This window comes from Vidua chalybeata, chromosome 1, assembly GCF_026979565.1.
Source record: "Vidua chalybeata isolate OUT-0048 chromosome 1, bVidCha1 merged haplotype, whole genome shotgun sequence".
Lineage (NCBI taxonomy): Eukaryota > Metazoa > Chordata > Aves > Passeriformes > Viduidae > Vidua > Vidua chalybeata.
Window position 1 is genome coordinate 105327667 of NC_071530.1, and position 72089 is coordinate 105399755.

Below are 72089 nucleotides of genomic sequence, written 5' to 3' on the forward strand. Positions count from 1 at the left end.
CGGCTCAAAAAGTGTGCCTCTAACCTCAAAAGAATAAGCAGATTTAATACAAAATGCTGAAATCTTATTCCTCTACTTTGTTAATATTGAATGCTCTTTTCCTGCCTCCTGAGACTTCTCTTTGTGTGCAGGTCTTGTTTCAGTTGCTCAGTTGAGGAAATCAGCTATGACCCAAAGAGAAATAATGTCAAATCTGGTCCTTCTCAGAAGATTTGGGGATGCTGCAGTGATTTGCCTGAAAGTCTCTTGTGTATTGTGGCTCTATTCCCCTGGAAGAGACAACTCTGAGAGTCAGAGGCCACTAAAGCTGTGCATCCCAGGGTCCCCTTGGAAGGGAAACACAGGGAAGGGTGGTTTACAAGTTTCACAGTAGCGTGATGCCACCTAAAACCATTCCATCTTTCCTGGGGATTCCCTGTGGGATTAGAGAATATGAAGCATTTGTCCTCCCTGCCTCTCTGCCTGGTTCTTCCTTCCTCTTCTTGAAATGTCTTAAACAAGGAGAGAGCCTTCTTGTTTGTCCTTCTTACAAAAATGGTTGAAGCCCATGAGTGGGATCTTTCTGTACATGATCCTGCAAGTTGAACTGCAGTCTCTATTAATAAACACTGTTAATCTGAGCAGTGTGCTGCTAATGCAGAAATGTTATGGCAAGACAGCTCTTCCAAGTCCTGGCGGTGATTCTCACTTTGCCCTCCTTTATCATCGAAAATAATATGAGCATGCTCTCAAACACTACTGAAAATAAAAGAAAAAAACCCATAATGAATAGCGGTAATTCCAGTCCATTCATGATGAATGAACACAAAGAGGTGTTTTTTGATGCCAAGACACGACTGTGGTTGTGAGGCAATTCTTTTGTGAAGAAATATTTATTATCACATTACCTCATCCCAGCTGTTACTTAAAGTTTGGGGGTTTCACAGATATATAAGTCAAATCATTTAATATCAGGGTGTCTGTGTTTTGCAGGCTAGAACATTGAGTGTTTGTTTGTGTTTTCCATAATACTTGTGTTTTTCTCAATGTGTCCTTTCTGAGAAGGCAGTCTTGTATACACCATGATTGAATCTTGTTCCAACTTAAGTTCGTTGCAATGTAAACAGCTTTTAAGAGGAAGTGTGTTCTCTGTGAAAGCAGAAAGAATGAACTTACCATTTAAAAATTCTGCTTATACAATTGAAGTGCTTTCCCAGCTATGTATTCAATGAACTCAGGACTCTTGGGATCTAAGTTGGGAGGAACTTTAATGGTGAAAGTAGGTGAAGTCAGAACGTTCACATCTACCACAGTTTCGTCTTTACTGGAGGGATCCCCAGGTACCACCTAGAAGAGATCAGATACCACAAACTGCTGTATGCTTTCAGTTTTGTTTATACCTGCTGTGCCCACTCTCTTTAATAGGGGAACATTAAGTAGGGGAATATTTTAGACTTGTCTACTTTCTTTAAATTGCTTTTTTCTGAAAAGACAGTGGGTGTCTGAATTTATGTAGGTGGTGGAAAGACTTGACATGGCACTGCCAAGACCATATTAAGGAACTGCATGCTAATGTCTATATCATGAGCTACATCTATAAAGAGCTTCTGTTCTCCTAATGAAAACTTCTGAGCTGTCCCACTAAGTTCAATACAACATTTGTGTCATTGAATTTATTCATTCCTGTGTGTTTTTCTAAATCAGACTTAGTTCTGTAGCTTTATTTTCCTAGAACAGATATCTCAGACTCAGTTGGGAAAGTGTGCCTGTCTCCTGTTCCTATTTTGTGCTTTCTCTTTTTTTTTTTTTTGGTGGATTGTACCATCATTTTGTATAAAGTTCTGGTAGTAATAGTAGTAATTCACTATATATGAGTGGATTTCTGAGTTAGAAGAGAGAATACGATCTGTCCCTTGCCCAGGAAAATGTATTGAATTTACCTTGGATGTATCTTGGTGTGTGAGACACAATTAATCATTACGTATTTACTGAAATATTGACCAATGCTGTCAAGCATGTGCAGGTTCCATTGCAAAAATCTGTATAACATTTGCCTTCTTTGAACTTTATAAGTACTTTATATAAGTACAGACACAGAGAGCTAGACATTCATCAATCCAATGGAGGTGTGTTAGTGACTGGTGCAGTGCAGTTTATCTGTGAAGGTAATCTGAGGCCAGTCAAAGCTGCTAGTGTCAATTTACTCTTATCAGACAATGATTCAGGTTAGCCATCCATCAGACTAAAAGGATTTAGAGGAAAATAGTTTCTAATCTCAGGAGTTTCAGCTCATTGAGGGATTACCAAGCACACACAAATTCAAGATGATAGGAAAGTCATGTTGTAAAGCCAAACATTACACACGTATCAACATCTACAGGAGCGTAAACATGAGCAAAATGCAGTTTAAAGGCAGCAATAGCTCCCGTCAGAAGACAACCCTTACCTTAACTATGTTGAAAATGTTTTCTGGTCCAATGGTCATGTTGGATAACTCAGACACCCACCCAAACCTTTCTTTCATTTTGTTCAGCAAGTAGGAAGTGTCCTCCGTGTGATGCCGAACCACCTGGAGAATCTGCTCATACTGCTCCCCTGAGAGATTAACCAGCTTAAAGGCTTCATCAAACTTTATGTGCAGCTCAGGAACGTTTGGGCAATCTGTTAGAAAAGACAGTGTTATGTCTTGTACTTTGTCTTTTCTGTCTGAAGAAATGAAAACTGTAAAAAAGCCTAGCGAGGGCGCATGGTTTGGATGGGTCTTTAAATAATGCTGAAATAAAAAGAATAATTTTTGCTTACTGATTATGGTAGATTTAGTTTAGACTCAATGACTAAATGAATGCATTATCCCATTTGTTATATTAAAGTCATTATGTATTATATATCATATAATATGTTTATATAATATTTCATGGCAATAGGTTTTCTGTTAATGCTAAATAAGATCTGGTAAATTTTACATATAGCAACTTCATAGTCTTCTTATACATTATGGGTTCTTTTATTGGCTCATATTCCATTATGAATCTATCCCAGGTATATAGACTGCAAGGCAGGGGCTGAGGGAGCAAAGTTCCTTCCACTGTAAGAGGAATTTTAAGTCCACGTGAGGGACCTTAACATATCTAAGTGTGTGGGACCTGAGGAGTCCAGAGGGAATTGGCTGATGTTGCTACACTCCATGATATTTGAAAAGTAATGGAAGAGAGGTGAAGTCTCTGGTGACTGGGAAAATGGAAATATTTCACTGTTTTTTTTAAAAAGGATTGTAAGATGGACCCTGAGGACTACCACTCTGCCAGCCTCACCTCTGTGCCTGGAAAGATTGTGGAACAGATCCTCAAGAAGCTCTGCTTAGGCACATGGAAGATAGGGAGGTGATTCGGGACAGCCAGCAGAGCTTCACCAAGGGCAAGTCCTGCCTGACCAGTCAGTGGCCTCCTATAATGGAATGATTCCATCAGTGGAGAAAGAAAGGATTAGAGAAGTAATTTATTTATACTTCTGTAAGGCCATTAACGTGGTCCCCCACAACATCCTTCTCCTAAACTGGAGAGATAAGGATTTGATGGGTGGAATGTTTGGTGGATGAGGAATTGTGTGGATGGTCATATCCAGAGGGTAGTGGTCAATGGCTTCATGCCCAGATAGACATCATGGACAAGTGGTGTCCCTTAGGAGTCCATACTGGGACCAGTACTGTTTAATGTCTTCATCAATGACATGGACAGCGGGATCAAGTGCACTCTTGGCAGGTTCACAGAAGACACCAAGCTGACTGGTGTGCTTGACACACTCAGGGGTTGGGATGCCATGCAGAGGGACCTGGACAAGCTCATGAAGTGGGCCCAGGTGAACCTCACGAGGTTCAGCAAGACCAAGTGCAAGGTGGTGCACCTGGGTTGTGGCAATTCCTGCTGTCAACACAGGCTGGAAGATGAACAGATTGAGAGCAGCCCTGCCAAGAAGACTTGAGGTGTGGGTGGATGAAAAGCTGGACATGAACTGGCCATGTGTGCTCACAGCCCAGAAAGCCAAACACATCCTGGGCTGCATCAAAAGAATCATGGCCAGCAGGTTGAGGGAGGTGATTTTGCCCCCCTACTCTTCTCTCATAAGACCCCTGAAGTACTTAATCTGAGTCTGGATTCCTGTATTGGTTTGCCACAGCCTGGTTTTAGGTAGCAGGGGGCCACAAAGACAGTGAGAAGCTGCTGGAAGCTTCTCACCATGTCTGGCAGATCCAATGGTTGATGGCACTGAAGATGGCCAAAACTGGGCCAATGGCAGAGGTTGGTAATGCCTCTGTGATGACATATTTAAGAAGAAAATAAAAACAAGTAACGGAATTTTGCTTCTAGTCACAGAAGAGGAGGAGCTGAGAACATGTGAGGGAAACAACATGGAGACACCAAGGTCAGTGGAGAAGGAGGGGAGGAGGTGCTCCAGGCACTGCAGCCAAGATTCCTCTGCAGGCTGTGGTGAGACCATGGTGAAGCAGCTGTGCCCCTGCAGCCCATGGGGATCCATGGGGGATGCAGAGATCCTCCCACAGCACATGTGGATCCACGGGGGATGCAGAGATCCACCCACAGCCCATGGGGATCCACGGGGGATGCAGAGATCCACTCACAGCCTGTGGGGGAGGTGCCCATGCTGGAGTGGGTGGATGCCTGGAGGAGGCTGTGATCCATGGAAGACCTGGTGGAGAGAGAAGGCCTCTGCTTCCAGACTGGAGCAGCCTGTCCTTGGAGGACTGCACTCCGTGGGAAGAGAGCCACGCCCAGAAGTTTTGGAAGAACTGTCTGCCTGTAGGAGAGACTCACGTTGCAGCAAGTGCAGTATGGTTGCTGCTTGTGAGTGGACCACACCAGAGAATTTCATGGAGAACTGTCTGCCGAGGGAGGGACCCCTCGGCCTCACAGGGGAAGGACTCCTCTTCCAGAGCAATGGAAGAAAATCTCAGTGATGAACTGAACCAAAAAAACCCCATGCCCTGCACTGTTGGTAGGAAGGAAGGAGGGGCTGGGGGGAGAAGGTGTTTTAAGGGCTTATTTTACTTCTCATTATCCTCCTCTGTTTCTGTTAGTAATAAATTTCACTTTGCAACTAAAGTTGAACCCTTGAAATATGTATCCTGGTCCTTATCTCACTTATGAAGCCTTCATTAATTTTTTTTTTTTTTTTTCCCTCCTTTGCCCAGCTGTGGCAGTGGAGGGTGAGCAAGTGACTCTTGTGGGTGCCTGGCGTTGGGCCAGTGTCAAACCACAACTCCTCAGCACAGAATGGCATGGACCTGTTGGAGCAAGTCCAGAGGAGAGCCACAAAAACTGTTAGAGGGTGGGAGCACCTCTCCTATTTATTAGGACAGGCTGAGAGAGCTGGGGTTATTCAGTCTGGAGAAGAGAAGACTCTGGGGACACTTATTGTGGCCTTTGAATATAATTTGTGACCATCAGCAACTGAAGGGTGCTTGTAATAAAAGATGGGGACAAGAGATAATGATTTTAAACTGAAATATGACATGTAAGTTTTTACAATAAGGGTGGTGAAACACTGAGACAAACTGCAGAGAGAGCAGGTAGATGTCCCATCCCTGGAAACAGTTAAGGTCAGGTTGTGTGGGGCTCTGAGCAACATGATCTAGATGATGTCCCTGCTGATTTCTGGGGGGTTGGTCTAGATGACTTGTAAAGGTCCCTTTAACCCCAAATTATTATATGATTCTGTGATAGAGGTTATTACAAGAAAGCTTGTATTCCTCTTGAGTGGTAAAACCTAATATTTATCTTACAATAGCTAGGCAGTAGTATGAGGCTAGCACCATCTGCCACAAATTCAGAATTGAAGATTGCTGTTTTTTTTTTTTTCTTTATTAAAATATGGATTTTAAACAAGAAAAATTTCTATACAATAACTGTTCTGTAAAAATTCAATTTATTTTCTGGATTATCAAGGGGCACCTTCAAGCTGATGGTACAGTAATAAACTGGTATCTTTAATACCCATGTGGGTGTAGATAAAAAGATAAGTGGTCAGATATTCTTTTTAAAGTGTTTCATTGATCATTAATGTTTGCCCCACTGGAGATATTCTGAAGACATTTAGGTTTAAGCATTAAGTTTAATGCGTAAATGCTCTTAGATTTTAAGATCTAAATAATTCTGGAAAGACAGATATGTTATGCTGCAGTGGGAGTCCTGACAGCAGTTCTAAGTGATAAGTCTGAAGGTTTTTCAGGTGCTCATAGATGGTTTCGACAGAGCTCTGCCATCTCCTTATATACTGACATGAAGTCCCCTTTTTGTCCTTCATGTCAGTTCCATTTGCAGACAGGGTTCAACAAAAAGTAATTACAGGCTCTTCAGCACCTGCTTTCATTGCGAGGAGCTGAATGATACCTGAGATTATACCTGCTTGTCAGCAGGAGAAGCGACTGTCAGGAGTTTGAGCTTCTCCTCAATTTCTGCTCAGCCCTGCTGCACCCAGGCAGGATCGACTGCTGCCTGACATCTTGCTTCTCTGCAGAATCGCAGCTCTAACAAAATACCTGTACATTTTGTTACAGGCTGTGGGACGTCTCTTTGGAGCACCAGCGGTATGTTAAGAACTGAGCTATACTGACACTCTGTGGAGACAGTGGGGAAAGCTAATTGAAATCATCTGGAATGAGGAATGGTTATTGTAGCCGTGGTTACAGTAAAAACTCAATAACTAAATGTTAATTCCAGTAGAAAATTAAAACCTCAAAATCTATAAGCCAGTAATCAATGCATTACAGAAAGAAAAAGGAAAAAAAGGAAAATCGTTATTTACCATGCAAAAGATTGTCTTGACATTTCTGGCATCTCTCATGAAACTGTGGGCATCCAGAGGAGTTCTCCCGGAGCTCCCTGCACTGAAGTCTCTGGTGCCCTGACACAATTTTTGAAAACATGCCACTTCTGTCAGGATCTAGAATGAAGTCATAGTATTTTTAGACTGCTGTTAAACTTAGAGTCTTTATAAGTATGCATTCATTACTGAGACTGAGTGCTAGAATATAATTTCTTGTCCTTAATCCAAAGTATTTTGCATAAATCCCCTTCCCTACCCCTCCACTTCCCCTCCTCCCCACAAAAATAAAAGGAATAAATTATTAAAAAGTAGAAGGCAGGAGAATATTCAAATTGTGTTTTCTTTCAAGGAATTCATGCTGTAGTATATTCCTTTATAAAGACTTAGGAGTGTATTCCCCAGACATACCCAAACAATTGCTAATATTATTACACATTATTTCTACAGCATGTGAGTTCTGGTAAGATCTTTTTGACCCTTAGAAGTCAAGATGTTTCATAATCACATACAGTTACATGAGAACATAGTACCCAAGTCTGTTTCTGAAGTAACATGGCTTATGATATAGAGAAAAATTAAAAAACACCATTCAAGTCACTTAACTTCGTATTTCCTGATGATCACGTAACGTTTATGTCATGTCACCTGCCACTCAGAGTTATGGCATGTGCTCACTGTGATTTCCCTGTAGACAAGGACCAGCATGTATTTGTCCTGTTTGCAATAGTCAAATATGGGGCTTATTTGTATTCTAAAAGTCGGCCATGGTCCTTTTCCTTCACTTAGTGCCATCACCAACAATATGCCCAGAATTTCTGGTCACTGGAAAACCTGACAGCTGGTCTTTGATTGGCTGGTATTTGATTGTCAAATTACATTGCTGCTGTAGCCTGCAACAGGACTTGCAGCTGTCAAGCTGAACTTAGCATCATTTGGCAAGGGCAGGGGTATGCCTTGACATCTCACAGAATTACCCTAATTTTTTAGAATTGGTGACCATGTCAATAAGAGATGATACAAATCATATCCTGACAAATGCTGAGATTAAATCTGTCAGTCAGCCTTATAAAAACCTGCATCCACCCTGAATATAAGTGCTCCTGAGAAGCTCCTCAAATGCTTTCAGAATTGCCATGAAAATCAGGCTGTGTAGTACCCCTAAGTCCCCCTGGAACATTTCTCTGAGATTTCTAGTTGACTTATATTTGTTCATTTAACTGATAACCTTGACCCATAGCCTCCAGAGTTTCCTTATGTATCTCAGACTCACATACTGAGTAATTCACTGTAGTTTAGCCATCCCAAGGGGGTTGATGTCATTGACAGTGCAATCAATTTTCATCTTCTAACACTTGCCTTTGGTTTGTTCTGGCACATCTCTTCTATAATCTCTGTATTCATCAAACACATCAGTGATCACCTCACTGACCCCTTCGAACACCGTCCTACTGAAATCAAAAACTATCTGTAAGAAGCCGGGCACGCCCCAGCCTCTCTGCGAGCCGTCGCTTCTGGTGGTGACCTCGGGTAACGCTGGCATACTGGGGGACTCACTCAACTCCAGGTCAGACATGAAATAAGTCTGAAAAGACTGGTCAAATTCTTTTTGCATGTGCTTGAAAAAAATGAAACTTCTGTCAAATATTGAGCCCACATCTGATAATAGCTGGCTAAATAAATTTTCCATCTTTACTAGCTGGGTATCCTCTTTCTCAGGCTTTTCATTGGACTGGATGTCTCTTCCTTGATCCTCATGAAAAGTAAATATGAGTGGAGGTATTTTCCTCAAAAAATCTTCGACCTGTGTATAGAAGGAGACAGACAACTTATCAGTTTCTCTTCTCTCAGGTAAGTGTCTCTAATTTTTCTCTTTCAAATACTCAAAGAAACAATGCCCTCTTAATTACTGCCAACACAGCGTATTCTCTGAAATAATTTAAGACACTAGACCCCAAAGAGGAGAAGTGCATTCATTCTAAATCATTCTTTCCAGATCAGATGTAAAGTAAAAAGTCTGCCAGTTGCCCTTTAATCTGTGGGGGCTCAAAGTTATTGTCAACATTTGGGTTTCTTCCAACAGACAGCTTGGACTTTTAAAGATGTGAGATGCATTTTTGTCTGCTTATGTGCAGTGTAGCGAGCAGAAGGTGATTTTCTCACTTGATTTGTAAAAAACCTGCTCTCTCTCATCCCTGGGCAAATCCTCATGTCCTTGTGTGAATGGAAATCAGCAAAATCAATAAAGCAGTGGCTCTGAGTGCATGGTTTATCATGTAAGAGGCCAAGTGTCAGTTATGCTATCACAGAGTTCCACTTCCTGGGTCTTGGCCACTGGTCCCCTGCTCCCCACTCTAAGGCACTACTTTGGCCTGAGCCAATAGAGTGGCTTTTTGAGCCACACTCCATGGAATTAGAAAATGGGTAAGGGTTAAGAAGCATCTTGCTAAAACACACATATATAGATATAGATAGATATAGACAGATATATAGATATATAAAGACAGTTATATATATTAATTTTTTTTTTTTTTTAGAAAACCAAATCATCAGCTTGATCTGACCACTAGTGCAGCTTAGAGGGAAGGTGAAGTGTGAAACAGCACTGCAGGAGCAGCCTAAGCCAGTATTGCTCCTGCTGTCTGTGTGTCCTCAGCCATAGCTACCATCTTTCTTTTCTTTTCTTTTCTTTTCTTTTCTTTTCTTTTCTTTTCTTTTCTTTCTTTTCTTTCTTTTCTTTTCTTTTCTTTTCTTTTCTTTTCTTTTCTTTTCTTTTCTTTTCTTTTCTTTTCTTTCTTTTCTTTTCTCTTCTCTTCTCTTCTCTTCTCTTCTTCTCTTCTCTTCTCTTTTCTTCTTTTCTTTTCTTTTCTTTTCTTTTCTTTTCTTTTCTTTTCTTTTCTTTTCTTTTCTTTTCTTTTCTTTTCTTTTCTTTTCTTTTCTTTTCTTTTCTTTTCTTTTCTTTTCTTTCTTTTCTTTTCTTTTCTTTTCTTTTCTTTCTTTTCTTTTCTTTTCTTTTCCCCTTTCCCCTTTCCCCTTTCCCCTTTCCCCTTTCCCCTTTCCCCTTTCCCCTTTCCCCTTTCCCCTTTCCTTTCTTTTCTTTTTTTCTTTTCTTCTCTCTTTCTTTTTTAATGACTTAGGTCACAACACAATTCTTACTTTGAAGGCTTCAAATAAACCAGATAACTCATGGGGGAAGTTACCAAGAGAGTCAAAGACAGTGACAATGCAGTGTATAACTTTTACTGCAGTAATTGCAGCATCCACAGACTCTTGAAAATCCGAAATATTTATATGAGCTACCCATGAGCAATATCTAAAAAGCTAAATGTATCACAAATTGTCTTAAATTTAATATCTTCCACATTTTAACCTGAATTATTTTAAGCATTTGCAAAAATATTAAACACCTGTGCTCTAAGCCCTGCCTGAAACACCACGTTTAATGTTTTTGTATTTTTCAGTACATGGAGGGATACAAGCTAGGGAATCTGGCTAATATTTTAGTAGCAGCAATTACAGTTTTGCTTCAGAAGTTTGTTGAGCTTAAAGCATATGCTCAAACAAAAAAAAAGTGATTACAATTGTTTAATTTTGTAGTAATAATGGGCCAGTCAGGAAACCATATTTTCTTTCTAGTAGAATTAGGGGAATCTCCTTTGCTGATAGGTTCCTTTATTATAAGAAGTTAAGAATTTTAAAGTTTTGTTTGTTACTTAAAGAGTTTATTTAAGATAAATATAGGAAAGAACGGTGCAATAAGTAGGTGATTTTTTTTCTCCCATGTAATTTTGCTAACTACATCTACACTTTTAACTTTGCTGATTTTCAGACAGACCATAAAGAATCTACGTGGTATTTTTCACAAACAGTTCTTGATCATGTTAATGAAAGTCCCACTGTAAGAGAAAACATTTTATATCTGGAATGAATCTGTTGGAGTTAGGGGAGTCATCAGTTTCCATGGAATCTTGCCAAGGTGCCACTGAATGCATTTTGGCTCAGCATTCCATGACCATAATCACATGTAATCTTTACCATATAACTTCATATTTCCAGACCTCCAAATGAAATTAATTTTAGTAAGCTGATATAACTGGCAGACCTAGGTATTGAGAAAATAAGATGTGCTGTCTCTTTGGGTAAACTCAAGAGTATTCTCCAGATGCAAGTTTCTTCCTACCTTTCTCTTAAAGGTTGACACACCATGTTTGCACGTTGTATAGTATCTCATGCAGGTACTTTCTAAACAAGATTCACATTCATCCCATAGATTTTTCAAGGATACTTGACATTGTCTTTCCTCTTCTTCCAGTCTTGCCTTTACTTCATCCATAAGTCGCAAGGCTTGCTAAGTAAGGAAAAAGATTCAGTGAGGGCAATTTTCAGATTAGTATTCTAAGTACTTACTCCAGTGTTCATCACTCATTTTGGTTATGTATGGCTCCTTTTTTTGTTAATCCCTAACCACTAGGGTAGGTTGCCTTCTCAGCTTCAGTCACATATGGAGGGAACTGAAAATTGAAAACCTTTTCCCTATAGGATTTTTCTGATGTTGTTATCTCAGGGGGCACAGCCTACAGGAACAAATGGATCTCTACAGTCTACCAGGATTTTTGATGTTAAGAAAAAGACTCACACATCATTCTGTGTAAGAATTCAGCCTCCCCCATGGTCATGTGTTCAACTCGTGTTATTTTTGCTCCATATCATCTGAAGACTCTTCATCTGTCCCAGAAATAGTCCTTTTCTGTTGCTTTTCTCTACCTTTAAGGGTTTGATATTTCATGAGGGCAAATCCTTGCCATAAAGTCTGTCTAATGCAGAAATATATAAAAGTATAGCATCTCTGCTGCTTGCCAGTGTACTAATCAAAAGGCTGTAGTAAGGGGATTTTTTCTTGCACTTGTGGAAGTATGAGGAACCCCTTCCATACTGAAGGGCAACAAGATGCATTTCACAATGCTGCTTCTATTTACTTCATCAGTTAGGGCACAAAGCTGAGCAGATCAGAAGCAGCATTTTTGGAATAGACTTGACAATGGAAAGAGAAAAATTCTTCCTATTGAAGTAGATTACACATCCTCGATTTCTCTCTCCAATTGCAACATATTTCAATAGTTTTGGTTTCCAAACAATGTTCTAAGTTATCTCTAAGTATGACAGAAACCTTTTAATAAATGGAGTTTATTCCTTTTTGTCAGCATTCCAATAGGGAAGAGACTCACATAAAAGAAAACTTCCGTCAGAATGTGCTTGATGGAGACTGTGACAACAGTTTTCATAGTCTATGTTTAGTTATTTTCTGATCTTTCTAATACATTTATTCAGTGTTTTATGTGGATGTAAATCCTGTGTAAATGAAATCACCCAGTAAGATCTAACAAGAGTGTTGATTGTGGGAGTGCAGTGGTGTTCCTTAAGATGTTAGAAAGCTATCAGTACCTACTTTTTTAGTTTAAATAACTACCAGATGTTGGGCCAGGAGGGAATTTTCCTTCAACTTTGTTGAAACAAATTTAGGATATTGGTGGTTTTTTAAATATAGAGTAAACCTCTGTTTCTTCAGATCATCTGAGCACATGGCTCTGAACCTAGGCATTGCACTAAGACATTGGAAACTTCCCTGATTCACTGTACTTTCTTTAGAGCACATTATCATTTGTGGCTTTGATAATCTCCTGCATGTCTGAAGTTTGCAAAGCAAGGTGGAAAACATCTTGTGGCCCCAGGAGTATAGAAACATGGAGGGCAGAGCTGCTGGACCTTCTGCACAAAACACTGTTCTGCAGTGGCCTGCCATTGCCTTGGTGTGAATTCAGTGAAGCAGGGGTTTTTAGAAACAAGTAGTATGTGCAATTTTCCTCTGCTACTGAGACAAAGGGGCAGAAGCAGATTTTCTCTCAGTCCCATGACTGCATGAAAAGATGTACACTGCTTATTTTGTACATACAGTTTGGTTTACATTATTCCCAGAATAAACATAAAATCCCCACAGATGCATTTATGTTACCTGTTTTTCTTCACTGCTCTTCTTCAAGGTTTTCATCAGATCTATGTGCTTATCTTCATTTCTTTCCATCATAATTTTCATCTGCTTAATACCAATCAAAGCTTTCTTTACCTCTTCATCTACATACTTCTCTCCAACTTCAGATAATTCTAAAAAAAAAGCCAAATTATACAGTGACTTAATCAGATTTTAACACTATTGCAAATTGTCATGCACTGATGATGGAGAATGAAATAGTTCTATGTTTGCCTACAGTGGCAGAGCCAAATCTGAGATAGTGAATGCTGAATGACGCTGAGTCAAGACAATTTCCATCAGATAAGAAATCTGATCCAGAGCTTTTGCAAGGATCAGCTGTACTTGACTCAAAAGATATAGTCAACTGTCCCACTGCTGAATATTGAATCCCAGAACAATTGAGACTGGTACCTTTGGGGATCATTGAGTCTGCCCCCTGCCCCCCTCAAAGCAGGGTCAATTACATCAGGTTGCACAGGACATCATCCTGGGTTTTGAATATCTCCAAGGATCACTCATCAGTTTTCTAATGACATAACCTTTATATTTATCTTTGATCTGGTTGAAGCCTGTGACAGCTTCCCTCTACATTTTGAAAATGTAGAATACAAGTGCCTTCAACCTGTTTTCATAAAAATACAATTTCTAGACTTCCTATGAAGTAATGACCATAGAGCTTTGGTGAAAACCTGGGCTGGCCCATGCATTGCACCTTGAAGCTCTGCATGATTGCCTATCCTTTATCTATGTTCTTTGTGGAAACACCCTGACTATCACTGGAACAATAAAAAATGAGTAAAACCATAACATCTTGAGACTGCCAAAAACACATTGATCACTTCTTCCTTTATATCTTTCTTTCTCACACCTAACTTCTTGTTTGTTTATTACGGAAATCTTGTCAACAGAGACTGAAGCACAGGATTGTTTAATGGCTGATCCTCTTTCTCACCACAAAATAAAGCCATGCTTAGGGGTGTGTGTGTGTGTGTGTGCAGAATAGCTCCTATTTTCTAAATTAAATAATTTTTTCCAGTTATTTGTAAAAGCCACCTTTTTCAGTGAAGTATGTAAGTGTAGAGGAAATATTTTCAAAGATTATTTGAACAAACAAAATAGTTCAAAACCTGTTGAATTGAATTTTGGGTTTGGTTTCTACTCTGAGGATCTACAAGGAACCAAATAACCTATAAAAATCCTGTAAATACTTTTTTCTTTTGGCATGTGATGCTTATCTGTTAATCCCTTTACTTTCTCATCCTGCTTGTTCTTATCTTCCTATTGTGTGTGTGTGTGTGTGTAGGCATGCAATCAACTTTATGATGGTTTCTAAGCTCCACACATGGAAGTGGAACTTGTTGATGCCAGTGAGTGTGGAAGTCAAGATGCCCTCCCCAGCTGGAGACCTGGGCCCAGGGGCTTCCAGCACACCCTGCAGGAAAAGCATACGTACGCTTGAGGTTGTCGCGGAGATTCATCTCCTCCTGCTTCGTCGGCGCGCACTGGTGGCCACTCAGACACAGCACGTGTATTATAAATATCCAGGAGGACCTCATGTTCTTTCTGTTAAAGAAAAACAGCTCGGTGCAGTTACATGTAAACATTGTCAGGAAGCTCAGATGTCTAGGTATCCTAAGTAAATATAAACACTGACTATAATACCGAGTGTCTTACATGATCCTGTTAATTTTGTCTCTGACGATGGTTAGTATATGTATAGTATGCACCTAGGTGAAAATACATGAGTAAGAAGCTTGACCTCATTTGTAATTATCTATTTATATTAATTAGATGAATTCCACTGAGTTTGAATAGTGGTTAACAGAATCAGGAAATGTATATATAAAATCAAAAGCTTATGCTGCTCAGTCTGTCCCTTTTTTACGTTGTGAAACACACTAATTGCTGATCTCATATCATATCCTTAGTTCATATTATAAATACATCTATGCTAAACACTACTGACAGTTTTAAAGAGTGAAGTTTCTGGAATGTTGTTCCCTTTCTTGTGTCCAAGCATGCAATTCCTTTCAGTGTCCTTCAGAACAAGACTTAATATAAGAGATGCAACAATAGGTGTGTCACAAAATCAGCAATTAGATCAATTTTGTAAACAAACAGATCACCAAATGAAAGAAATCCCTACAAAATAAGGGGGGGATGCCATTTCCATTATTTCCCTCCTAAGAGCAGAGGCAAAAGGTTTATTTTTCAGAAACCATGCAACTGCACTTTATGGTTCTCATCTGATTAAGTGAACACAGTATTCAGATGCCTTGTAGTTAGCCAATATAGCCTTCTTTGAGATGCAATTACCAGCCACAAAAGCATAGGTAAATTAAAAGCCTGGATTTGTTTACAGCCTGGATTTACTTCTATAGTTACTTGCACATTGTACCTTTACGTTTACAACGAAAGACCAATTAACTGCAAAGAAATACAAACACACAGCCAAATAAAAGTAAAAAAAAAAAAAAACAAGTATATTTACCATTAATATTTTGCGCCTCTTCTGCAAAATTGCTTCCTATATCAGGAGTGGGCTGAGCTGTGTTCTGAACCTATCTCTGGGAGTGTCAGGGATTTTGCCATGTTCTACTTATCTGATGAGAAGGTACTTAATCCTATTAACGGGACATTTAGTCGCTAGGCTGGAGGATTCTGCGTGTATGCGACTTCACGTTCATCTCTGTGGGCAAAACCACCAGGGGGAGTGTTGGGCAGAATTGCCTGATTTAATGTAATTTGGAACTGCTACTTTTCTGTAGCCTTTTGTCCTGTTAGGTCTTCCATCGTCTTACTTCTTACGTTAGGAGACACCTGCAGCTTATGCTATTAGTGAAATTGATACCATTAGTTTGGCTAAAAATAGCTTTCAACGTTTAATCTCTTCAGCATGGTTTTAGCTTGCTATAAAACCCACTTCATTATGTAAGGGCCTTCTTTGTACACCTTCTGAAGGTACAGGAGTTGAAAAAAATAGGAACCCACATGCAGGCTGGCATATGAGCAGATTCTGGAACTAGATAAGCAATTTTTGGCATTTTGTACATCATTGTACTTGCCAATGTTTTGGGGGTTTGCCCACTTAATACTATTTCCTTCAGTTTCTCCATGTCTCTGAAATATGTCTGAGATCTGACTTGTACAAGGTTTTGGATACTTTGAAATGAGATATTTAAATACTAACAGGTGCTTAATATAACATATGGACAGGTACTGTTAGCAAATCATATCCCACCTTGTGTTATTCAGCAGTATATTCAGACTACAGACTCCCTTGTAGTCTAAGAGGAGATGGGGAGAGTGGATGATTGTAGCCCACAGTCTGTAACAGCAACTTTAAGACATTCTATTCTATTCTGTTTACCTAATCATTAATAAAGGCCAATTGATGATTGATGGCTAAGATCTAGCGTGATTAATGCTGCTTAGGCAAGAGATTTCAGGGATTTAGTTTTAAATTATCAGCAAGAATGGAGAATCTATTGGCTCTAATGTGAACTGCAAGTCCCCAGTTTGCATTAAAAATTAGGGTAACTTCACTTTTTTTCTGAAAATTATGGATGGAATGGAATGTGTATTTTGTTGTAATCTATATGAATTGCTGTCTCATTGAGTTTCTGCTTACTCCTTGACCAAGACTTATCACTACCCAAAACATTTCAAGTTGTCTTCTGTGGAAAAACCAAGCAGGCACCCTTGAAGACCTTGCAATGCCCTGGTGACTGTTTGTTAAGGATCCCTGGGTCTTGGACGGAAGCAGAAGGGGCAGTGTCTCTCTCCCCCTGTGAACCTCACACTCAGCTCAGGAGAGAGTGAAACTGGAAAATACATTTGCACAAAGGAAGACAACCTATTACAGGCACTTGTGAAACATGTGCTATTAGCCTACATGTATAATGAATCCTAACAAAGACTTTTATCTTTCACTGCAAGGGTTTCTCCACTCATTTTTGACATTTCTCTTTGCTAATATTAATTTACCAGCAGCATTCATTTTCTGGTCTTTCTGAACCTTACTCTGTATAGAGAAAGCTTTATTCAATCTAGAGTAAAAGGGGTGATTTCAACACATCACTTGTAGTTCACAGGAGTTTGTGAGAAAGCAGGTGGCCCCAGCCCTGTGGGGAGGGAGAGCTGCACTCCTGCCCAAGGGGAAGAGGCTGGAGAATGCCTCTGGCACAGATCCCACCACTTACTCCCAGAATTGCCTGCTTTCTGAAGGTCTCCTTGGGAGTCTCTGGTCAAGCACACACTTGCACCTTGCAAAGCCAGTCCTTAAGCTGATGCTGAGACAGAGTCCTGGTGCGTGTTGAGCTCCTGTTCTCAATTCAGTTGATTTTGAACATTGCAAAGTGCCTTGCATCATCTTAGGTGTTACTCCTCATACTTTATTATAACCATTATGTAACCACATGGAAATAGGCCCTACTGTATGTATCTATTTCTTTTTTACAAAACCACAAAATCCTAGCCCTTTGCTTTCATGTTATTTCATATATATCCAATGGCTGAAAGAGGAGGTGTAAGGAACCCAAGGACAAAACTGATAGAGCTAGTATGTCTGTTAAATTTAATCTTGGGCTTAAACTTAACCTTAGAAGTGCACTTAAGAAACCAACACCCTGTTCCTGAAAGGCAGTTCTTAATCGTGCTTACTCTGAAAAGCTTTTCCTCTCTCATTTCTGTTTTGAATTTAATTAAACAAAAATCTCATCAATAATACCTCCAGGTTTTATGTGAAATATCCACTCTCTTTTCTTTTAACATTCCGAATCTGATTTGCAGTGACCTGTTGTGGAGATCTCCATTTTTCATTTCAGCTGCCATGTTCAACAGTTTCCTCTTAATATTTTATTTTCCTTTGAATTTGAGTGCTTTGATCAGCCATAGTATAGCACGTCATGTCATGACATTATGCTGACATTTTCAATTTTTCCCACTCTTATACAAGCAGATGATTCAATGCTGCTGAAATTAATAAGGTACTCTTCTAATATTGAATCATACTAGAGAGTCTGAAGCTGTTGGGAGCTAATTGTAGAAAGTGTCTTTTTTCCTACCCCAACTTCCTACCCCTATTATTCCACTACTGCTCTATTTTAATTGAATTAATATTTATTTATTGAAAAAAAAAAAAAGGAAAATAGCTTGAAAAGGAGTTTCAGTTATAATAGATTCTTTTTGCAAGATACTGATAAATTGAAAAGTAAATAATTGTAACAAGATATATAGGCATTGAGCTTGAACCAAGCTGAACTTGAGCAATGAGAGTTGTAGCTGCTTTGTGAATTTTTCTTAGGTCCTGCTGGATGACCTCCACAAATATGTAATATTTTTTCACCATGTACTGTGACTTCTCCCTTTTTGTTGATCCATTCCACCTGGCAGGATTAAGCATCAAGAAATATGTTGAAATGGAATTTCCTGTGTTGTACATCAGCTATAGGATTTTGTTCCAGATAGATATTTACACAATTATTTTCTGTTTGTAAGAGTTGTTTCCTACTATGCTACACATTTCCTAAGCATTTCTTTCTGAGCTAGGCCAGGCATACAGTGATCAGGCTGAAAATACCTGTACATATTTATAGACTCTATGAGTCATGGGAAGTGCAATATACTGACATTAAATCTCTTGGTATTTGTATGAAATAGTCCCTAGTTCTATGAAATCTTAATTAGCTTTATTTGTAAGCTCTATTATTAGTTCTACTGCTTTCAATTGAAATTAAATCCTTGTGGGGGTTCGTGGTGTAATTACATGGCTAATCTAAAGCATGCACAAAGCTTTGCTAAAAGTTAATATGAGTTTTAAGGGTATAGAATTGAACTCCTGTGCTGTAAAAGTTTGTTTTGTTTTGTTTTGTTTTGTTTTGTTTTGTTATGTTTTGATCTTTCCCAATGCTTCAGGAGCCCCTGAGTGGCTTCTGCTTTCTCCTGTATTTCAAAGGCTCTCAAAGTTCTCCTGAAGTTCTGTATTCAGTCTTTGAGCTCTACCTGGTTACCTGAAGTTAGGAACCAAGGCTCCTTCTTTAGCCAGAGGGAGAGGCATGCTCCTGAGGTGCTCTCAGTCATGCTGGAAGGCCTCAGACAGAGGAGCTGAGGCTGCAGTAAGCTGAATAGCTACAGTCAGTCTAGGCTACACATCTCGCGAAAATACCAGCTTAGGCGCCCAGCGTAGCACAGCTGTGTTAGCATGACAGGATCCCAAAGTTCACAAGCCCCGAAGCTCAGAGTCAGGCTGACACAATTACCCTGTCTGGAGGAGGGTCAGGCAATGCCAGGTCAGGACGCTGCGCTGTGCTCAGCACAAACATGAAATCAGCAGAAGACAGAAATCAGCCTGCGAAACTTAGAGCATCACACTGAGAGTTAATGTGGCTTTAGCTGGAATTATTAAGCTACAGCTTTTGGGGTCAGCCAGACCAGCTTCACAAGGCTTAGCATGCTTTAAAATGCATGAGCCTTTTCTGATTTCCTTTTGCTTGTCTATCCATGGATGATAAGGATGACAATTCGGTGTGGGGAAAAAATCTTCCATTTCACTGCTGAAAATTTTTTGTTTCCCAAGCCCTTCAGGGCTTTGACACAAAGTTCTGAATACCAGTCCCAGCTGTAACATGACAACTGTTGTTTCACAGGGCCATGCAAAGTTTTTTCCCACCTTATCCAGAGGCATTGTGGGAGGAACCTATGGTGATAACGAAGACTATGTTTGGGAAGGCAAAACTGTAACAAAAATTTAATTCACTTTACCAAGTAAAAGTTTAAACCTTAGGGTTGAATGAAAGACAATAAAAAGCTGAAAGCTAAAAACTATGCAGTTGTCTTCAGAATCTATGCTTAGGATATCAGCTAAATATTAAAGCTGGAGAAGCACTATTACTGACATTACACCAGGAGATATCAAAGTCAGTGCAAGGATAACAAAATGAGCTAGAAACAATTTATTAGAAAGCTATAAAGCAAACCTGCATGGTACAGTTACACAAACAGATTTCAGGAAGTATTTAATATTAAAATGCTGAAGTTTTGAACCAGATGTTTTGCAAGGGTTTAGCTTCAAGCGTCCCTAGGAACGTAAAGCACAAAAAAGTTTTATTGCATGCAGACATGTAATATATCAGCTTTCAGCCTGCAACTGAAAGGAACAGGGTGCCTTCTGTGTATTCATCTGGTTTGCTTAAGCATATCTTTGTCATTCAGCTTGTATCCCCTAGTTAAAAGAGTGACTGATTATTGAAAACAACTCCAGAGTTTATTGAAATTGGGAGGACTGAGTTACCAATTTGTGAGGTGCAGAACAGCTCCTGAAGATGGTAGCTGGAAATGGATTGAAGGCAGTCAGGATAGGACCTTGATAATATTCAATGAGGAAACTGGAAATTGCTTAGCTTGGCCTCTTGTTTCTGCTGCATTTAAAGTGGACCATGCTCCAGTGCCTATGGGACAGCAAACCCATAGAAGGATGTCTGAATATAAAGCTTCCCCATGTAGTTGATAATCAGACACACACAGTTCCCTTGCTTGCAGTAGCACAAAAGTGGATTCCAGCAAACCTGGAATGCTGCCTGAAGCTGACATTTCCTCCATTTCAAATATTAAGGACAATTTCTAAGAAGACCCTTATTGCAATTACGATTAATGACCTCATGCTTCTAAGAGTTCTTGCTTAATTGCCATTGCACATGTTTTTACAGCTGTTCTTTTATATAACTGGTACCCTGCCCTGTGCATTTGCCTCAATATTCAAAGATTTTTAAAGCACTGTGAAAAAAACCCAGTAGTTACAGAGACTTGACAAATGGGAGGAGAATAAAAAAAAAAAAAAAAAAGAAAAAAAAGAAAAAGAAAAATTGAGTTCAGACAAATGAGAATTAGGAATGAAAGAAAAAAGGCAGAAAGGAAAAGGAAGGTGAAATAGGAAAGACCACAAAGTACAAAATGTCAGGGGAGACACGGAAAGAACAGTGTTTCCTATTAGAAGTATATAAATTCATATCCTCTACCAACAGCCAAATTGTTATTGCATGCAAAACTAATGTAGGAATCCCATGAAGATGTGCATGTGGCAGAACAGGATAACTCTTGAAATCTTTTATTGTTCCTCATATTTCCTTCGGCTCTGGTAGGAAGCCATTCTGGGAAAGATGGGGGGATTTGCCCACACTTCAATACATTTTCAGGTACTGTGAAATGCTAAACACCAAGAAAATAATTGTGGAATTCACCAGTCCAGATTTGTGTGTGCACAGTGAGTGTGTGCACCTCAGCTAGCAGGAAGCAACCTGATCTACAGGAAGATATCCCCTACCTGTGACAGGGAGGTTCAATTAGATGATTATTTTGGGTCCCTTCCAACCCAAACCATTCTGTGATTCTATTATTCTGTGACATGTATGATACAGGCCAAAATGGGAGACTTGGATATCCTGCTGAATATGGATTTGTGCAACATCTATCATGCATGGAAGCTGGCAGGGTCAGATCATTCATACTTGCAGCACAACAAATATAGAAATTATTTCAAGTTGTAAAAAATCCAGTCTGCCATTTTCTAGTACAACTTCCAGTCAGATGAGATGGCAGCTACTGTGTTTAAATCATCATCCTTTTGAAAACATAAAGTGTTAAACTCATAAAAGATGAAGGGAAACTCCTACAGAGCACAATAATATACTTAGCATTAGGCTCTTAACACTTCAAAGTCATGCTAGATTTTCACTTGGGTCAGCTACATTATAGTGTCCAGAACAGTATCACACATCCTACTTTGTGGACAGTGGTTTGTAGGGATTCATTGTTCCTTATTCCTTATGTTTTTATTTTGTTTCTGCAGACAAAGTATGTTTTTAAAAATCCTAGAAGATAGGGTCATTGTGGACATTTAGCACAATGGACAAAATGCTCTAAATGGACAAAATGCTTCTCAAATGAAGAAATCCATGAAATTTCACCTGCTGGAAGGATATTTGTGGTATGCAAATCTGAAATATTGGGGTAGTACTGTTTTTTAAGGAGTAATAGGAGTAATCTCACTGTATATTCTCACCACCTTATAGCAGGGGTTTGGCCCTGCATCTCATCAACAGACTAGATACAGGAATCTTCAGAAAACAATTGAAACCATGAGCTGGGTAATACTTAGCTTCCTGACTGATCTGAAATGGTTGCTACACAATGTTTGCAAAAGCAGACAGAACCCCTGGTTGCATATATGTTGGGCACAAGAATGGTCAGTGAGTATTACTAAAAATTCATCAATAATGCAGACACATTTGAAACACCTTAGGTGCTAGAAAACTTCCAAATATCCACGGAACAGGCATAATTATGTTGTAAATATTATTCAGAAGTATTTTGCTATTGGTACTGGGGGGGCAATACCACATTATGCATTTCCATACCTGACCTCAGGAAGAAATGAACTTTAATTTCATCCTTTGCCCTTGTGCCTCCAATATTATTATTGTGCCTCATATCCCAAGAGCAGACGGCTGAAGGCCTGTTCCTCTGCCTGGGTCTTACATATTTAACTGCACACATAGACACATTTATATATTAAAACAGTAGTCAATGGGTCAGATGGTTAGCTGATGTAAATAAGCAAGCTCCCTTGTCTCTGCAGACAGCTCTGATTCATACCAGCTGAAGACCAGTACATTTTCACTAGGTCTGGATTCAGTAAACCACACACACAGAGTGCAAAGCAGCCTATTGTTTGAAGGAAACCTTTCTTGTTTAGGGCACTGCTGAACAAATAAACTAGGCAGCAGAGGGAATTAGCAGGAATGAAGAGCATTAGATCCTCAGAGAAAATAACATCGAGAAAAGCCCTTGGTATCCATCAGTCAGAATTTCTTCAGTCCTAGACAAAAGCTGCAATGGAAATTGCTGTGTTGTAACCTGTGTGATCCCATACTGAATGATTTACTTGAAACACAGTGCTTCCAACACTGTGCAGATCAAGTAGCATGAGCAAGGAAAGAAAGTAAAGTAGAAATTAGAAAGAACTTAAATACTATTCAAGCAAAGCACTTAACCATGCATTTAACTTTTAACCTGAGAGCAGTCCCATGGAAGTCAATGGGATTACTTACATACTTAAGCAAATCATGAGATTAAGAGGTCCGGTGGATCGGGATTTTAAAAATCTGCATGGCTGTTACTTCAAAATGGATACAGTACAACAGAGGAAGAAAAGGAGAAAAATCTCTTTTCCATCCTCAGTTTCAAGTGTACTGACAAAGGCATGATAAGATCTAGCACTAGGAAGTTAAAGTTGGAAAAATCCAGCCTTGAAATAAGACATTTCCTTGTAGCTGTGAGGAAAATATTGAGGTAGCTTATGAGAAGGGAGTGGATTTACCCTCACACAGAGTTTTTATGATGGGGTTAAACATATTAAAAGAAAAAGGAGATTAATCCAGATTTTGAGAGAAAACTCAAAGAGTTAAAAATAAAAATTAAATTGCGCAGTTCCTGGAGAAGAGACACCTCCACCAGTTAATTGCAGCACACTGGTCCACATCCAACCTCCAGCTCAAAAGATTCCTAAACCACTGATTATGAGACAGATGATTTTATATTGCTCTGCTTTTTGTATCTCTTGTAAGCATCTGCTGCTTTTGAAAGTACTACTTGGCTGGACATATTTCTGATTTAATCTCGTACAATCATATTTCTTTTCAATACTGTACTATACATACACACACATCATGAGAGGATTAAGCTGGCTGGTATTTGCAGTCTTTTCTGGCCCTATAGTATGTCAGACTGACTTGTGCTTACCCCCTTTGTTCATGAGTTTGATAGGAAACAGCATTGATTAAATTTCCTGGCACTGTTTGACAATCCTGAGCTTCCTTCAGGATTTGGGAAGGAAGTGGGTACTGCACTGCACAGGCCTCTGTGACTCAGTGGCTGTCCATGGAGCTGGAGTCATCCAGGAGCTTCTCTCCTGAGCAAGTCCCAGCAGCCAGGGTGCCACACTGTGACAGAAGGACCTCCATTTCTCTTCTCCATGGCACACGCTTTCTAATCTCCTAAGGAAAAAAAAAATGTTATTTCAATACTGTCATATCTGGATTAAGCTTGTATATCCTGTGGTTAACTAGAGACCAGACCAGATGACCTCACTCAGTTTTTTCTGGCTCCAAATGCTGTAAACTCTTGTCCTGGGCTAGAGCCCATCAAAGCCCATCTGAGCCCCTGGAAATACTTGTATTGACTTCACTCTGCATGAACAAGACTTCAGCTCAGTGTACAGACTATGCCTGAGCCAACGGGGGTCCAAAAAGAATGTGGCTCAGCTTGCAGTAAATACATGCACCTAAATGACCACAAGCAGAGCTATTCAGAAAGGACTAGTAACAGCATCGTCACAGAAATTTAATGTGTGAAAGCTCAATTAGCTATAGATATCAGCAGGAGATATTCTTCTCAGCTTTCTGTATGAAAGGTCTGCTGAAGTTAAAAGTATTTATAGTTACGTATGGGGCAAAAATTTAGGATGGACTATAGGACCCTACAGGATTCAGCCACTGGAGAAAAGCTGTTTCACCACTGTTTGTCCATTTCCCAAAATGAAACCGACATCAGTCCACATAATTTAAAGGATTCTAAATGAGAAAAGACTCATGCTTTAGGCCAGAAGCACATCTGGTATAACCCTAAGGATCTAGTTCATAGCAGTAATATTTTTCTGCAGTTTTAAGCCAGAGCTTCTGCAAGTTTCAGTATGAAAGCTTTAGACCTAAGACATGGCAGAGTGCTGGGAGCAATTAACTGTGCACTTTTACCCTAAATACCAAACTTAAATATGCCTTCATCTCTCATTGGAGAGAAGTGATCCCAGTTTAAATGTTGGGCTTTTTGTTAAATACTGAGCTGTGATTTTCCTGTTCTTTATGCAGTGATATAGAACCATTGAGGGATAGATGCATCTTTGCATATAAATGGAAGTCATCATTGTCATAAGAAAGGTGTTTATAAAGCAGCTATTTGTGTGCCATTAAAATAACCCCATTTACATAATTTATATATTTAGGAATGTTAGTTGGGTAATAAGGAATGTTTCACTTTGTACAAGTTATAATAACACACCTCTTCAGCTTGGCATTGTTATTATCTTTATGTATAGCCATAGTAAGAGAGATTTGCATGATAGGTTTGTGTCTTTGTGGGTAGATTTGCCTTCTACACCTTCCATCTGTGGAATATAAAAGCTCAGGACTTTATGAGGCAAAGGTAATGTGAGACATAACCCTGTTCAACTTGGCAATTCAAAATTCCCAGATGAGACCAAAAATTTTAAAGCGTATAAAGATTAGGGTCTGTTTTCTGAAAGTGGGGATATTAAATTAGGGAGGTAGATGGTTAGCCAGGCATGATAACAAAGACCCCTTGCAGAGCACAAGTGAGAGCCCAAGGTCTGGCTCAGCCTCAAGCACTGTCAAGCAGAGGAGACTACATTCCTGGACACTGGGTGTGATAGAGAAACATTAGAAAACATGGAGTACTAATTATGAACATGTGAGCAAAAAATGTGGTAGCAGGTCAGATAGCAGGGCTGTGTGTGTTTGAGAGAGATGACTAACCTGGAAAATTTACTTGTGGCTGATAAAATAACCTGTTTTCATAAGACAGGGATTTTTTTTTCCTCTGCTTGTTTGTGAGTTATGCTTTCTTTGCATTTGTTTTCAATTCTATTATTTGTAATTTTTGCATTTTCCTGAAAAGTTATAACTTTGGCATATACAGTTGAAAAACAGTTTTCATCTATGCAAGAGGCATGCACTCAAGACAATTAAAAGTGAAGTGTTTGCTTTTTAATAAGAAATTAGCTGTCACAGAAAATTATCTTGGCAAAAAAAAAATCCAGTGAAGGCTGCCTTTGCTATATGGTATATTTTAGAAATGTCTTAGAATTCTCTAAACTGCAAAAATGCTGCCTTTCATTTCACAACACTCTGGGGAAAGACAGCTGAATCCCACTTTTAATTGTGAAATGATAGGCACAGTTTCATGCATTTGGAGGAATGTAAAATATTTCCATTATCTTTTCTTGTTTTTCTGCTTATCCCTGTCTCCTCTGTCTCTCCTTTCCCCCTCACCACTCAAAGTAACATCTGGGAGGGGAGAGACATTTATCAGGAATTCACAAGCATTCCCATGGAGTTTCATAGAAAATAGATATTGATTAGAGGACAGGAGGAACAGACTTTTTCAAGAACAGGCTTAGCAGAGGAAATTGAGCATTTGATACAGGAGTGTGGAGAGAAATGCTGGACCATCGCCATAGGGGCTGGCAGCCAAGGAGAGAGCAGAACAGTGTGGGGGTACCAAAAAGAGGTCAAAAAACCAAAAAAATAGCCTAAATATACTGTCACTGTTGGACTGGAATAGAGTCCAAAGGGCAGGTTTGGTGTGTGAAGACAGAGACTGGACACAGGATCTGAAAGTGCTTCCTGGGCGAGAACAATGCACTGACAGAGAAATGGATGCATGTCCATCAGCTCAAATACCAGAACCACAGACACGGGACTGGTCATGAGCTAGTAGCTTCCACACGGTGATACCACAAGGCTGCAGCACTCACACTGCCTGTTATAAACCCCTGTGAAAGAGCAGGGTACCCAAGAAAGATGAAAAAGATGTTTAGCACATGGACAGAGAGATGGGAGACCTGACTTCCATATATCTCAATACCACATCCTTCCTGGTTGTCTTATTTGCTCAGATGCTGAGTTTCCTCTGGAGACAGTTAGTTCCAGGGAAGCATCTCAATTATGTAGATCAGCAAATCACAGCTGTTTCTCAATCCAGATGTTAGAAACTGCCTCCAGCAAGCTTCTTGCAGGAGCTGAGCTGCCTGTGAGTGATTGCACAGACATCTCCCTCCTCCCTGCACCACCAGCCCAGAAAGCTGGTCAGTGCCACCCCCTGTTCCTCTGTGCCACCTCACAGGGCTGGGAATTATTACAAGCCAGGACAGGTAAGATTCAGTCTGACAGTTCAGAGCTGTGGCTGAAAGAGAACTGGATCATTAAGGAGCTGTGTTTCTTTCAGACTCATAAGCAATGATTTCATTGCAGATGAGGATACATAGGCAATGTGTAAGTTTTCAGAGCTGTCTTCACTCCCAGTTTCTGGGTCCAGGCTGTGGTCTCTTTCCAGACTGATGTTAGGCACTGATGTGCACCAGCCAGCCATCTCCCCTGTCCACCCAACCCTGACATGCCTGCACAACCTACTCAGCCTACACAGCCAAGGTACTGGCTCTGAGGATCCAGGCATAGGTGCCGCCTCAAACACACATGGGGAAGCATGACTTGATGTATCTTTCACTAATTGGGTGATGAGACCAAGAGAGATGAAGAACAGCTGTAGGAGCTGCACAGGAACTCATCTGCAGCTTTTTAAGAGCCATAGCTCCAGGGGAACTGTTGTTTTGCCAGCTACTGTTATGCATTACCAAATAAAAGGGCCCCTGTCCTCTCCTGCCTCAGTGACATTCCTCCATTAAGGGCTTGATTGTCTCCTTGGCTGTCACTGTCTGTGGGAGGGGGATATAGCAGGGAAAGAGTCATAGGAAAACTGGTGGAAAACAAAGTATCCAGCCAGTACATTTAATTCAGTAGGTAAATTCAGTAGGGTCAGATTTCTTAAATGTCTTCTGTGCATCTGACCTAGGCTAACATTTAGACTTTCAGTTTTTTCAAGATAAATTTAATTTAATTTACTATCTAGAATTTATTTAAGTTTACTATATAGAGTTGCAACTCATAGTTTCCTAGTAGTAATACAGCTCCTTCCATTAAATTGCATTTTTAAGACTAAATAATACCCATGCTTTTACCTATAAATATATAAAATAGTATTTTTCCTCACTTGCAACAAAGGAATTTGATGCTGGATTGTCTCCTGTTATTAAATGAGTTGAATATTTTCACAACATCTGAGGAAACAAATCAAACAGGGGTCACCTGCTTTACAAAGTATACTTTAAAATGTTTATTTTGCTCCTTTGAACTATTTATTTCTTTTCACTGCTATTACAGAAATATATGGATTTATACTTAATTAACATCAGTGAGAAGCTTTCTATGCTTGTGTAAACAGAAGTAAACTCAAAGACCTTGTCAAAACAAGTAGGTTAAGCTTGACTAATCAGCTGAACTCATTCTATTAATAGGCAAGGTGGCATCATTATTCCATTAAATTTTGTCTGGAATATTGGGGGCAGCTACATATATCCATACAGAAGACATTAAATCAGATGAATCTCTCCAAAATGAAAATACAGTAACAGTCATTTACTCTCTATTTCTTCACTCTGGGAAGGAGTATTGTGCCTGGTTAAAAAAAGTAAGGATAGATGAAATTGAGGCTTTTTCAGAAAACTTCATTATGGATTGATTAGGTAGAGTTTGAAGTGATATTGACATTCTCACGGAATATGGCCACAACTGTAGTTAAACTATCTGCCAGTGGAGACATCAAATGAAATCTGATGCAATTAAGATTACTTGGGAAACTCAGATGCACTTTTGATTTCTGTCAGTCCTGTGGTAGGATATAAAATTGTAAAGGAGGTAAAATCAGGTGTTACATTAACATAGGTTAACTAAATGCAAATTTATCAGCCTCATCCAAACCATGATTGATGGAAGCTCACACTTTGCCATTATTCACCATTTCCTACAGCCATAACATGAGTCTCTTAATCTTACAGTGCCTTGTGTAAAGAAGCTAAGTCCACTTAAGGCATCCACTGACAGCATTTGCATATAATTTCCTTTTTTTTTTTGTGATGGATTCTCTCCAGCAGTAATGGATGTTTGTCTATGGTGATGTCTTAAGTTTTAGCTTTTATATTTTTCAAATTCTATACTGCTTTAGTGTGTAGTTCTGAGCTTCATATTAGGGACAGTAAGCTCTCTTCACAGAGTAGGGGTGGACAGAGCAATTCCCTTTCTAGCTTGGGACCGAGGAAAACTGATCCAAATTTCAGTCCCAAGAGCATAAACAACGTGGACTGAAGAGAGAAAAACAAGAAGGATGGGGCTTCATAACCTAAAGCTATAAGTGGACAATTAACTCCAATATGCTAATGGTCCAGAACTTATAAAAGTGAGAAGCCTTGGGACCAGCCATCCATTTTGTGACCATTTTGGGTTCATCTTGGGTGTTGCCCTGGCTGGGCCCTTGTGCTGTCCAAGGTGTATCCATTGAGGCCTTCTAATAAATACCTACTTTATTCTTTAACTCTGTCTAGCCGCTGTTCTAGGTCAGCCTTGACAAGGCATCAATGGCTCCAAGAGGGAGTCAGTTTAGACATTTCTGCATATAGTTTCTCTAGGTGATAGTCAGCAGTACTGAGAAATCCAGGCACTTATTCATGAAAACTCCCCTAGCAGAAGTTTCTACCTCTGAGCTGTGTTTCCACCTCCGAATCTTTAGCCCAACAAACAAAAATGCAACAAAATCTTTACCTAAAAGGCCTGACACTAATTTTAGACATTGCTTTTAGCCACCAGCCAAGGCAACAAACTGCAACTGAAAGCTGCTATCTGTATCCTGCTGGAACCATACAGATAAGCAACTAGGAGAAGCATTCCCAAGGTCCCAAGTATCTGGATTTTAGATAAGAGCTGTGTGAGCCACCCAGAGTACAAGGGTCTAAGAGAAAAACCTGTGGTTCAGCTTGCATACCTCTGAAATATTAGCAATATCACTGAAACATGTTTCTCGTGTTAAGAATGTGGAAGCAGCAAATGGACAAATGATCCCTATTTCTTCAATAGCTGTCATAATACTGTGGAGCTATAGGGCACTCAGATCTCACTGTTTCAATAAAATCATTTAACAGAGTTGCCACAGTCCTTTGTTGCCATCTCATGGCATCTATACTTTTCCACTAGAAGTATAATCTTCTATTGCAATGGTTTCTCACAGGTGTAAATAGCCATGACTTGAGACATGGAGAAAATCAAATCTATCTCATAATTTATGGGGCATTAATGAGAAAAAACATACACTGCAATTCCCCATCTGCCTGAAATGTGTGTGTTAAAAGAGCTGCATGTGCAAGGGCACAGCAGATTAATAAGATGCTCTCATGTAAGTAATAGCAGGGGCTCCCTACTTTTCTTATGGGTCATTGTGTTAACAAAGGGCTTACGCTACTGCAATCACAGCTAATCTCTGTTCTTGTTACACATGACAAGGATTGTGGTGTCTAAGTCAGGCTTCAGTTCTCACGTATGCAAACAGATTTAGGAGCTTTTGTCACTTGAGAAGCGCACACACTCCCATGTAATTCAGAATGGAACAGCTTCCAAAGAAATTATGATAAAAAGTCCTGTTCTGTGACACAGCAGTATTAGAAAATAGTGGTTGTTTTAATTGTCATAGTGTGTTCAAAACCCACTTCCAGTTTTCTTGAAGAATGGAAGTGGGTTTGGAAATTAAACATATGTGCTTAATTTTGCTGATAGCTACTGTCTTTATTCACTCCTTGTAATTTCACATGGGGAAGTTTTCTTTCCATTCCTTTCAGCTCAAGGAAGAGCTTCCTTCCTGTTCTAGGTTCAGAGATAATACATGATATTTCCTTTTTTTGTTCAGAGACATAAGTATAGATACATTTCAACTGAAACTTCTTCAATGAAATGCTTTCACTTCTGCTGTGAGGAGCCAATATGAGTGGCTGTCAGAAGAATCTTCACATGTGTAACCTCATCAGAAGCATCCTCTTCTGGCAATCCAGCAAACATTTTCAAGGACTGAAACAGCCATGTGAAGTGCTCTCTTATCCCTCATATATCTTGACTTACACCTGTTGTCACCTCTGACCTGTTGTCAGAGCAGGAAGCAGTTTAGAGAATAAAGCCTTGCCATCTACTTATTTCAACACTAGTCAATATTAAAGAGAAACATACAGCAACAGTCTTCCAAGTGGGAGCAACCAAGGAGTTGTATTCACTCTGTTATGTGCACTTAAGGTAGTTGCTCTTTGCACGAATAAACCCCAAACAAACAAAGCAGTATACTTTACTCAATGTTCGTGTTGTTTGCTTGTGGTTAAAGAGCATCTGCTATCCTTGGTGTTTGAACTTACTGCAGAAATAGAAAAGGGATTTTTCATGTCGTGGATAAAACAGAAAAAATTAATTTTGTCAACAACTCACAACATTTATTCATATCATGTGAAAAGTCCACTTAAATGAGGACATTTGTCAGAAATAACAAGTCTAGGAGAAATAACAAGTCAGAAATAACAAGTCCTTAGCACATAATTTTTCTGTTTCTTACTTGGTAACTGGATCCTCCAAGGTCTTGCTCTTCCATTTCTTATTCATTGTGTTCCAAGCAGTCAAGAAACTGATGGTTAAATGAAAGAGAATTATTGCCAGACAGCTCCCATTTTGTGATTATATGAAAACCCTATTTGCATATGCAGATGAGGGCATTTATATTAAGAACCGAGTTATCTGGCTGCTTTTTTCACTCTAAATTTTCCAAGATATCCCCAGAGTCTCTCCAATCAAAAGCTTTTTACAAATGTTTTCTATAAATCATTTTGCAGTTCCACTGGCAGGATTATTCACCCCAAGAGCTGCAGCTAACCCCTCCATGCCAAAGGAAGCTGTGCTGGCTCTGTCTGTATGGCAAAGACGGAGCTGCCGAGGGAGGAAGACTTCCCTGGGGAAATCTTAGGGCTGGGAGAAGTGTTCATGGGATTTCCTACCTTTTCAATCTCTTTTAGAATGCTGTGGGTCAAGGTGGCAGTGTGGTACTGAAGGGCATTGGGCTGCAATAGTGACATTATCCACTGCTGAGAGACTGCTATGCTCCCACCCGTGAAGGAGCACTCTGTCTTCACACAGGGTAAAGAGTTTTGACCATATGCCATTACAGAAGTATATCTATCCCTCTTGCTTAGCTTTTTGGATTTCTTTCACAAAACAGTGTGTTTTGTTCACCATCCTGTCTTTAAATTCATTTGTGTTGATAATAGCAAACTGCAGGCAATGTCTGCATATTGCCAATGCAATCACAATAAGGCAGATGCTTTATATTTCTTGAGAGCATTTGGTATATGGTGCATTATTTTGCATTTTAATTTTATTTAATCCTACACCATCAAAACACCAAGCACAACAGATCTGAGAAAGGACTAGAGGAATTTACCCCACCAGCAAGTGCCCATTCTAAGTAAATGCTGCCTCCTCCTATCTGATGATAACCAAGCCTAAACTGGAGAAGAACAGAGACATTCACTGTATTCTCTGGTTTCTTCTTCAAGTAACCCAGAATATTTGTAGAGATGAGGCCTGCTCTGCTTTGCCTGGAGTATTGGCTCTAATATGGCAAAAACTGCTTGGTACACCCAGCTCATGCTTAATTTTAGCTTCTTCCCAGTTAGTCAGGACAGGAAAATTTGCATTGCCTAACATGCCAGAAATAAAGTTATTTCTGCTCATTGTCACATTTTCCATAACTCCAAGTCTAAGGCCACCTGCTTCATTGCTTTCCTCATTATATTTTTTTGAATGTGCTTTCTTTCTATCTATTTAGACCGTGGAGGTAATATATGTTTTCTGAAAGCTTTTGGGCTGCTTTTCCAAAAACTAGGATCTGCTTTTCCATTTTTTCAGTATGTCTCATTAACTAGAGCAACCTCTTAGGGAAGTCTCAGGGACTTTAATCCTACTGCCTCTGTAAGCAGTTGTACAAAAGGGAGTATTTGGAGATGGGAAGTACCCATTCTCCAGGCTCAGGCTTGGATTTCAATATATTAAGCAATGAACATTATTAGTTCAGTGTCTGGGGAACCTCTTGATGGAGATTTCTGTGGGATTTGTCTGAAACCACAGAGTTGCACAAAAGTAACCCTGCTGTAAAAGGGCAGGTGTTTGCAGAGTGATGGCTCACCTGCTGATAGATAACCTGCTTTGCTAGGGGAGATAGTACTTCTGTCCACTAAGGGATCCTAGGAAAAATCAGATGTGGTAAGTTCAGTCTGTTTTGGATTATTTGGGTGGTATTTCTACTGAGGAAAGCAAGCAGTCCCACCGACAAGCCTTGGGGAGAAAACTTGGCTTGCAGAGTACATCCTGTAGGAGCACCTGAGCCCAGGCAGTGGCCTCCCAAAGAAACCTGAGATGCTGCTCTTAGGTTTGGTCACAAAGTAAGTGGTGTTTTTCCTGGATAACTTTGCTCTTTTTTTTTTTTTTTTTTTTAATCCCTGCCTGAGAATTTTGTATGATTTTGCTAATTCTTTTTTATTCACCAAACAATTGTCGAAACTACTTGGTGTCTCTCAGCTTTTTGTTCTGTATATGGGGATGGAAGTGAGCAGGATTGCTGTGCTGCTGTCCCAAGCAGTCCTTGCAAAAACAGCCACTGTCATGTCAAAAGAAACAGTAAATCTCTGGCATAACAAAAGAGAATCAAAGTGACTTACAAAGAAATGTTAAAGCAGCATTTTTTCCCCAACACACACCCCCCTCCCCCCAGTATTGTAGAAAATTCCTTAAGCAACAGAAGTGGAAAGAGAAACAAAGTTTAACATTTCAGTGTCTTACTCAGCGAAGTTTTCTGAGGAAAACAGATCAGTTGAAATAGTAACCTTTGTTAGTTTTTCCATATACTTTATTCAAATAAAGATATGAGAGCTACATGTGTTCCTGTTTAATCCAAAGACTTTATTCTAAATGCCTTGGATTGCACATTAACTTGGTAATTTTATTTATTAGCTATTGAAAAGAGTGGCATACAGGAATAATGTTGAATGTGCTGTAAATCAGTGTAGTATTTATCTTGTAGAGGTTTAATTAGAAAAGTTAGATTTGTAGAGGGACGTAGTATCTTTTATTAGCCTAGCTGCCAGAGTGGGAAAAAAGGAGAGAAATCTAAATGCTCTGCCCATTTTTCTAATTAGGTCCTTCCGTCTAATAAAATAAAACAGTACCCTTAAACCACAAAAGTTACAGCAACACCAGTATGATGATACAAAAGATGAATCATTTGTGCAGACATGGCCACAAACCTCTGTAACCTCATTGTCCACATCCTCCCTTCTGCCCAAATATAAAATATGGTTATCACGTTCAGAGCTAATATTATTTTTTAGAAAAGGGGAGGCTGTATTTGATGTATTTCATGAGAGAAATGAGTTCAGGCAGATAAGAGTAGCCTGTCTCAGCCCACGGAGCAGGCAGGAGGATGGTGTGTGCAGGACAGCTGCAGTGTAACACAGACTTACAACCAGGGGCAAACTCTCCATTTCAAACCCTGAACACTTGCAACAAAACAAAAATAAAGCCCAGCTCTGTGATCCTTGTTTGAGTATTGCTCAGGCTCATCAAAAGATGCAGGATGGAGTTTGAGTGACAAGTTTAACCTCCTCTTAGGGCAAAGGTTTGAAATTCCTTTACTTCATGAGTAATTGTATCATACAGCGCCTGCTGAGCTGCTAATAGCAAATGAGAGACATTTTGGGACAGAAGGAAGCTAGGAGTTCTTTCTAATTAAGTGTGCCCCTTTCTGAGTCTCTAGATAAATTCCACAATAGTTTTCAGTTCATGATTGCATACTACACCTTTTTCTTCTTTCCCTGTTTTTCCTGTGTGCTCTGTCCACTGCTCTGCAGGCAGAAAATTCCTCTTGAATTCCTTTTGTGTCTGGTCATTCCATAGATTAAATCAGAGCCCCTTGGTTTATGATAAGGAATGCAACCCTCACTGCTATCAACATGTCTCTGGACCCTTCCTATTACTATTTCCAATTTGAAGGCTCCTTTGGGTCCTTTGTTATATCAAATGTCCTGTTTCCCAAGTCTTCTTGAACTAGGATCTGTGAATTTTTGCATTATCTGGTCTATCACCAGTGCGCTGTCCAGGCCATTTTGACACGAAATAGCAAAAAATGTGCTCAGTTCTGCTGTGGAGGTACCGCCACTTGTCTCACACTTGAGCTGGATGTGTGCCAGGTCATGCTGAGCCCAGGAGCCATGGAATGACTGAGGTGCTCTGTAGGGAGCCTCACCTCAGATTTGCACACTCTGGAAGTGCCTCAACTCAGATTTGCACCCCATGGCCTCTATGCCGCTTGGTGAATCACCCCAATTCCTCTCTGTGTCTTCATGAACAGGACATTTCCATTCCCCTCACATCCCACATGCTTCCACCACTGCAATATGGATACCCCCTCCAGCATGTTTCAGTGTCCCTAAATCTTCTGGGCAGCAGAAGTTGTGGCTGGCTGGGACGTGCCCACATGCCAGCTGGCCAGCCTAATGTGCACGTGGGCGTGGGTTGGATGGTCACTTCCAGACTGAACAAAGGCTGAGCTCTGTCTGCATTCCCATCAGGAGCAGATGCTCCTCTGCCTCTTGTTTTCCTATGTGGACAAATGGTTCAATCCAATGTTTAGGAGCTGAGCGACTTTGAGCCTGTGTCTTTCAGCTAAATCTGATTGAAATGGGTGAATTGCAGGGCAAAGTTCTAAGAAAAGATGACACACTGGTCTTGAGAGTTGACACACAGATTCTTGTACAAACAGGCTGCAAAAGTCACGTAGGAATCATTTTCTTAAGAAATAAGGCTAACAGTGTAATAGCCTGGGTGGGGAATGATACTGGGGAAGCTGGATTTGGCTTCCTGATTCTAAGACTCAGCCTGTGCAGTCCCATAAATAACGTTGCTGACAGGCAGTTTTAAATTGCACAACAAATGGACCAGGGCAGGGCTACCCGATGGAGCAGTGCAAAACACATCCCCTGTTCTTTCCTGCTTTTCTGCTCCTTGCTGCCTGCTGCCTCCTTCTCCCCCTTCCCTTACACAACCGAGTGTAAAGAAGAGATCTGCACTTACAGGCTTCTCCTTTCCTGAAGGGAAAATAGGTCCTGATGGTTATTGTACCCCTAAATCTCCTCATGTGAAATAGAGCTGGCTCGTGTGAGTGGATCTCAGGCAGCAATGTTGAACCCCTCTCATCTACAGCCAGCTCTGGTGCTGGTCTGGGTCAGGTTTGGTTGTGGTGCATGCACCTGAAATTTCACATGCTCAAGGTGATGGTCAGTGTCTACTTGCAAATTCTGAAGAATAGATAATAAAGTAGTGGAGGCACAAACCACGTAAATGGGGAAGGCTAGAAAGGGAGGGAGTATGCTGGTGAAGCAAAGTTCATAGTGCAGGGGCTCTTTGCAAAATGCTTAACAGAAACCAGGAGAAATTCTCTTAGGCCTTTGTTATAGTCCATCTTCCTGAAACCTCCTCCGTGATGTGAAATGAAGCTGTTTTGCCATTGGAATCTTGTCACTCTTCAGATATTCTAATTATCTGCCCTAACAGGAGCCTGGTTTCCTGGTTCACTGTTTCTTTTTCCTCCCTTGAGACTATTTCTGGCATGCGTTTCCAATCGTTATGTGAACCAAAAATGTCTTTAATGTTTCAGCAAGACTGTACCTAGCTTAGCAAGTGAATTCAAATGTGTAAATCTGTAAGGAAATCTGCTGTCTTTTTCACCAACCCTTTTACCCTTTAGGATCAACTTGAAAAGTGCTTTGTAACATACATGAAAAAATACTGATTTCCTCTCCCCTTTGTACTTCCTTACCTGACACACCTGATGTGAAGCATTGCTGTCTGATACATTTATCTGCACTTCTCCATTTGGATCCAAGTCCTCACTGATTGTGATGGATATAGAAAGGGAGGGAATGTGGTTCCTCACAGAATTCATCACTAAGAGGTAAATGAGAAATACTGAAGCTATCTTGGAGTTAGATTTTAAGTGTCAGGCAAATTTTGAAAAGATCAAGTAAAACTTACTGGGGTATTGTAATCAGACTTGGGGGATTTCAAGGAGTATTTTTAATGAAGCTGAAAAATAGTGGCAATGTCCAGAATATTGCTTATATATGGAGACTCTCATACAACAAATAGATACTTCTGACTCTGCAGAGAAAATCAAAGAATGGTGGAATACACAGATAAGCAGAGGCTCTGAGGAATTTGCAAGATGGCCACAAAAAAAAAAAAAAAAAGAGGCCAGGGATGGTCTCAAAGAGGAGGCAGGAGAAACAGGGCTGCTGTGGGGAGCAAGGGGACAGCAGAGCAAAGGCAGGCAGGGACAAAGGTCTCACCAAGTATTCCTGGGAAGGTTGGCCCTGCCAAAACTGCTGCTCTGATGGCTGTAGCAGAAGCAGCAGCGAGTCTCTGTGTCCCAAGCAGTGACCCAGGCAAGGGAGGCACTGCCTTTGCACTGCCACACTTTTGTGTCACTGTCATTTTCCCATGCAGATGCACTGCCCCAGAAGCTCTCCATTTGCTGTCTGCTGCTCCCCTGGCACTGGAGAAGAGCTCTCCACGTCTGCTTTGCCTTTGCTCTGTTGGGCTGTGCTAAATCAAAAGCCAGCCCCTCAATATGTGTGTAAAAGATGTCCAAACACCCACTTTTTAATTCCCAAGTGGGCTTTGCAGCTTCTCTGTTGTCCCTGTCCTTCTTTACAAGTATGTGCTGAACTACACTGTGTCCACAAAGGCAAACATGCCAGTTTAGCAAAGAAGATAATTAAAATTTTATTGAAAACATACACCAGGAAGAATGTCTGCTTAAAAGCTGCCTCCATGCATGTAACTATAGGCTCTACCATTTGTTTTCAACTCAGGAATGAACAAACCATGCAGCTAGGATTTACAAGGAATGCTTATTAAGAAAAAGCAGTTTCAAAGAAGAGTCTGAACTGAGAGATGCAAAATTACTAGTGGTGACCTGAAGCAGGTTGGAGCTGCAAACAGATTGTCCCTTTGTGTTCAGTAATTTCACTCCTGGCAGCTGCTACAGCTACAGCTGATTCCCTGTTCTGCCCTGCCCAAGAGCTGTGTAGGTGTATACATACACATATGTCAAAGGAAAAAAAAAAAAAGAAGGATGGGAAATACTTTGTTCTTAATGGGAAAATATCCATCTCACAAGACTTAAAATGGAGAGCTTTTTTCCTTACAAAATGGAAACCCTTTAAAATGTAGATATGTGTAAAATAACCTCCCCCAAAAAAACTTTGAAGAACAAATTAGCTGGTTCTGTGGCATCTCACCAGGCTGTGGAATTTATGAAAACCACATTCCTTGGATTCTAAAACACTGGCCATCCCACTGCTCTTTCAAATAATGTTGATTTTGCTGACTAGTCTCTCTGAGAGCCAGCACAGTTGTCTAATTGTAAGTAAATAATCTCAGAACAAATCCATGTTTGACATACTGTCATACTAGCATTCACTGTTTTGCAAAAGGGATTTACTTCAAGGATATTGAAAAATTCCATTGGTGTTTAAGGGTAGTAACAACTGTGACCCTCTATAAATTAAAATGCTTGACCCTGCTATATGATATAGAAGATCCAAAGTATTTCACAAGTTCAGGTCAGTGAAGGCAGAAAACAAGCCCTGCTCCTGAAGGTGCGGTATTGTGTTCCCACAAACATCCGCCAGGACCATGAAGGTTTACAAGGGTGAGATATTTCAAGCTTAGGCTCTTAGGCTCATGTGCAGCCCCCCATACCTTCTCTGGGAATGTCTAAGGTTGATTATAAAGGTCTACAATTACAGATCATGTTGCTAGGAAAGGACGTGGTAGCCACATTCAGAGCTGCTGTAAAGTACTAAAGAGGGACACTGGTGCCACTGTGATGTCAAAGTTCAAGAGCCTCATGAGACCTGTGGCTGGACCACCTACAACCTGAGGCTGCCAAATCCTAGCATCCTCTATATTAAAGGGAAAATGAAGTCATGAAATCTAGTCTAAAAGCCTGGAACGGTCAGCTTGAGCATGGCCCACCACTGCTCTTCTGAAACTCGTTCCGGGCAGGCTGGGATAACACAGGGACTCGAGCACCAATGCCCCACTGCTCTTGAATGTAATGCCATAGCTGTAGTGCTGACACTAACACAAATGCCTTTAGAGAAGGGCTTTCTTGGCTGAGATGTCACAACTCTCTTTCTCTGGCCATACAAGCCAGGACCCAGCAACCTGGCATATGAGCAAGCTCTGATGAGAAGAGCTCATCATTTATCTCAGATGATGACACCACAGCAGCAACATGGGCACAGCAGACTGCGTGGCCTGTGCTGCCTGGGAGCCCCAACCCTGCCAACCTCGGAGCCTTGCCCAGGAGCTACAAACATCCAGGGCAAGGCAGATGATGAGGGGAATCTGAAGTGCAGGATCACCCCCGGGAATTACATACCCACACACATATATTGAATATTGTGGTCAGAAATGGGAAAGATGCTGGATTGAATTTCCATCTTTCACTCTTTGATTTGACATAAGAAGCTTCATGGTATATTGGGGGTTTTTCCATCACCAATATGAAGATACAGATCTATACCTCCCTTTGTGGAATTCTTTAAGAGTGGATATTTATGATGTCATCATTGTAGTTGCTGTTTTCATTTGTATCAGCACTGCTTGCTGTAGCTCTTGTTTAATATAGCTATGGGGAAAAAATGCATCCTTTTGTAGCATAGCCACTGTAATATCACAGTCACTGTATAACCTGCTTGAAAAGGGGTGCAGAGCTCATTACAAGTTCCAGTGATTCCAGAGTTACCCCAGCATGATACCCCATTAAACCCATGAGCCTTATTGAGGCCCAAACCAAGTTCTGAGCATGGTACAGAACTCCCAAAGATGTGTGCTTTGGCTTGCTAGGTGTATGTTGGAGGTTTTTTAAGAAGAACACTTTCCAGGTTCCCCCAGTCTGTCACAGTGCTGAACACAATGTGCCTTGTGCCATTAAGTGTTATAACACAAAAAGGTGACAGATTAAGAGCAATCAGGTTTTCCTGTCATATTTTTACATGGCTGAATACTTTTTCTTTTTACTGTGTGTTTGGTGTACATGGAATGAAGAGTTTTAACCTGTGACATATTTTAGTTCTAACCCCTTTAATATTCCCACTATAATGAAGAGACAAAACTGGTTTATTGTGAACTATTTATTTATTAGAAATATTCATAAGAAACAACAAAAATGTTCTGTGACTAATGAAAACATTCGAATTAACTACCCAGTTGTCTAAAAGGTCCTGCTAGTAACAAGTTTGTATTTTTCTGAAAAGTTAAATTATTGAAGTACAGTCAGTGTGATGGAAGTGTACAAAGTTTTGTTTAAATTTTTGGCTCCTACCAGGAAAACTGTCTCTTTGGATTTGTGTGCATCTGTTTCTATCTGAAACTAAAATCCAAAGAATCAGGAGCTGGAACAGTTTTTGATGTTGATTCAAGTGGTGCATGAGAATTCAGGTCAGTTTTCTTACTGGATCAGTACCAATTTCACTATTTCCAGTCAAAGAAATTATGATACTTGTTCTTAAAATGTTCTTGAATGGGACTGCATAAAAAACTCCAGCATGTCAAGCCATTTCTTTTGTGTGCTGCTTGTGTGCTGCTTGGACTTGTGTGCTGCTCATGGACAGATCACTCATAAATGCTGCTAACAAATTTGCCCTTTGTGACCTCATGCTGTGAAGTTACCTCAATAATTAAAAGAGTTCCTATATCAAATAACAAAGCCCCTTTTTTGACAATGGAATGTGTAATGTTTGTAGATTTTCCTCTCCAGTAAGCTGTCAACATTTTCAAAGGAAAACAGGAAGACGTCTAGCAGGAGATCACAAGGTAGGGAGCCAGGAGGTCTAGGTTTATTCCTGGCCCTGCCACCATCACATTACATGATGCACAGCTCCTCTCTGCTTCATTTCCATTATTTCCCCCACAACAGCGCTATTCCTGATGGACTCTGGGCTGTGCTCTTGGTGCTGGGGACCATTGGGAAAGCTCTGGTAGCAGAAGATGTCCACAGAACTCCTGGGCACATCCAGCAGTGTGAATTTTCTGCCAACATTGACTGCCTCTGAAAAAAAACTGTACTTTTTTTGCCTCTCTGAAAAGTTCAGCTGCTTTGCAGGGAATATTTACCACTTTCCCATGAATACATGTACTGGCCACGAAGGTGCCATTATAATAGTTGTCATTTAATCCAATGTTTGTCTTAAGCAATAAATTTTCAGCAACAATCCAATAATATTTCCCTGGGATCCCAAATGGCTTCTTTTCTTTTCTTTTCTTTTCTTTTCTTTCTTTTCTTTTCTTTTCTTTTCTTTTCTTTTCTTTTCTTTTCTTTTCTTTTCTTTTCTTTTCTTTTCTTTTCTTTTCTTTTCTTTTCTTTTCTTTTCTTTTCTTTTCTTTTCTTTTCTTTTCTTCTTTTTGAGGCTGAATTAACAGTTACGTAATAAAAGGAGGGTTTTTTTGCTTTTGCTTCATAAATGATTTTTTGTTAGGCACAGTGGAAAAAGAACACCATATAACAATTCAAAATGAAGCCATCTGGCTTTTTGTCCACCTAAAAATGTTAACAAATATCCCACATCTAAAGGAAACATGAAGCACTATTTCTGTGCTGTGTTCATTTACTGCACTTTGAAGGAGCATAACACAAAGATGCATTTATTAAACGAAGCACATACGTCTTCCTTTTTCTTTCCCATGGCATTTCATTACTTCTTTGCCTGTGTTTCAGTGCTCTTTCCTCCACCATGGTGCACCTTAAAAAATCAGAAAAAAATTCTCAAAGCCACAGTCTTGCTGTTCCACTTAGTGTAGGCTCCTACCTTGCAGCCCAGCAGAAGGCAGGTTGTCCAGCTGGGACTGCAGATAAACTACTCCACATGAAGGGAAAATAGAAAGTAACTGCAGTTATCACCAGCCCTTAAGTCACTTCAGAGTAACTCATTGGCTTGTCCCATACCCTAATGGGTTTTTGCTTCCAGTATGCGAAAAGCATTGGATGATGCAAGAGAAATATGAAAAATGATATTGGAAATTATTCCCTGCTTGTTGGCATTTTGATATTGCTTGTGGGAAGACAAATAAAAAAGCAGAAGGCATTTCAAGCTTAGACTCATGCTACCAGGGAAGTCTTACAATTAGTCTACACCCAGTCTTCCTTAATGTGTGGTCTCCAAGACATCAGAAGGGAGACTGTGAAATGATTGCAAAAAAAATTTAAAAACGCACACACGCAAACATATTCTCACAGATTCAAACAAGCAAGCAGGAAAAGCAGGAGAAAATAACACCAAAAATAAAAAACTAAATAAAAATCCTGTATGGAGTCTAGCCTTAGTATTTGACCATAATGAAAACTACCTTGGCAAGGTGATCCTTGGATTTCTTTTTTTTTCCCCCAACCCATTAAGTGGTACTTAAGTAAGGAGGAGCGATAACACTGGCAAACACCTTCAGTGAAGACACAAATGTCACCAATGAATGGAGTTTGTGCTCACACAGTAAAAGGACTTCACAGAAAAAACATCACAAATAGACACAGAGTTTGTATGGACAAGCCTGTCAGTTTGGGAGTGTTTATTTTACTGCTCCTTTCTGTAAAGCCATGGCCAACACAACAACTCTGGCCCTTCCACCACAAGGAAGTAGGACAGATTAGATGAGATAGCTCTGCCTGGAAGTGAAGATGGGTGTCTCTGTAGCTGCAAGCTATTTAGGTTAGGAGGGAATTGCATCTCTCTTGGATTCTCCTCCAGAAGCTGGTACCTGTCTGGTATGTTATATAATGAACTCTCCCTCTTGGAGGCACAGAAGAGATGGGCAATGGCCAAGGACTTGTGCTGCTGCAGATCCCTTCATCCCTCCTCTTCCACCACTGAAGGAAACTGCAGGTGCCAGACAGAAGAAAATTCAAGGACTCCTGCAGGGCAGCTGTCTTGATCTCTGCACCTCTTCAGGCCCAGGGCAAGGGCAGCTGAGTAAGCAAATCCATAGGATGGTCAAGCTTTAAGTGAGATAATTAAATAAATTAGTTAATTAAATGTTGATATAATTAACTCTTAATTTTTATATAGCACCCAAAAATTATCATTTGAGCCTCTCAAAAGATGAAAACAGTTTGGCATAGCAAATAGAAATTGCATTATGTTTCTTCTGTTTCTTAAAAAAAGAAGTCCACAGAGCCTATTGCCTTCCAAGAGAGGAGCTGGGTCAGGCACCAGCAGTGGTGGGACTCCAGCAGACATGAACGGGCTCTGTAGCAGGGTATGGGCTCCTTTCCTGGAAATCCTGATGTTTGCATGCACACACACACATGCTCAGCTAATGCAACTCTGCTGATACTATCAACAGATTTAGATTTTCTCCTTCTTTTTCATGACCATCTGTGGTTTTGACTCACTTATTCCAAAATTGTGCAGCTAAGTCTGCCCAGCTATCTAAAATTAAAGATCTTAGCTCGCTTTTCCTTTTTTTTTTTCCCCTCCTTTCTTCCTTTGATGTGGTTTCATTACAATCTGTCCTCCTTTCTGCTGTTGTGACTGAAAGGAGCTCATTTAGGTGTCCTAACACAGGGGAGAAGAGTTCAGAAATCCTGTGTGGTGTCATTTTCATGTAGGGGAACGTGTCTGAGAGAGCATTTAAATCTTCTGTGTCCATGCTGAAGACTTTCTCTTTTTCCTGGTGACACAAGTGTTTTCTTTGCCATTAGCTCACCATGTGGGAATCAGTGTCTTAACATGCATAACAGTGCAGCAAAAGTTTAGAATACGCTACAAAGCTTAATGACAAAAATATGTGTAGAATCAAATAAATCAAAATCTTGCTTTTGGACTGGGTTCTGTGGGTGGAAGGTTGTTCTTATATTTCATTTTAAAGCCTTCATTCATTCCTGCAATAGAATGCTATCTGTTTTGTTTTTAATTTGGTCAACTTTACACAGTTTTTCACATGCAACACATATAAGATACCTCTTTACTGTCTTGTTTCTTTATCCAATATATTTTTTTAAAAGTATGTGATGTTTACAGTTTGACAAAAAGTAATGCCTTTTACTCAGCTTGGAGGGCTTAGCACCAGGGGCCTCATCAAATGGGTGTCGCTTAATCACAAAGCCAAGCATTTAGGCTCAAAGAGATGATTCTTTCTAGCATAAACTCACAAAAATATGTCTTGTTGAGACCTCTCAATATGATGTAATATAAAAAATATATATAAACATAGGAATTATTCAGAGAGGTTTTGCAATCTTGACAAACGACCCATTAAAAGATGGATCTTTTCCCTGAAAGGAAAAGTTATTCTTAACATCAGAACAGAGCCACTTTCAAAGTAAAGTAAGTGAAAGGGGGTTGTATGTGTTCACAAGTAGTTCAATTTTGTATAGACCTTGAAAAAATTGCAAACAAACAAAAAAAAAGGTCTGTTGAATTTTGCATCAACATGTAGAGAACTGCAGTAAAAACCTCAGGAGTGTTATGAGTGGAGCAGGAGTGGAAAAGTCAGAGTGGGCAACCACCCAAAGAAGCAGCAGGGGAAGGTTATGAGTGCAATATCTGCTGGCAATGCCTGGATTGGTGGCACATGAAGAACCCAGACAGTCTGCGTGCAGCTTCCCAGGACACCCAGACTGGGAGACACGGAGGTGCCCAGGCTCAATAACTGATGACCTAATTTCCAGATGGTATGAAAGAGGCACATCCAAACCCACATCACTGCCACCAATCTAAGAAGAAACCAGGACATGTGGGGGGGACTTCATAGGTGGCATCTCTTGTCCTACCTGCCAAGGAGTCCCAGGCAGACTACCTGGATACTCATGTCTGGATGCCTGAATGCATTTATTTGGGTATATATCCCTCCTGGTGCTTGTAAGCATCAGCATATGGGCACAAGAGTGTGAATGAAATTTATTCCGTTTTACCAATAAAATCACCTTCCCCTCTCTAAAGTGATCTTTGATAGATCACTGGTAGTGTTGCAACATTATTTCTTATAGATGCATGGGAAATTCTGGCTTTCAAAGAATTTTGTGTGTTCTTATGAATCAGCAATTGCTCTCCTGCTTGCAGTGAGCTCAGGCAGGTTCCAGCACAATTCGCCTCTTAATAGCAAAAATAGGAGTTACACATCCAAACCCATCAGATGTTTCTTTAACTGGATTGGATTTGCACAGCTTTCCTTTCTGCTAATAAAATAACTTTAAAAAAAAAGGTAAACTTCTCAACATGAAGTGAAATCCTGACTCTGCTGAAGCCAGTAGCACATATCCCATTGATTTCAGGAAGGCCAAGTTTTCAGCAATGGCTTCTGGTCTTCCAAGCTGTTGAATGTGAAAGCTGAAGGCAAAGGACATCTGTAAAGGTACCTTCTTACCAGACTCTCTAGAGTTAGCGCCATCAGAAAGAGCAAAAGCAGTAAGACTACTCTAAAAAGAGCATATTCAATGATCATTTGAAGTTCAAGCAGATATTTAATAGCTTTTAAAGAACTAAACAATATCTACTGCTGTAAGAGATGAAAAGTAAATAGCATCTTTCCCATTAAGGTTAATGGCAGCTTAGTCCATCGCTCGGGAAACAAGCAGCAATATTTACATCCATGTCTGCACATGTCCTCGAAATGTGTTCATCTCCTTCCTATGCAGGCTTTGATAAACTGCCATCCTGTCTTAGAACAGTACCGAAAACACAGGCTTTTCCATCAAAATATTTGCCAATGCAGTAGTGATCTTTTCATCAAAATTTGAAAAATTTTAAAATATGTTGATACAAATTAACTCTACCCCAAAGTCTTTCAGCGCAAATGTTTCAAGAAAAGCACTATTTCAAGAAAATATGAAACGTCATTTCAGCATTCTGAAATTTTGTTTCTATTTGTCTTGTATTAATTTTATAATAAATTTTAAAACTTATGGCAGCTTATACAATACTGCAGTTAGCAGATGACAACATAGCACAATGCAATAAAAACTATCATCACAGCTGAAATATTTTATTCCCTTACTGGGTTTTACTATCTTTTAAAATCAGTACTGTGTGCTGCTTTCTATCACTGAATGAAACCTCTTTCCTTGATCACAGTATCTCCTGTTTTTTGCAAAGATCTGGTATGTCACTCCCATCCAAGTATTTCCTGTTTGTTTTGGAACTAAAGAGTCTGATAAATTCTTTCAACACAACAGAAATTGGAGACAGCTACATTGAGAAGATAAAATGCTTTAATGTGCAATAAACAGAAGCCAGACTTAACAATTATTTAAAGTAATATAATGAAATATAGCTGCTCTGAAGTCATAAACTGATTTCAAAGCAATGAAAGTGGCATTAAGTAATATCAAAATGTAAAAACATGAAATAATAAATACAGCAAACATTTAAAAATTTTTAACCCAGAATTTCAAACTCCAACCTATAATTTACAGTCTTCTAAGTAGATAGCATTTTAAAAAATCTTTTTTTTTTGCACTGTGGAGCACAGGAAAAATAGGTTCAAATGTAATTTCTTCTTTAATTCAGAATAAAAATAAATTTTCAACAGCAAAATTTCCTGAACACATACATCCCATGTTTTGATCAGGACTGATATTTAGACAAACAAGTTAAAAGAAAATTCTTCTTTCCAAATAGTGCCACATATTATAGAACAGCATGAGCTCGTGCAAGCATTTAATCAAAACTGTTTGACTTCAGAGTGGTATTAATAAACCATGAAGGAATTCAGTCATTGTTCCAATATCAATTCATATATCATCACCATGTACAGTGTAAGATTATATATGGTTTTCTTATTAGCCAAAAATGCTGCCCATCAGCATAACCAGGAAGCACAAGCCCAAGTAAAGCTGTGCAATTATATACAAACAGTTTCAGCTCACCCTTGCCAAGAAAAAAGATCAACAGAAGTGTTGTCTGCATGACCAATTAATTCCTGCAGAAGGCTGAGAGCATTGGGCCGTGCATGAGGCTCTTCACCCGTGATATTCGGTAATACAGGGGTCTACAACTGAGTGAACACACCTGAATCTATCATTTGTAGCAGTGTTTTGCCTGACCAGAATGAACTTGCCATAAAACAAGCAACAGAGGCTTTAATGAATAATTTAGAATTGACTTTTATAAAGAATTGCTTAGGTTGTAAAAGACCTCCAAGGTCATTGAGTCCAGCCATTAACCCAGCACTGCCAAGTCCACCACTAAGCCATGTCCCCAAGAGCCACATCTACACAACTTTTAAATACCTTCAAGGGTGGTGATTCCACCAATTCCCTGGGTTGAAAATGTCACAAAACAATCCACGCAATAGGGCTCACCTGGACACATACAGTTATGAACTTTCAGCTTTCTCATTCATTCTTTGCAATTATTAGTTTCAGTCTTATTTCACGAGACTCTTAAAATTCAAAGTTTTGGTAAGAGCAATCCATTGCAAGAACTGCCACCACCCTGAAAAAAGCTTCCAGTGGTATAAAATGCTGCTGCCTAGCAGAGCAGATCATGTCCCAAGGTTTCATTCTTCACATTTCAACCCCACCATAAAAGAAATCCATTTCAAGATTTCCTGCCTGGTGGCCAGATGCCCACATAGCTATGGCGGTGGATGATTTAATCTCCTGCATTATCACCTTCTACAGCAATTGTTTTTCTGGGGCAACTACCAAAGTCAGAAAAGAAGCTCCAAAGTGCAGCAAATGAAGGACACGCAGGAGCACTCTGCTTCCAACTGGATGAAAAAAGCTTCATCATGGCCCTGCCGTTTAACACAGGACCATGTACTGTACCTCCTATCAGTGTGGAGAACTTTAATATTTCATGGATTCAAAGTTGAATTGGGACTGGAATACATTTTGAGAAGACATAATGAAGGTTATAGACTCCATATTTTCCCGAGTAACTTATGTAAAATTCATGTTTAAGCTTTAACATAACACCAGTAATTCGCCACAGGCACTAGAGGAGGGTGATAAAGAAGACCAGAAAGCTGGAGCACCTCTCCTGTGAAGACAGGGTGAGCTGGGGTTGTTCAGCCTGGAGAAGAAAAGGCTATGGGAAGACATTATAGCAGCCCTCCAGTGCCTAAAGGGGCCTACAGGAGAGATGGAGAGGGACTTTTTACATGCACATGTAGTGATAGGACAAAGGGAATGGTTTTAAACTGACAGAGGGTAAGTTTATATTAGATATTAGGAATAAATTCTTTACTGTGTGGGTGGTGAGGCACTGGAACAGCTTGCCCAGAGAAGCTGTGCATCTCTCATCCCTGGAAGTGTTCAAGGCCAGGTTGGATGGGTTTTGAGCAGCCTGGTCTAGTGGAAGCTGTCCCTGCCTATGGCAGGAGGGCTGGAATGGGATGATCTTTAGTATCCCTTCCAACCCAGACTGTTCTGTGATTCTGTGACTGTATGTTGAACACTTTTTCTGAAATTAGAGGCTGCACTTTCACATCCCTTTTCTTCACCCCAAGGCTGCAAAGAGGTTATGAAAAGTTACCAAAAAACATTCTTAGTCACAAGGAGTTCATTCCCTGTAGGAGGGGGAGGTGAGAGGTGGCTACAGTTAGGGCCAAGGCTCTGCTAGCCGAGTCTGTTTTCAGGCAGCAGCTCAGTCAGTCTCTCTCAGGCAAGGTAATGCTTGTTCCTGTAACCAGCAAATACAGCCAGTTCTCACCCTCATCCCGCGAGGCACCGAGCTGCTTCTGAATCAGGGTTGCACAAAGACGAACGAGCCCAACGGGAAAGGGCAGGGAAATGGAGACAGCTCACACTCATAAAATGAGAAACACAGAATTAGAAGAATTACAGAAACTATAAAAATCCTCTGCACTTTGGAAGGTCCTTCCACCAGCAAAGCCTGAGAAGTCCTTTCCCCACAGTAATTCCTCTTCTATGTCATCCAAACCTCAAATTCCTCTCTGGAAATGAATGTGGATGGGACTATATTACCCTGCGGTTGTTGCTGAATGACTCAAATCTTTTCCCTCCCTTTTCCTGTGAGACCGAGGGGCCACATCAACCACCAGCAAAATTTTGCACTCTGCATTTTAGTTCTGTGAAAGAAGTAGTATCTGGCCCAACAGAACAGGAAGACTGGTTACAAGTTCCAGCTTTCTTTAACTGCAAACACAAATATTATCAATATGTAAAATAAAAGATAATAGCATAAAGTTAGGCTGCTTGGTTGGGTCAATGGAGGCTTGCAGGGGTGGACAGGAAGTGGCTTCATGGCAGATGTCCTGCCTTTAGGACAACATACACTACTGCTTCTATGAGCTGGGCCAAGGCAAACTGCCTCAAAGCATCCTTGTTTCCCACAAACACCCACTCCTGGCCATATCTCCAGCAGGTTCTTCTTGGGACTTGTCTGGAAAAGTCAAAGGAGAGAAGACCACTGCCAGGAGCAGCTTGTACTCTCCACTGCTGAATGTAGCAGCACCAGCAGCAGCGAGGCTGAGCAATGGCTTCTTTGCCTTGGTCTTCAACAACAAGGTGTCTGAGACCTTTATGCCTAGAAGTGATGGTCAGGGAGAGAGAAACTGAAAAAAAAAAAAAAAAAAAAAAGAAAAAGAACTGAGTCAGAGGTTCCTTGGGGAAAAGGATCTAGGTAGATGAAACCAGATAGGGCTTGTGCAAGGGTTCCAAAAGGTTCAAAGGATAGTGGTTAATGATTCCTGCCACCTTGTCTGGTGAGTAGTTACAAGCAAGTTCTGTCCCGTCTTATCACTTTATTCCTGATCTGAAGGAGGGGATGGGGTGCACTTTAATTAAGTCTACAGTTGAAACAAAACTGGGGAGTGCATTCACTGGGCTTGGAGGCAGTCCTGGATCTAGACAAGCTGGAGGACTGGGCCAACAGAAATATTTTGAAAATGAAGAGAAAGTACAATTTTCTGCTCCTGGGATGGACTAAGTTACTGGAATGGGACAGGCTGGGGACTGGGAGCATGGGGAGCAGCTCCACAGGAAGGGCTGTGGGGGCTGTGGAGGACAGCAAACTGAACATGAACCAGAGGTGCACCCCAGCAGGTGACAGCATCTTCCTGCTGGGAGGCTGAGGAGAAGATGGAGCTGGGCTCTGCACAGCGCTCCACGTTGGGAGGATGAAAGACAAAAAGCATGAGTTGATTAGCAAGGGAGGTTCAGACAAGATCAAAGAAGAAACTTTTTCATCCTGAATGATCAGCCTGAGTTACACCCAGGCACGGGTGCAGATTGCCCAGAGAGGCGGTGCAGTCTCTGCCTTTGGAGCTTTCAAGATCCAAATGGGAAAAGCACTGAGCAACCTGGTCTGGTCTCACAGCTAACCCTACTTGGAACAGGAGGCTGGACCAGAAACCTTCTCATGGTTCCCTCCAGTAGAAATGACATCGTGCTATAATTTTGCTATTTTAGTTAATTTTATTCTCTGATTCTTCTGCATATATTTGGATATTAATTTCTTTGCAAGTACCTTGACTATGTTCATTTAATAAATAAAAAAATGGAATTTATTACACAGGCAAGTATCTCAAGGGGGAAAAAAGGAACATTATGAGCAGACCAGCTGCCTGTTACCAATTTTGAAGTCTATTTTCTGAAATCTAATACAAAGTAAAACCAGTAACACTCCAAAACTCAGAAAAATACATGGTAACAGAAGAAGTAAACTCTTCCATACTTAAACTTATGAACATCCCCCAGGAACAATGGTCAGGTGGTGCCCCTCGTGCCTTATTTCATTTTCATTCCCCATGAAATTTTTTTTTTGCATGTATTGCATGTGGCACATGGACTGAGCACAGTGCTGCTCCATGCTTCACAGCTCTCCCTGCCCTTGCAGTTATCCTTTCCCCAAGAAACCTTAGAGATCTCCAGGTCCTAAGGGAAAGGGTTGAACAAACAGGTGTATGTATATACTTGTTCTGCAGTTCATGTTGATTTTGACAGATTTTGGCTGTCAATAGGCATGCTTGGTCTCTTTCCATGAAGAAAACAGCATTACAAATGACAGCATGAAAACTCTGCACTTCAAAGGGTTATTTTATAAATGTGTGACAGAATTCTTTCCTCTCCATCCCAAGTGTCCCTGCAGGAACAACAAAGCTAGTGAATAATGTGGAGCTTTGCTCCTGATCTCTGTGCTGCTCCCTTTCTGGGAGGCAGAGCTGGAGACCTCATTGAGCTCTGTCAGCCACAGCAGATGTGCTTCTGCTAGAGCAGGAGGGAGTTTTTTCCAATCTCAGTTCTCTGCTCTAGCACCTGCACTGAAATGGGCTCGTAACAGCACAAGACTCTGAAAGCCAGCTGCATGCTGAGCAGTCATCTTTAAAGTAGAGAAAAGAGGTCTATACTCTACCTGAGGATGTCTGAGTGGTGAGGCTGACCCTGGAAGCTGAAGGCTGTAACTCATTGTAGGTAGTTCTATTTAGATCTGAGAGAGGCATGGATGCGTGTGTTTCATTCCTCACAAATATCTCAAGTAGAGAAATTGACTTTTCTATTGTGGGAGAAAGCTTTGTAGAGCTTTCAAAAGTCCTGACAGCCTGGACTGACAGAAGAAAGATCAAAAACAGCTTGTTCCCCTATGTCCTCTCCACAGATATTGCCAAACACATTTTGGGTTATGTCTTCCCTTTATAGGGTTGCATGATAGGTGAAAGATTAAAATCACTGGCCACCATGGTCATTCTTTCTTCATTCCTGAACTGGTTTTGGCCTTTCCTTAAAGTTACCCAATACTTTCCATTATAAGGACCTTATAGCCTTGCCAAAATTCAGTCATCTTAGCTGTAATTTCTCCTGCTGGCTGGATGCCTCTGGCTGATTTTTTTGGACTTCTTTTGATAATTTTTTTGGAAAATATTCAGTCATTTCCAAGAAAAAACCTAGGGGAAAATGTATATATTGTTGTCTATGTCAAAAGCCTGTAGATGTTTTCCTTTAAAAACTCTCATTTCCCAGGCTTTGCATCACAATCCTGAAATCTGGTGGGTAGGTGATCTTTGTGCCTGGAATAACATTTTCTCTTTCCCAGTGGGAGTCTGCAAAGCATAGAAGCAAGATGTCAACCCCAGATTTGAACAGTGAAGAAAACTTTTAAGTCTTTTAAGAGTTCTACCTCACTTATTGTACAGGTCAGAGAAGAGGCAGAGAAAAAGAAATTTCTGATTTTCAAAGCTCTGACTCTGCCAGGCAGTGCCCATGTGATGGGAGCAAGTACAATGGGTCTGGGTGGGGTGGAGGTGACTTTGTTCAAGTGGCCTGCACAGTGCTGTGGTTTAGATTTGTGACCAAAAGAGTGCAGGTAACACATCCATGTTTTTGCTGTTGCTGAGCAGTGCTTTCACAGCACCAAGGCCTTCTCTGTTTCTAGCTCTGCTGCCCCATGAGTAGGCTGGGAGTAGGCAAGAGGCTGGGAGGGGACAGCTGACCCAAACTGCCCAGGGATATTTTACAACCATATACAGCATGCTCATCAATAAAACAGGGACTTTTTGTGCTTAGTTGCTGCTTGAAGACTGACTGGGCACAGGGCTGCTGGTGGGAGGTGATGAATGATTGCCTTTGCATCAGTTGGGATCTTCTTTTCCCCATTCACTTATTAAACTGCCGTCATCTTGACCCATGAGTTTTTCTCACTTTTGGCTTTCCAACCCTCTCCCCCGTCTCTCTGGGGGAAAGTGAGTGAGCAACTGGGTGGGGGTTGAGCTGCCACCAGCTGGCCTCAACCCATCCCAGCAACTCACCAACATCCAACTCACCCCAGTCTGTCACTACCCACGTTTTTCTCAACAATCCTGACAGGAACCCTATGGCTTCATTTGAAGAAGAGCTGAGGACTGCCCCCTGACATGGAAGTCAATGGGATGTAGCCTTCAAGCTTGTAAACACTGTGCATGACTGTAGCTGGATTGCTGGTCTTCTGCAATCAGCAGCACCCCTCATGTCCTCACGTTCCAGTCATCCACTCATGGGGTTTCACTCAGAGCCTGCCAGGGTTGCTCTTTGCAGGTTTCACATGCATGGAAAGATGGGAGAGAAAGGTCAGAGGCAGCATTGTGTGTAGCTGAGCCTTGTGGGGTTGTCACTGGGACTTTCAGCCAGGCTTGGAAAGTGGAAAGTGGAAGGTGCCCTATGGTATATAGTGTAAACATCGACGACAACATTGGGTACCTCAAGAAATCATTGCACTTCAAAGGATTCACTTCTTAGGAGAGAATAGCTTTAATCTTACTGTGTCACAGTCCTATAAAACAGAGGTATTAATACTCCTTATTGTTTGCAAAGTTTAAATAAGATTTATGAAATGCTACCCTGATGACAGACATAGAGGAAATCAATAATTTTATCTTCACAGAAGAACATGAACATTGCAGTGAATGGGACCTATACGAACAATGAAGAAAAGATAAAATATTGAATGGGTTCTCCCTAAATGAGTTCAGTCCCTCCTCTGTACCAGATAAATGGAATTACCAGAGAAAAAAATTAATACACCATTCTAAACTAGTATCCATACTGATATCTTTTGTCAGTAGGAATATATGTCCTATCAATAATTCCAAACATAGGCAAGTAAGCTGAAGTCCCATGGGAAATCTTTTTCCTGGCATTTCCTATCTTGTGAGTGCTCAATTTCACCACCTCAGAAATGTTTTTTGATCACAACTCTTTGTGCGGTCCTGACAAAATGAAAAAGACACAGTATGTCTTCATAGCCTTCATTAATATTTCCAGTGACTATCTCATGCTCTTCAATCTACCTTAAAGAAGACAGAAGCAGAACATTAGTTGCATTAGAAGCAACTGTTGATAATATGTTCTCAGAAGCAATCACTACCTATATTTTGGTACATTTGTTCCTTTTGAAGTCCATTTGCTGTAAAAAAAAAATCTACGTAAACCTGGTAAACTCTAATAAAAATACTAATCAGAATGGCCATCTTTTATTTTCAGTATGTTCCAAAAAGCAAAATCTCAAAGGTTCGACGTTCTCCATAAATATTAATTTACATAATTTACAGATGTGTTCCACATAGTGTGCAAAATACTTTACAATTGCAGTCATGATGTTCCCTGATTTTCAAAGGGGTTTTTTTCTGTTCTTTTTGGGCCAAATTCAGAGCTGAAGAGTTGTAATTTAATATTCCCCTGGACCTACTTACACCCACTTGTTGAAGCGTCAGGGAGTCCTGATGGGTGGAACTCATGGGCTGAGGAGCCAAAATACATTGCAATAATGTTAACTTAATATAGGGAGGATTCACTGTATTTTTATTTGCTTTTCTTGCTAGGATCCTCTCCTGTGACAAGCAATATGCAAGCCACAGTCAGTCCCTGTTTGACTCTGAGGTCTGCACTGCCAGGCAAGTGGTAAGGAAGACCACATATGGTATTCCAGTACCTGAAGAGATCCTTGTGAGAAAGATGGAGAGGGACTTTTTACAGAAGCACACAGGACAAGGAGGAATGGGTTCAAACTGAAAGACAATAGGTTTAGTTTAGATATTGGGAAATAATTCCTTACTGTGAGGGTGGTGAGCCACTGCAACAGATTTCCCAGAGAAATGGTGGATGTCCCATCCCTGGAAGTATTTAAGGCCATATTGGATAGAGCTCTGAGCAACCTGGTCCAGTGGAAGATGTCCTTGTCCACAGCAGGGGGGTGGAACTAGATGGTCTTGTAAGTTCCTTCCAACCCAGGCCATTCTATGATTGTGCAATTGTATCATACATTTGGACTTACCATGTTAGTCTCTATTGACATAACTAGCAAATTTGGGGAGCAGACACAGCTGAACCACACTGTGTTGGTGTCTGTAAGTAGTTTACACGAGCTTCCATTCCCTCTAGTGCCAGGCGCCCTTACAGAGACAGCTCTGTGCACCACTTTACCTCTGGGAGAAAAGGCACGGCAAGACTGGAGCATGCAGAACACACCCAGCTCAAGCCCAGATGTGTGGCATGTAATGACAGCAGACTGATGCTTCTCTGGGCTGACACAGCCCAATTCTGGGTTCCTGCTGGCTTGCTCCCACTAAAGATAGCCATAAGCTGAATGCCTTTGGCATTTGGACAGTCTCAAAACATGGAGAGATCTTTGCTGCTTTCTATCAACATAAACCAAACTCTGGCCAGTATCATTTTTATATACTCCAGATGAAGAAAGAGCTGACCTGGTTAGACCTCAGGCTATAAGAATCTATTCCTGAGGCAATCAGAATTATTTTTCTGTGTGTTGAAAGATACGCATACTATGAGCAAACAAAATGTCATAAGTAATGTAAAAAAATCTGCTTCTGCAAGGATCCTAATAAAATTGGCACTAATTATTTGGTCTTGGTTTTAGTGTCTTCAACATTTTAGCACTCCAGCAGTAATGGAATTACTTTTCGTTACGGAAATTCTGGAGTGCAAATGTCAAATATTTCATTGGTTTGGATACTCAGCAGATACAACTGTTTTAGAAAATTTTGACAAAAAACTGTGCAAGGAAATTGGTCTGTAAATTGCCAGAATAAAATTTCACAAACTTTCTGAACTGTAAACAATCTCTCTTCATTCAAAATATGAAAAAACAACACAATAATGTGTTTTACACAATCACAAAAAATATGAAACAGTGGTCCCTCAATCTCATCCACAGATGATCATAATTGCTGTACTTTTACTTGCATTCCAGCATTTTGCTTTTGTTTAAAGTTAGTGCAATGTGACTGTCCAGCCTACTCTAGACCTATCTTCTGTTTTTTTCTTTCCAAGATAAAAAGGTCACAGCAAATGAAAGACAAGAGAACTGGCACATAAGCCTTTGCATGATCAACATCCAAGCCATGGCTAAAACAAGTCTGTACCTCTGAGTAATTCTGGCATAGTGAAAAGACAACCAGGTGTTTTGCTGCTTTCAGAATCCACCTCAGTCTCACAGTTAATCAAAAAATAGGAAAGGAAAAACAAAAACCAAACTCACATGCCAGGGACAAGTCTAGATAACTAAATACTTTCAAATCATGATGCTAATTACCCCGATTAAGAAAAGGCTCATCTGCAGATTTAACAAAATTTTTAGCAAATAGCTTCACCATTTGTTCAGGATCATTTACAAACTCATTACCCAGATCCAAGGATAATGTCTTCACTCTGGGCACAGCTCCAAAATGGTCATTAACAACAATATGAAATTGTTGTGCAGAAAAAGATTTATCATTAAAATATGTTATAATACTCAACTCTTACTTTTCAAATGCACATTTTGTATGGAACCCAAATGGTACTCACTTCAGACAAATGATCTTCCACATATGGTTCCCGTGTCACATGCAGTTCTCCTCAATGATGCATGCAATTTTTTTTTTTTGAGACATTTTTAAATTCGATTGCTGCCCTTTTTATCGTATGTGAGTTCAGGCTATGAGAAAGCTGCCGATCCAAAGAGAATGTCACACATGCCTCCATCTGCAAGGACCAAGGTTTCCAGGATCTCCCCGACTTGCCAAATACCACAAATTTTGTAGATTGGTCTCTGGGAATGAGCCAGGTAAGTGTAATGGTCCGTTATGAAGTGGAATCAAAGTGAACAAGAACTGAGCCCATTACCTTGGGTTTAAATCACTTTAGCACAGCCTGCACAATTTATTTTAAAGTGCACACAGGGAGATTAAACATTGACATCTTTCTCTTTTGGATTACTGCTGAATTTCAACATATTTTGCAGAGTAAAAGTGAGTGAGACCCATTATAAACAAACTTCCTTGATATTCAAGAGGAGACTGTAGCAAGAAAAAAAAATAAACAACGCACATGTGGTTGGTAAGTGCTTAAAGTCACACCGTACCACAGCAACTGCAAAGCACTCACTTGGGTACATTATTTCAGCATTTGATGAATAAATTGTAATAGTTCCATATAAACAAGTCATATTAAGGCAATATGTAAACATTTCTAAAGAAGGATGATTTGTTTAGATCCTTTAGTCCTTCTCTGAGTCTGAATCTGGCTGCAACATGGGATCACTTTGTGACAGGCAGCCCGTTGTGGTAGTAAGCTGCTGTTATATTGTTATTGTTGGATGAAAAAACAGGCCTCATAATTTATGTCCTGAACTAGGGTAACAAAGAAGCCCCTAAAATAAAGCATTTCTGTGAAATTAGTTTCCTTAGAACATGGTCTAAAGATTCCTAAAAATAAAAGATTATGAAAAAGAATATAAAACTTTTTCTGAGAAGATCAGTGGTTTTCTGCGGAAAGGCAAAGTAACTGTGTTTGGCAAATTTCACCATAGATTTAAATGAAACTTGAAAAATAAGAAAGACTGTATAAAAAGCTAAAGTTTGTGAAGGCCTGTGACTGGGAAACACAGTATTATATTTCCTAGCATAATACAAACCTGTATTATGTAGTGTACTGCACCCTAAATATGTATGTATTCAGCTGAACATATACAATAATGTATATGCTCCATAATATCAATTATCCACTAATATTTGTTAAGTGTGCTTGATCAATTACCCCATCTCCATGATCCATCAACAATCTGTCTTCCCCTTTGTTAATCCCAGGATTGCTAAGGGTGGTGATGGTGTCTAACACCTACACCCTCCTCTGGTGGATAGACATGGATCAGTGGAAAGGAAAGAAGAATGCTCACTTCAGAAACTAAAACATAAAATACTTGGATTTAAAGGAAAGATTTGACACGTGAAACAGTTCATGAGTTTCCTGCATTTCTTTACTAACACTAGATTTTTATAGCAGTGTTAGCAGAAGCTCATCAGCCATTTAAATTAACATATTTTTACATATACTTTCTTACATATTCCTAATATATGTGTAAGAAATCCAGTGTGGAATACAACTTACATGATTAAAAGTCAATATAGAAGCTTACTCTAGAAATATGAAGTGTCCCACTGTGTTCACAAATTAATAAATATTTTCAAGTCACAAGAATGAAGGTAGACCCCAGGCCTACTGAATCAGTCAAAAGCTCTATATGAATTCAAAATGCTAATAATTTTCCTTTCAATTAATAAGGAACATATTTTCCTCAGATGCAGAAATTCACTCATCAGGCTCTGCAGCTTTGGTTGCTACTCTTCAGTTCATATCTTCGGATAAAAAATTAGAAAAGTGTTATCTTTTACTACTTTTGAGAAATTTTCTAAATTCCTGCACAGTCCTGCTCCTTGCACATCACATGATAACACAGGTTTAAGGTGATATTCTTCTTTCCCCATCTTTTTTTAAAGCACTCTTTCTGCATTGTATTTTCAAACAGAGGTACCCTCCTATGGAGAAATGGGGCTTCATTTACTGCTTTCATCCAGTCAATGAGAAGTGATGGAAAGGTTTCTTTTTGGAAACATACTCATGGGCTTTGGATCAGAGTTTTGATGGATTTCAGTTTTGGAAACAGAATTTTATTGATTCTTTAAAATAAAAATTGCAAATTAACTTAGGAGCCTCACACCACCAAGTAAGCACGAGCGTGTCTCATAAACACTGCACTACAGGGACCCCGTAATTACCTGATGACTGTATTCAGATTTAAGTGTTTTACTCATGATATTCCAGTCAACTGCTAGAGTGTAAACTAAAAGCTGAGTCAAGTCTCTTTGATATCTGAGCCCTGCTTTAAAGCAGCAAATGGCTACTGCAGCTGGTATTCCAATATTTTCATCAGTCCCAAACTAAAGGTACTGCCTCCAAGTCAGTGAAACATGCTCAAGCTAATGTCAGCTCAAGTAATCAGACCAACTGAAGGAATTCAGATTTCTGAATCTGTTCTTTCATTTTTGCTCTAGAATGACTACTTTTGGTGGATTTAATCCTCCATTCCTTGCTGATATGAGATCATACTTTATAGGTTTCCAATGCTTTTTGACCTGGTGTTAAATTAATGCTGTGACCCTGAGCCATGACCTTTCTGGTACACTGTGGTCCCTAATGGAGCTATTGACCCTCTGAAAAGGCCATGTAGTATAATAATTTCTTTGGGCATCCCTACATTCAACAGGCTGTGGTACCTCTAACTGCAAAGGCAAAATTGTGTGCATCTTCTCACTGCATCAGGAGGGACTCTCTGGTGCCTCCACTACTTAGTTCATCCCCAGAATGAACTGGGGCACATTGCACCTGCCCTGCCTCATCGGCACTGGTGTTAACACTCAAACCTGGATCATAAACATTTATCACTGTCTTCAATTGCCTAAAAACTGGTAGCTTTGCAGAAAAACAAACCATGCCTTTCATGAAAACAGAAGCCTGGAAACGGTCCCTTATTCCTGGCATCATCCAGAACTAGAAAAATAAAAGATGACTGGCCTGTGTATCCCTAATCCCACAAATATTTGCGCACACTCTCCAGTGCCTGTAGTGCACGCAGTCCCATTGAATCCAACAGGACTACTCGTGGCCCTTCGTTCAGCACCAGGGTGAATTTCGCACATCCTGCAGCCTCTTCCCAGGAGATAGCTATGCAGCCCCGCTCCGGGATCCCTCCATCGTCCTGCCCCGTGTGAGGCACGCTGCTGTGGGGAGCCTGGAGAGATCACACTCACGAGGAATCCCCCGGGTGCCTGCACGGGCGTGGGGAGCCTGGAGAGATCACACTCACGAGGAATCCCCCGGGTGCCTGCACGGGCGTGGGGAGCGCAGAGTCAGGACCGTTCTCCTGCCGGGAACAGCATATCCCGCTTGAGCTCCCGCGGTCACTGACGGGTGCCCTGTAGCTCCCGTCCCGGGCTGCTCCCCACGGACAGCCCCTGCTGCCCACGGCTCCGCAACCCGGGAAACCCGCAGTCCCGCAGGACACGGCGGGACGGGGTGTGACCCCCACGGGGCGCGACACCCCCAGCCCCAGCCGCCGGCGGGACCCCGAGCCCGCCCCCGCCTCCCGGCCCCGGCCGCGGCCCCTTCCCCGGGGCGGAGGGAGGGAGGCGGGGCCGAGCCGCGGCTCCGCGGGGCCGGGCCGGGCTCCGCGGGGCTGGCGGCGAGAGCTGGGTGCCGCCGGCGGCCGAGGAGCGAGGGCGAGCGGCAGCGGCCGGGGCTGCGCAGCAGGGCCCGCGGCGGGGGCATGGCCCGGCAGTAGGCAGGGAGCGCTCCGCCGCCCGCCGCTCCCGGCGGCAGCCCCGCCGCGCCCCGTCCGTCCTATGTGAGCCGCCCCGGCGCCAAGATGAAAGGTAGGGACTGGATCCCGCTCCGCTGCCCGCACACGTGCACCGGGCACCGCGGGCAGGGCGCGATCGGCGGCGTGCGGGAACACTGTGCGGGAACGCTGTGCGGGCACGGCGCGGGCGGCGGGAGCGTGGACAGCCTTCAGCAAGGGGACATCGCGGGCAGGGCGGTCTTGGAGAGGGTGCCCGCGGGATGAGCCGAAGCCAGCAGGGTGCTGGCGGGACACGGTGCGGGCAGGTGGCAGGCAGGGCACGCCGCTGCGGGCAGGGCACGGGCAGCCGATGCCGGGAGAGGCAGAGCGGGGGTCTCACCGCGACCCCGGGATGCGGGGTCTGCGCCGCCACCGCGGCTCGGAGTGTGTCGGTCAGTCCCGGTCCTGGAGTGGGCTGTCCCCGTGTGAGTGTGTCCCGGCATGTGTGTGTGCTCTCCCCGCAGCACGGCTTCTCTCGGCACCCAACTTTTATCTTCCCCCTCGCCGGTGCCCCGAGAAGAAGAGTTGCGTTTCTCCCCGGTTGATTTGTTTATTTTTTGCCAGTGTTTTGCGATGTTCTTGGTGTTGCTTCTAAACATCTGGCAGTGATTAGGTGCCAGTAGAAGCTTAACTGGCTTGTGAAATGCATTTGGTGTATTTCTCCTCTGCATCCACCGACTGGAAAATTTTTGGTCTTTGCTTTGTATCTGTTCAAACTGAAACTTTGTTTCTTTTCCTTTTTCTCTCCTTTCCTCCCTTCCTCCTCCTTTTGTTTTAAATGGGTGGAACATTTGACCCTGTCCTACATAGCTGTGACTGAGAGGTATCACATACTTTAAAATGAAATAAAGAAGCAGATTGCCAAATTGCTACTCTGTAACCTAGTAAAGATGTATGGGGGGTGCAAGAAAGCCTTCTGTTTATGAAAATTGATAGCCATACAGCAAAAGGCAGAGGCTTTACACACTGGGGAATACTTACAATGAAAACATCAAAGGACATTATGGAAAGTTTGGGAGTTAGTCCGGACATTGTGAGAGTTGAATTCAGTTTTTCTTCAGAGGCAAAAATAAGCTTAAAGAAAAGACATACATATATGAAAAGTGCTTTTGGGCACCACTGTGCCTGTTCTTGGACTGCAGAGTTTTATTCCAGATGCCAGAGGCCAGTAAACATCATGATAGTTACACTCACTTTCCAGAGTCTAGGACACCAAATGACGTGATCATTTATTCACTTGCCAGAGTAGCTGCCTGAAGGGAGGAAAAACTTTTGGGGGGCATTTATTTTGCAAGCCCACACACACACTATTTAAGTTACTTCTGACACTGTGGCATGGTGCTTCTCCAGGTCCATGCAACATATGACAAATAATGTATTTACTATGTTCTTTATTTATAGGCTATTCATGCCAAAATTTTTGTCATTGGTTTGTCATTATCAGCATAAGTGTAAGGGCAGGAACAAACCAAAACAATGTGGATCTGGTAGTAGGTAGAACAAACCTGTGCCTGTTACCACTGAAAGCCTTACACTTCATTCTTTGGGGTTTTGGGGAAAGGTGGGATGCAAAGGACCAGGGATGGGAATAACATATAATGCAACTTGCATTCTGCTTCCACCGTTCTTTGCAGAGCAGAGTAGTGGTGTTCAAAGGGAAGATGTAATTCCTGTTCCTGAGAGCACTCGCTGGTGCCCCACACTCCATCAAGAGGGAGTGCTAGTCCTTACCATTTGGCTTCCCTAAGAGTGATCACAACCATCTTATTTCTTTCCCCCAGAGAGTTACAGAAATCAGTAATAAAACATGCAAAGAAGAACATTTGAATGACTGTGCTAATAGCAAAAGAAAAGCGACAAATCATCGCATAAAGTACTTCTGCCGGTGTTAGAGAAATCACACCAAATTTTGACTAGATGATTTCCTTTTCTGAATATGGACTTGGCTTTTCATGTGTTCTCTTTAAACTTGATGGTAGTGATAATTGTAGGACTGTAGAACTTTGTATAGTTACACATTTTTCTCAATAAAAACAAAAAGATCTGTTGATTGCAGCTGTCTCTGTATCTACCCTCTCTAGAGAATGGAGGAATATCTAAATAATTACATCACTAAATATCTGTAAGGAATAAATTATATTTTCCATTGCTGGTATTTGTAATGTGTTATGTTTTAAATCAGTAAAACAAATTGAAGTTTATGTTCAATATGCTGGCAGTTTTATTTCCAGCAAACAACACTGAGCTCACAAACTTTGTCATATTTTTAGCAATAATTCATGTGATTTATATAGGGATTTGTCTGCTTTATGGTCAGATTTATCTTTATCAAATGATACTTCTAAGTTTTAGTTATTTATTGGGTATGAAGGAGCACTCGTTGCCTGGGAAACAAATGAAAACAGCTTCCTCATAGTCAAACACCACCACATGTTTGAAAACACTGGCCCTAATTTAAGACAGGGACAAGCATTGATAAAACTGAAAACTTCTTCCCATATAGCTGCAATATATTTTGTAATTGCTACTTTAAACTCTATCTGTAATCACTACTGGCAGTGCTGGTGATAAGTATTTTCCTCTGAAATATGGATACTGTTTGGATAACCACTTAATACTAATGCCCAAAATCTGGCAATGACAAAGTCAAGGTGGTCATTTGGGACTGTTGCTCCAGGATGACAGAGAAGCTCTTAATTAATGATGCTTAAAGTAGCTTAGTTGCTTCTTTTCATTCCTCCTCCTCCTCCCTCTCTGCCATCACAAGCACCTTGCTATGTACCACTTGTATAGCAATGGTGCTGCAGGACAAATCTGGGATCCTGTGCTTGAGTGCTGAGGTGTGCTTGAGAGCTGGAATGATATTCTGTCTTGTGCCATTCCTCTCATTTGATACAAAAGGATGCACGGGGGAGAAACAGGTGTGTCCTTGGCTGTGTTCCACTGGAGCAGGGAAGCCCTCAGTGCCTCGGGATCAGCCTGGCCCGAACGCCTGCCTTGGACCCCTTTACCTCAAAGGCAGCTCAGTGCGCTCCGTGCACAGTGCGCAGGAGATAAGAGTACACCGAGCTCTCACAGGATATGCCAGTGCAGTCTACCCCAAGTTTGCCTGACACAGTGAACTCTTTATCAGACAATTAATTAACGTATAAGCCATATCAGCATAGCTAAAATTGTCACTTCTGTGGGACTTAGAGCTTGGATGTAATTTGCAAATAATGCCTACAATAGCAAAAGCTGACTGCATATGCAAGTTCACTTGTTCTTTCTTGACTACCTTGAAAAATCTTAAATAATCTATTTATATGATGGTTACCTTCTTGACAGGTTTTGTTTTTCTCTCAGTTTTGATGCCACTGCTAATTTTAAATAATAAAGGAATAAAAGTTATAATTTTGTAACACTGCAGAAAAGACTCTCTCTCTCTCCTCTCTCTCTCTCTCTCTTTCTCTTCTTTGTATGCACAAAATCAAATGAACGGTCATCTGCAAATAAGTCTTTCCTGGACAGAAACTTCAAACCAAGAATTTTTTAAAATATCCAGTCCAGAGCATTTTGCAGAAGCCAGAAAGCATCTGAAAAGCAAGGATTAGAAGTGGAGTGATCCAGTAACCTTTCCTTAGTCCATTTATATCAGAGCTTATATGAATATAGTGACATAAACATGAAACATATGCAGGAGGTCTGAGTGGTGTGTGTTGGACATGTCACAGGACCCTACAGCAGAAGTTCAAAGGCACGAGCAGTTATAATAAATGTGTGATAAAACACAGAACAAATCCTGAGCAACGCTACTATACAGTCAGTGTGTGTCCTGAATTGAGTGGTAGCACAGAGGATTTTAAACATATGGATGAGAAAGATGCAAGTGTGTGTCAAACCATGTTCTTATTAATACAGAGGAAAACAGAACTATGAAATTATAAGAGAAATCTGTTATTGCACAGATAGAAATATTACTATACAACAGCAAAGGATATTGAGCAGAATTAGCATGTAAGCGATTTATGACAGGAGCGTTTTCAGTAAGAACTTGTAATTGTTATTGCTTCAATTCTACTTTTCCCAGCCACCCAGGACTAAGAATAGCATGGACAAACATCCCTATGAAGAAGGGAATTGTTTAAAATCTCCTGTGACTCCTTTTTCTCCTACTTTGGATAACATAGATTCATTTTAGACTGATTTTGCTACAGCTGAGGGCTGAACAGAGCCCTTTTTTTGTCACAACCACTAAACAGTTTACTTAGATCCACACTGAAAGACTGTTGTGCCCAGAGGTTCAGACACTTCTGCCTGCTAGGATAAGGAGGGAAAGGTAATCTTGCAGAGAGCTGATCAGGCCTTGCAGAGATAAAACAGAGTAAAATAAAGAGAGCTGGGACAAATATCAAGGATGAAAGCAGCTCAGTACTGTACAAGGATGCATACCCAGTTATCTTCAGCTTAACAAAACCTTCCTTATCCTGAGGTTCTGTATGTCAGAACAGAGAATCTCTCCTTCCAGCCCTCCCCCTTGGAAAGCAAAATAAAGACACTTTTTACAAGGCATGGAAAGTGAACCCGATCCTCTTCATAATGTGAAGTGTGGTCTGTGCGAGTGAGGGAGCAACTTAAGATGAATTGTCTTTGGAGTTTCCACCTAAAGCTGCAATCCCTTTTGGTGCATAAATTTGAGGTGCAGACTGGGACATCACTGGGGAACAAAGTGAATGAGTAATGGGATGTAATAGAGACACGTGTTGTTAGGAATGTGTATGCCATTTTAATACCACTATTAATTGCCTCCTCTGGCATACTGACAGGGAGGCACAATTTTTCAGTGCACTAATGAGAACATATCTGTTTGCTCTTAAATCATTATTCTGAAATACGATATGATTTAAACTTTTAACTTCTAAGGTTGATCCTCCACACCATGCAGCTGCTCCTGACCCCGGTATGGTAATGTGGCACTTATGGGCTAACAAGTTTTGTTCAAAACCCCCTATTTACTGTCTTCATTTGTGCCTATAAAGCAAAACTAGAGTGATTGTTGTTATACCTCTAAATGTCACAATCTTCTGTCTTTTTGTGTGTGTTCCTAATGCAAGTGCTCACATTTTTTGGGCACAGCAGTAGCGGAATAGATGAAGACCAAGATATTAAAGTGCACCCATTTGTCACGATTATTGCTTTTGTTTGTTTTATGCATGTGTTCAGTGATGGGAGACACCATCCAAGTCATAGGATAGTACCAAGGGAGGATCTCTCATCTAGGATATTGTCTCTTTCAGTCACTAAGATAAGCAGATAAATTCCCAGATCAGCAGTCTTGGTTGGACAGAGCTGAGGAAAAGCCTCAGTTTTGCTGCCAGAATCCAAGCTCAAACAACATCCTAAAGGATGCTTTGAGATGCAGGGAGGTGGTCTCTCTTCCAGGACTGCCCCAGCTGAACATCTGCCATGGCTGCCTTAAAGACCAGGTACTCTGCAAGTGCAGAATCTGTGTAATCCTTGTCCAAAGGAGTTTGCTGCATGACAAGCTAGACAAAGAAAGTGTTGGATAATATGGGCACAACACACACAACAACAGTGACTGTTTGTGTGACATGTCAGCTTGGGATCCTGTCAATCAGGAAGTGCTTTAAGTGTGGGCTATGATTTTGTGAGGGAGGGCTTATCAAAATAGAGGCAGAGAGAGAGACTTGACAATGAAAAGGGCCTATAAGGAAAAAGTAGTGGAGAAAGGCAGAACAAGAGGACAAGTGAAATAAAGCATCTGTGAAGAGAGCTGGGAATGAGCAGCCCATTAGCACAAGCAGGAGACTGTCCAGAATAAAAGCTATGAAAACCAATGGAAACCAATTAGACTGATGAAGTCATCAACATCTGAAGGCCACAGCTGCTTGCTGTGCTTCTGCTAGCTCCATTTCACCTCTAGGTCAGCAGTTTGAATGTAGACCCAGTTAATAGTGAGCAGAAATGCATATAAATCTGGTGGCAGCTCAAAAAGCTTTTGAAATGTGATATGAGAAAGATATTGGTGTCGCTGTTCTTGTCTGCCTGAACAGTTGTTAATATTACAGAAACCTCACAAGTGGATGAGTTTTGCCTTTCAGTGAAAGTGCTGAGATGGAGAGAGCAGACATAAGCAGCTTTTTGACACTGCAAGCAGTCTCTCATGAAGGAGATGCACTTGTTCTGAGTTCTGAGTTCTTCATCCATGCTTATTCATGGTTTAAAGAGTGGAATATTGTGATTTTCAACTAATGGGCACAGCTTATTTCAAAATGGTACAAGTAAAAATCTCTCCTTGATAATATCAGAATGATTTTTACAGAGTTGCACTGAGATATAGCTCTGTAGTTCCCATTAAGTCAATAGGAAAGGCAGGGCTCTAACCATTAAAGCCCTTTGAAAGAAAGGTTTATTTTAGAGGAAACTCTTGCACTGGATGTCATTTTTGCTACAAATTAATCTTACAGTCTGAGTTCCCAGCCTGGTAGTTAGGGGTAAGTTCTAATGTACTGTAATTTGAGTTTTCAGGGGGTTATAAAGGAACTTCTAAAATCTGAGCTGAAACTTGGCATGACAATTTTCAACCCAGATGCCTCATTCTCTCCTGGAATAGACTTTCCCAGATTTTGAAATGCAATGTAGAATATTGGGTTTTTTTCTTTATTTAAGACTTTAGACGAGGTCCTTAAACAAGGACTTTGTATCCATGTTTGCAGCACACAAGTGCTCTCGAAATTATTGGATACCACGTGTCTGCAGCCACCATATGACCCAGCATCTCTAATGGTTCTGGGATCTTGTTTGCCTCATTAGTTAATTAGGTTTAAATGGCTGAGCAAGGTGTATTGTTAAAAGGAGACAGCTGGACACTTACATTAGCAGCTTTCTTTAACACCTTCCATATGCCAACAATGACACCCATGAAAGGAAGGGGCTAAAATGGAAACAACTTCCCTAAAAACACCTTGCACCAAAGGCTCCTCAGATCTGGTGCTGTGGTTTTATGCCCTGTATTGTCTCAGGGGCAGATTTAACATCCATATTGGCTCCAGGCCAGCTCTTACTTGACCTCAGCATGACTCATAAGTGATCCATGATTAATTTATTTAAGATTTAAGAACAAGAAATGAAACAGTTCTACTCCACAGATTTGGTTTGCCACTAGCAAATTAATCAAATGAGAGTCTAATTTGTTTTAGATTAAATGAATTCCCTCTGTTCGCTGCGCTAATCCCCAGCTGAACTGCCTTTTCATAATTCCCACTCCCTTGAAGCATTGTACTGTAACTTATTTAACTCTACAACTGTATTTACTAGAGGTGTTGCAGTAATACCTTATAACTGGAGGGCAAGTGGAATTTGGCATTGGTACTCAATGGATATTGCCAAAATATCTCAAAGGTTTGTTTTTTTTTTTTTTTTTTTTTTTACTTTTTGGACCAGAACTCTTACTTTGCACTGACTCCTTAAAATATTGGATGTATTGCTGTTCAGCCACAGTGAGACAGTGATTTGTAGCAGTTTGCTGTAGTCTCCCCATGACAATCTGTACTAGCATCCAAGGAGGCTCTTGTAAATCCAATAAAACAGGAGATCTCTGGTGGCCCTTCCCTGGCATTGTTAAATATAACTGGTTGCTCACATATGTTTCTGTTCTGCCCAAAATTCATCTTTATTATGGACCTTCCTGCTGCCAGAGTTCTGTACAAGTCAGTGGAATAAGAGACCAGCTTTTCAAGTTTCTTTATCTTTCTTATTCTGGATTTTGGTTCACAGCTGAGAGCACAGTTAAGTGTCTTAACTCAGTTGAGTTAGGGCTGGTCTTTCCTGTACTAAAGTGTTAATTCTTGTGAGCAGGACATAACAACAAATTCTGCTTGATTGTCTGCTTCAAGGAGGAGTCTTCATATTTTTCACCTATGAAAATAAGCCTTGCCTGTATATTAATGCATGTGTATGTAACAGAGATGCGGTGTTCATTCCAGTCCTCTTTGTAACTGAGGACTGGATTTAAACTAAAGAAAAATATTTCTAACTTAACGCTTTCACAATGTCCAACAAACCCCTCCTACACCAGTTGCAGCCTCACTCAAGTGTGGGCACCGCTGATGTGAAAACGCAGAATTTCCATTTCTAAGATCAGTCACTGGTGCTCAAAGCTCATTAATTTCTGCCACAATGATTTCTGATATTGCCTTTAAAAGCATAAGTCATTAAAACATACTGGAGGTGTTCATAGTATTTGCCTTCTTACTTGGTGTATATTTTCTTAACCTCTGTAATTCATAACAGATCACATTTTCTTAGTTTTCACTAGAAAAGCTGTTACCTTTTAAATGAAAACTTGGGTTCTCCTGTATTTTGCTGATTTGAAGATATTAGGAAGCTTTGAGATTTTTGTAGAACTTGTGGCAAAATTTTAGTATTTCCAGCACTGGGAACAGGGAGCTGAGGATCAAGTTTCTGCTGCCTCCACTGAGGACAATACTGCCCAACAGACATGGGAGGAGCAGGTTGGGTGCAGGGCTTTGCCTTGGGACTTAAACTTATAGGCTTGTTTGTTAACTTAATTTTTAATATTTCAAACATAGACTTCTTCTGTGGTAGGACTTTCAACCCATCTTAGTCTCTTTTTCCAAAGTGCTGTAATTTCTGAATGTTTAGTCTAAGCTTACTTTATTAATTTCCTCCATCTTTTTTTTTCCTTAAACTTGATACATTACAGTTAATATTTTAAAGTACTATATTTGCACATGATTTCAGCCAAGTTGCAGATGTGACTGAAAGAACACTGAGCTTTGTCTGTTAAATAATTTTTATAGATTTCCCCTAAAATTACATTGACTGCCCCTTGCAAGATAACTCACAGAGATGATGTTTGAGATTTTACTGATCAGGGAGACGAGTCACCACTTGACATAACTGTCCTTGCCCATCTCCACTTCTTTGTTTCAAATATCAGAAGTGCTCTTCAAAATTAGGAGGTGAATGAATAATTATAATGTACTCAAAGCTTAAGGAAAAAACCCATCCCTAGAAAGAATAACATGCAGCATTGCAAATACTGTAAAGCATATAAATATATGTGTGTATAGACACACATAATATGTATATATATAAACATGTTGCATATACTGAAATGGCCAAAGAAACAAAAATGTGATTAAAGTTGTAAAAGCCAATGTTGTTGGTGTAAGCATGAAAAACAAGAAAACTAGGGAAGGATCTGTCAGCCTGGGAGGAAGGTCTTGGAGATGTGGTGTGGGATGAAGCTGCAGGATTTAAAGCTGTATTACATCAGATCCAGGTTGGATAAGCCAGATTACACTCCTGAGAAACAAAGGAGGCGATTGTGTTGCAGCCTGATAGAAGGAGAGGGCAGGAAGTGAAGGTCTCTGGAGCTGTTATCTTATTTTGTGCAGCATTTTATCTTTTGTGCAAGAGGGGAAGATCTTTCCTGAGTAGCTCACTGCTGGGATAAGAAGTTGGTTGTTGACTGTTTATGGTTTATTAGTATTTGTCATGTTTAGTTTGGGGGCCTTGTCTTCAGATAACATTTGGGACAATTGTGAGGGTTTGTTTGGCTTGGTTTTTTAAAGGTTTCTTTCCCTCTTCAAAACCAGGATGTGTTTGTTTTGCCTAAGGATCATCCGCTGGCTCTTCCACTTCTTAAGTGCACATCTGAATTGGGGGTCTAGCTAAAGATATGGACAGGAGTGCTGCTGGCAGTAAGCAAAATGTCTTACCTGGTGAAGAATATGTTTTTAGCTGTTTAATCAATTGTTCTGTCTGAATAAAGGGTGATGTTCCGCAAAATTATGCATTTCATGGACTCTGCTGCTGCTTCAGGCAAAGTCTCCTTCAGAGACTTCTGTCTGTGGTATTTCACAGGTCAGAAGGAAAAACAAGTCAGATTTGCTGCTGGAGACATGCACGCAAACCATTTAGGCTTTGTTGAGCCTGGATGCAGACTGTATCTTTGCCTTTGAATTCATTCCTCCAAGGCTCTGTGCTGTCCCAAGTTAGCTGTGGCACCAGTTAGCCCAGTTTCATGATGCAGAGCAGCCCAATCATGTGCAGTAAGTCTGTGAGCAAAAAAGATCTAACTAAACACAGACTTCTCACTCCATCACACGTGTTTATCTGCTTTGAGCTTGCTTTTCCTCCACCAGTCATTAATTGTTCCCTCTGGGAAATCCAGAAGTGGGAGAAGAACAGTCTGGGCTGTCCTGCCCTCCCAGCAGTGGATGCAGAGGCTGGTGCTGGTGACGAGGCAGAGCTTTTGCCTTTCCTGACTCAGCAGAACAAAGGGTTGTCTTGGTGGAAGGAGGATGAACACATGAACACAAACATATTCTTTTTTTAAAAAAAGTCATGGGTGTATTTTTTTTTGCTGATGCCAGCCTTTTTCTTCGCTGACGGAAGGAAATGGAGAGAAATTCAGCTTCTGACAAAATAACCTTGTGATTATTAGCATATTCCTGCTTGCATACTGTAAAGATGAGAACAAAAGGCATGATGGAATCATTGAGTGATAGAATATCCTGAGTTGGAAGGCACCCTCAAGGATCATCAAATCCAACTCCTGTCCCCACACAGGCCAGCCCCAAGAATCACACCACGTATATGAGCGCATTGTCCTAAAACTTCTTGAACTCAGGCAGGCTGGTGCTGTGGCCACTTCCCTGGGGAGCCTGATACTCTCCTAACAGCCAACCTAAACCTCCCCACAACTTCCCCTCCCTCGGGTCCTATCATCAGTGTTTGCCCTTCCACTTTCCCTCACGAGGAAGTTGTAGACTGTTGTGAGGTGTCCCCTCAGTCTCCTCTTCTCCAGGCTGAACAAACCAAGTGACCTCAGCCATTCCCATCTAGACTTTTCACGATCTTCACCATTCAGTTTTTATTTTTCTTATCTGAGTTTATCAGTCCTGTTTCCCATGTTTTATTGGATCTGACATTTTCAGGTCAAGCTAGTGTGCATGGAGGTGGTGGCCAGATGGACAACCATCCCCTCTGACTCCTGTGGCCCAGGCAAGCTCGATCAAGTGGCACACTGGTGACAATTGTGGCTGTCATGGTGATGAGGGACATATCTGCTCTGGTCCGCACTTAGCTGGCCAAGCAGGCCTGAGGATGGCTGCTAGGTGATAAATCTGCACAGTTTGTAATCTGGAGTTCTGCTGGGGATTCTCATTGGGGAAAGGCTCTGAACTGCCTTCTGCACTTGGAGACAGAGGTGGGATAGGAGCAGCAGAGGAGAAGAGCAGTAGAATGCGTAACAAATCAAGCAAACTTGCATTATTTGAACATGCAGCTGTAAAAACTTCTTCTCATTTTTTCCAGTGGTAGTAGTAATAATCTGCTGCTGTGTCTTTCTTTCTTCAGACGACTTTGCAGAGGAGGAGGAGGTGCAGTCCTTCGGCTACAAGAGGTTTGGTAAGTGGCAGCAGCCTTTCAGCTTGCTTTTGCACAGTGTTTAGGATAAATAAAAAACTTGCTGTGAAAAACTTTTTTGCCGGCAGCATCAAAACATACAGGTATGGTCCCATCATCCACATCCAACGTCCTCCCAGAGGAAGGTGTGATGTTTAGACTTGGTTTCTTTTCCTGGCAAACATAAGACTTCTGGAATAGTTCTTTCTTTGGGAAATTGAAGCCCACACCTGAACAGAAATGAATGTGCTGGCTGTGAAAAAAAAGGGGCCATGCCTCTTACATGTCCTCTGGCCAGGTGGGCATTGCTTCAGCCCACAGACTGATGTGCAGCAGAGTTTGTAGGTTTTCCCCAGAGTGGTTTCATGGCATCTCCTGTAGACCTGCAGAAGTTGTACTGGCAGCTGAGCCATGACATAGGCTCATAGTGCACGCCTCTCAAAGGAAAAGGGAATTAATGCTTTCTGATGTCAAAAATTATTAAAATGAGGTCACTCACTTTCTTTCCTTTTTCTACTTTCCTTTTTTTTTTATGTTTGTTCACCCAAAATGGCCTTCTCATGTGAGGAGGGTAGTACCACGTATCTGTGCACAGGGGTTAAGCAGCCTTCAAGGCCCCTGTTCTCAAGGCTCTTGTGATCTTTTTCTGATGGGGAAACATTTCAGTCTTTGCAGTCAACAGTTTCACCCAGGGAAGGAGAATGCCTGTCCCTGTGGCAAAGGGAAGGTGACCTGGTGGCCTCTGAGCTCCCATAGTGCCAGCTCTGTCTTGGTGCAGCCAAAGGGGCTCATCATCAAAGCTGCTGGTGCCTTTTCACCTAT

At 40.9% G+C, this 72089-nt stretch overlaps 2 protein-coding genes across 2 annotated transcripts in view; one reads left to right on the forward strand and one right to left on the reverse strand.

Moving 5' to 3' along the window:
* Positions 1 to 1158: 1158 nt before the first annotated feature.
* Positions 1159 to 15411, reverse strand: CLUL1 (clusterin like 1). Its single transcript, XM_053959558.1, has 8 exons — positions 15336 to 15411; positions 14298 to 14407; positions 12827 to 12975; positions 10997 to 11164; positions 8176 to 8620; positions 6799 to 6936; positions 2426 to 2640; positions 1159 to 1326 (listed from the first exon to the last, which is right to left on the reverse strand). Exons 2-8 carry the CDS (start codon positions 14398 to 14400, stop codon positions 1159 to 1161), a joined length of 1386 nt encoding a protein of 461 aa, XP_053815533.1. The 5' UTR covers positions 14401 to 14407; positions 15336 to 15411.
* Positions 15412 to 59718: 44307 nt separating this feature from the next.
* The window catches only part of COLEC12 (collectin subfamily member 12), a 94479-nt gene continuing 82108 nt past the window's right edge, over positions 59719 to 72089 (forward strand). Inside the window, exons 1-2 of the mRNA XM_053961556.1 lie at positions 59719 to 59865; positions 71220 to 71270. Coding sequence (XP_053817531.1) covers positions 59859 to 59865; positions 71220 to 71270 — 58 coding nt within the window. The 5' untranslated portion in view covers positions 59719 to 59858. The remainder of the gene's footprint in view (positions 59866 to 71219; positions 71271 to 72089) is intronic.

Excerpts from the sequence above, each read along its gene's own strand:
- CLUL1 (XM_053959558.1), bottom strand. The coding sequence starts at position 14,400 with ATGAGGTCCTCCTGGATATTTATAATACACGTGCTGTGTCTGAGTGGC. Across the intron at positions 12,976-14,297 it reads TCTCCGCGACAACCTCAAGC|AATTATCTGAAGTTGGAGAG; the intron begins GTACGTATGCTT and ends CTTTTTTTTTAG. Across the intron at positions 8,621-10,996 it reads TGTCAACCTTTAAGAGAAAG|GTCGAAGATTTTTTGAGGAA; the intron begins GTAGGAAGAAAC and ends TTCTATACACAG.